At 39.9% G+C, this 72,089-nt stretch overlaps 2 protein-coding genes across 7 annotated transcripts; one reads left to right on the plus strand and one right to left on the minus strand.

Annotated features, from left to right (window-relative positions):
• Nucleotides 1–17,305: 17,305 nt before the first annotated feature.
• Nucleotides 17,306–22,675, plus strand: ccnh (cyclin H). 5 transcript variants are annotated; one of them, XM_044195895.1, is made up of 10 exons: nucleotides 17,306–17,413; nucleotides 17,662–17,786; nucleotides 17,879–18,001; nucleotides 18,098–18,171; nucleotides 18,742–18,955; nucleotides 19,095–19,258; nucleotides 19,712–19,782; nucleotides 19,913–20,018; nucleotides 22,270–22,333; nucleotides 22,435–22,675. In XM_044195895.1, exons 2-10 carry the CDS (start codon nucleotides 17,670–17,672, stop codon nucleotides 22,459–22,461), a joined length of 960 nt encoding a protein of 319 aa, XP_044051830.1. In that variant the 5' UTR covers nucleotides 17,306–17,413; nucleotides 17,662–17,669; the 3' UTR covers nucleotides 22,462–22,675. The 5 variants fall into 5 exon arrangements, with proteins under 5 accessions (XP_044051830.1, XP_044051827.1, XP_044051828.1 ...); XM_044195892.1 differs by having other exon boundaries at nucleotides 17,338–17,529; XM_044195893.1 differs by having other exon boundaries at nucleotides 17,338–17,512.
• LOC122876046 (ras GTPase-activating protein 1-like) lies at nucleotides 20,309–52,310 on the minus strand. Of its 2 annotated transcripts, XM_044195890.1 has the most exons (27): nucleotides 51,033–52,310; nucleotides 35,285–35,437; nucleotides 33,221–33,356; nucleotides 32,156–32,226; nucleotides 31,285–31,402; nucleotides 30,911–30,942; nucleotides 30,102–30,154; nucleotides 29,768–29,918; nucleotides 29,515–29,593; nucleotides 28,992–29,115; nucleotides 28,682–28,838; nucleotides 28,418–28,505; nucleotides 27,959–28,039; nucleotides 27,172–27,329; nucleotides 26,936–27,012; nucleotides 26,622–26,794; nucleotides 26,355–26,514; nucleotides 25,928–26,070; nucleotides 25,232–25,347; nucleotides 25,001–25,087; nucleotides 24,763–24,830; nucleotides 24,586–24,674; nucleotides 24,344–24,421; nucleotides 24,095–24,229; nucleotides 23,919–23,998; nucleotides 22,768–22,861; nucleotides 20,309–21,831 (listed from the first exon to the last, which is right to left on the minus strand). In XM_044195890.1, exons 1-27 carry the CDS (start codon nucleotides 51,575–51,577, stop codon nucleotides 21,529–21,531), a joined length of 3,549 nt encoding a protein of 1,182 aa, XP_044051825.1. In that variant the 5' UTR covers nucleotides 51,578–52,310; the 3' UTR covers nucleotides 20,309–21,528. The 2 variants fall into 2 exon arrangements, with proteins under 2 accessions (XP_044051825.1, XP_044051826.1); XM_044195891.1 differs by lacking the exon at nucleotides 22,768–22,861 and having other exon boundaries at nucleotides 21,638–21,831; nucleotides 51,033–52,308.
• Between the last annotated feature and the right edge of the window lie 19,779 nt (nucleotides 52,311–72,089).

Raw genomic sequence — 72,089 nt, forward strand, 5'->3', positions numbered from 1 at the left:
TTAACGAGGGAATGATTGGCACTAAGCAACACTCGACTTAGACTCCTTGGCTATGACTCATTTTTTGCTGGGATTAATGTGATTGGTGAGAGTCGTGTTTTGGTTCGTTTTGCAGAGCTCACACTATTTTAGCACTTTTTGAGGAGCTATTTTTGTTTGCTTTGTGTAAAATATTACATACTGAATTAAACCGTGGGATACTAGAATTTAAATTTATATTTGGCCTATAGAAATGGTAAAATATTACATTTATGCTCTCCTGCATTTTTATAGCAGGGTGTTATGTAAACAATTTGTTAAAAAAAAGATTCACATAAAAGTTACCAAGTGATTCCTTTAAATGACTTGGACAACCACTTGAGCTCCCAATAAACTGGGCCTTGTGTCAGTTTTCTTCTTCACGGGTCACATAATTATAGTGATGGGCAGTGAAGCAGCTGGTCATCCTATTTACAAACAATGGGTCTAATCTGTTTGCTCAAGGCCCTTGACAAGATCCCATTGATGACCTCATTGGTACAAGAGCACATGTGTGGGTCAGACCACTGTGTTCACTAGAGGTCAGAGTTTGCGAAATAAACACCACGACCTCACTCCCAGAAGACACTTGCTGATGGACTCCTGTGCTAGTTAGTGGACATCATTAAAGACTTAGGCTGGACAAGTGAAGGATTAAGGACCCTTGACATGATGAGCTGCTAACCTTGCAGTCAGAGTTGTGACCAAAAAGCAAAAAACTTGGCAAACAAGCAATAATGATCAGGAGGTTGTAGCCACAAATGCATGGCACTTGTATGCGTTAAAGCGTCACACCAGTTGCACATTGTCCATTGTCAATGTCAACAGGAACTACCACTGACCTTGTTTTAATTTTTTGAGGTCAGAATAAGACCACATTGTAGTCATTGAATTCCCTGTCAAACACCTGCCTAGATAAAACACCATGATAGAAAGCATTTTAGTTAGAAAAGGGGACAAAAATATGCACATAAAGTCATTAACAATGCAGAACTGGGAGTGGGAAACAATAATTAACTCTAGATGGGGTCTTTAGAGGGACAGTCTTTGAGGATTGCATTTTCCAGCGTTGATCTCAAGGTTAACTATTCTGAATGGAAATAAGGGGCCAGAGGTGCAGCATTTCCTGACCATGAGCTACATCCAGAATTAGCATGTTAATATGTGTTTTGTATCCATGTCAGCATTTTCATGGTGGTTTTCATATAAATTAGCACTCAGTTGGGTTCTAGTCTCAGTCTAAAAGCATCATAACAACTTCTTGCGTAACAGCTTACTCATTGCCCTTCTCCAACTTATCCCACCCTCCTCATATTTCTCCATCTCCTCCTCATCACCACCATCATCACCACCCCCATGACCGCTTACAAACCCCAAACTTACATGACTGTGCTATTTATATGAGTATAGATGAGATGCTGCAATGTCCCACATCTCCTTGTAAGCCCCATGATCATAAATCTGCCTGCATGGCCTGTGATCGTTTATGAGCACTTTACATGAAGATCACTCTCACAAACAACGCCCTTCAGCCAATAATGAAAGCCAAGCGTCAAAGTTGAAGATCGATGTCAGGTTACGAGATTCGTGACAGGGCCTGCTTGTATGTATATGACCCCATATGTAAAGAGGATCTCCAAGGGATGTGGATCAAGAACAATGTGAGATACGGTGCGATCCATTATGATGGGTGAGGTTTTGCTCTATATGACACTCAAATAATGGTACATGAGCACCTTTTTTAACTGAAATTTGGGCCTTTAGACTAATCTCTCCATCAAACAGCCATTAAAAAAAAAACAGCGATATCGTTGAAATTCATTCTTGACCTTGGAAACATGTTTTACATAAATAGTATTAAGTCAAGGTCTTAATTCAAGGTCATCTTCACCTTCAAATAAGGTTATTTCATCAAGCATAGCGATAGCCACAGCTACTGTAGAAAACTATATTTGTTTTGAAATATATGCTCTGAATTGCCACAAGTACATGTGAGGCAATTCTACATTTTTCATATATGAAACAAATAAAACATCTACTGTTTTTCATCCAGATAATTATATTATGATTTGCACTAGATGCCATTGCAAGCTTCAAAATCTACTAGTAAAATGTGTGTCCAGAAATTGATACAGATTCATCTTTTTGAAGCCACAGGCCAACTGAAATAAACTGAATCCCCAGGTTAGGACATGCTTTCAGCCAGTAGCTGAGGTCAAGGGTTAAATGACATGAGGTCAGAGTCTTGAACCTCTGTCTAGGGACCTCTCAGATCAATAAAAGGGTGTTGAACATGTGTACTCATTATAGGGGATTGATTAGAGGAAGGACATGTGTCAGAGGGGGTTGATTGGTCTCTGGTCAGTGTTACTGAGAGTAATTCTGCTATCCTTTCTTTTTACAAAAAGACAACAAAAATGTGTAAATAAAGAAGTATGTAATATTATAAAAGCATATAAACTGGATATTTTGGTTCTGAATACTAAAAGCCATGTTCACATAAAAGGTAAATGAGAAGTCAAAGTACACTCCTGAAAAACCAACAAGTCTGACGCTACTATCAGCAGGACGACATCATTTGTCTGTGTCTTCCAAAACTGTGTTGTTGTTAGGTTTAGTCATAAAAATGACTTGGTTAGGTTTACGGAAAAATCATGGATTGGGTTCAAATAAGTTCTTAGGTGAATTAGTGAAACATCGTGGTTTGGGATAAAATTACTACTTTATAGTGGTTAGGGGACCTTTGTTGTCATGGTAACAACAACAACCACTTGGTTAAGGTTAGGGAACGATTGTGGTCATGGTCTAAAAAAGACAACGTTTACCCATCCATCCACCCTGACCTCCTCCCTATGTGGCCGTTGTCGCTCTATAATAATGTCACCTGACTTCATTCTATGTTCCTGTCATAATTACTACAGCTGCTAGAAGACTTCATCACTTGAATGTAAACAAACGTTTTAAGGCACTTGCTGAAACGACTGATTCTGTCATTTTTCTTGGAAGGACAGGCTGAAAAAAACACTACAGAAAAAAGAACTAACTTAACATGTATTACAGCGACACTTGTTCCACTTTTTCTGCCTCCTTCAAACCTTGACTGCCTGGTGTTGATTTGATGCTGTGACCAGACTCAGCCCTAGCTGTGCCCAGGCAGGTACCAGCTCAGATCAGCACCCCACTCTCTGGCCTGGGCCACAGATAAAAACACTTCTTCCTTTTGCCCACTTTCATCTACAGCCAACTGTCCAGCCAAGCATACTCTGTGCCTCCTCACCCCTGCCTCCTCTTATCCTCTTCCTCCTCCTGCCTCTGCTTTCTCTCTCATGCAGGGGAGAGTGGCATGCAGGGACAAACCTGAGACCCTAAAAAAAGAAGAAGAAAACAGGAGGGGAAGGACATTGAAGGGTGGGGATGGTGAGGAAGAAAGGAGGCGAGGAGAAAAAGAAAAACGCACATTGTACTTTTCAAATGGATGGGAAATGATTCGCTGGGATTTGCTGACAATTATACGGTGGGGTTTAATCAATTCGGACCATTCACAGCGTGGAGAGGGCTGATCCCCCAGTACAAAGGAACAGACCGTGGGAGGGCGGTACCTGAGAAAGCGCCGGCCTGGTGTAAGTAACATGAGGCAACACTCCCCTCCCCACACATTGCACCGCAGCATATGGCCCCTCTCTGAACTTATTAGCTGGAGGATTAAGGCCAAACGCAGAGACCCAATGGCCTGTGGCTGCCTCCGTCGCACCCTCCCTCCCCCCCTTCACCCCCAGGAATGAGGCTGACTGACAAGGGGCATTGTGTTTGGCACCTAGATCGCCACACCCCTCACTTACCCTGTCATGCAGAGCAGTTTGATGAGGTTATTTGGTAGAGAGAACAGGATCTGACCATTAACCTTACAGACACAGAACACACTGTACATACACTTAGAAATTACTGCCTCATGTCATATCAGAACAGCTCCCTTCAAATATGGCTACATCATAATAACTTATAAGATAATTTTACCCTTTTCCCTTGACCACTATGGTAATACCACCTGCAAATTAGCAAGCTGCTCGGGTATGGAGTGGATTAAAAGCACCTGAATGTGAACACACAGATTAGCCCTGTAGATATAAAGTCTAATTAGCATCTCATTGCAACTCGACATGCAAGCTCAACATGAGGGCAGACACGCTGAGAGAAAAGGCTCCATTGGCCAAGGGTTGATTATAGGTCCATTATGCACACAGTACTTAGTGATGGGCTGAGAGTAGGAATTAAGAGCTTGATGGCTACTGCGAGGGGACCTGGGCTGAAGTACAGGGGTGTTAGCAGTCAACAGGGTCTCAGGTCTACAGGAGGCCAAGACTGGGGGAGGCTATACAGTAGTGTCTGGCCTTCCTGAGTATTCATGGAGAGAGATTTAACAAGAGAGGAGCCCCCTATTTAAGCCCTCATTTGATCTGGCAAGCGGCAGGTGATCCTCTGCCTCTTTTTGTGTCAGACCACAGGGGTTTGTCGACCCCTCGTGACCTGTCTTACCTGGCACCTGTCAGGACACCTCATTTAAAGAGGAAGAGAGAAGCTAATTCAGTCCTGGATATCCACCCATCATGGAGCTCCACCTGGCCACAGGGCTGCAGGATCAGCTCCACACTGAGACAGCGGGGGTGCTCGAGGCCTGCTTTGCTAATCCCCTCATATACTGGGAGGTGTTGGAGGACCCAAAGGCCAGAGAAGGAGCAGAGAAGCCATCTTCCTGGTTCTTTTAGACAGGATTAGAGGCCCAACAGGGGGTGGTCATCAGGAGCGAGGCCTCACGCTTGGAGATCATGAAGGTATTTCTGAGAAAAGTAGAAAGAGCCCAGCTTTGGTCCGCTTCCCTCCTGAGACCACCTGTGACCTACGAACTCACAGAGATAGCACCCATCCACAACTTATGCGGACAAGTGCGACGCCGGTGAGTTTATTGGAGGTACAGAGTTGACAATATGCAATATTGTCTATTGTGGAAAGCCTCTCCTCCGTTTTATGGTTCCCTCCAAGTGAGTGCTTGTTTGTTTGTTTGCTTTCAAGAAGGAGTTCTTGTTAGGCGAGAGCCGAGCAGTTGATCTTTAATGAGAGGGGAAATCCTCTCCCCCTTCTCTCTGCAGGATGGTTCGCTGTACCTTATCTTGAACCCCCCCGCTAGCTTTCATGTGTGTCTCGTCATTCTGGGGTGAGTGACTTTGAGAACCGATGATTAATGCTCTTTGAGGATGGGGGGGTGCACCTCAGCTTTTTTTACATACAAAGCAAAAGACCCTGCTTTTTCCTACACAAACAGTGATGCCACAGAGAAAGTTGAAACACACAGGCTGCTAGTACTTCATAGACATAGATATAAATTGGCATCCTAATAGTCTTTTTCTCCCAGATCTCCAGATTCACACACCTCTCCCCAATCAACGCTTCTGCACTTTGTATCTCACCATTTCTGACACTCTCTCACCTCTGAAAACGCCCCAGAAGCCCGGCCTCTCTCATCAAAAGCTTTTCTCACAACAAAATTAGCCACAGTATGGGCGAGAAAAACTATTTTAAGTGAATATATCCAGTGTTAAACAAATATGGCAATAGAGATGAACATAGATGTTCAGTGTGACCACAATTACACAGAAAACACTTACACATAATTGCATTTGGATTACATTTGGTTTCTTTCCTTTACTGAATGTCAATTTAAAAAAAAATCTGAGAGCTTATCAATGATCCCCACACTAAATACTTGTAATGCTCAAGAGCATTTAGCAGAGGCTATTAGATAACCATAGTGAGAAAACCTAGAATAGCATCAATGCAAGGGCAACTGTTAACATTTCAGATTAACTCCATGCTGAACCTCGGGGTTCATTTGCCTGCATTTGCTTCCATTATCGACTGAATAAGCAGATCCAGCTGGCAGAGATCCATTTCTCTCTACACACTGTAGCACTCTATCTCTGTCTGAGCCCACTCAAATCACGTTAGCCAGTCAAATCAGGTTAGCTCCTCTTAAGCGTCAAACGTACTTTTAATTCAAAGCATCACTTCATCGACACCAGACTTGTTGGCATGCCAGAGCCTGAGTTGTCAGTGCATCTGCACTGATCCACATCCACTGGGGTCAGACAGGATATTGAGCCAGTCTGTGTGATTGTGAGTGTGTGTGTGTGTGTGTGTGTGTGTGTGTGTGTGTGTGTGTGTGTGTGTGTGTGTGTGTGTGAGGGGGAGTGTTGGACTATGAGATATTTTAGTGTTGGATGAGAAGAGTTACTGACAATCTGGCAGTCCTTCACACTGACATGTGTGTTTGATGGTACACACAGCCCGTCGTCAGCCTCCGTGACCCAGTGCTGACACAGAGGGTCGAGTGTGTGACAACGTGCTGCAGAGGACCACGGTTTGTTGAGGGTGGGTTGGTGGGGGCAAGGAGGACGGTGGGGTTGGCACTAAGGACAGGGGTTGTGTCGTGACTGCCAGTCTTTGTGGTTATTGTATAGGGCATGGAAATACACATGGAAATAAGTGTTTTGCCAAAAGCTTGATTCCACATTGATTTTCAGATTTATCCCAGAAAACACATAAATCAGAACAATGTAATGATTTCTCCATATTTTCAAATAAACACACTTGTGAAACAACAGATTTCACTTTTATCAAAAAGTAGTTTGTGGAAGATTATTCCAGAGGGTTGGGGTTAAAACAGCAAAGGTGCGATCACCTTTTGTTTTGAGATTGGAGCGAGGGATGGATAAAAGGCCAAGATTTGAGGATCTGCGTGGTCGAGAAGTGGAATGAGGAGATCAGATCAGAAATGTAACCGGGGGCAAGGTCATGCAGAGCCTTATATGTAATCAACAGGATCTTGTAGTTTATTCTGAATTTTACAGGAAGCCAATGGAGGGATAGACGGCTAGTTCTAGTTAGTAGCCTGGCAGCTGTGTTTTGAACCAACTGTAAATGATTTAGAGCAGCTTGACTGAGGCACATGTAGAGGGAATTACAATAATCTATACGGGAGAAAATGAAAGTGTGAATTAATAGTTCCAGATACGTAGAAGACAGGATACATCATTTTAGCTATATCTCGCTCGAGCTTGGTAACATGATGGTCAAAAGTCATATACTGGTCAAAGATGATTCCAAGATTCTTAGCTGTAGATCTGATATTAGAGTGAAATGGTCTAATAAACTGATCAACTGCAGTGGCAAAGTTATCAGGTCCAGAGACCTTCTGTTTTGTCAGGGTTAAGGTGGAGGAAATTTAAAAAGGTAAAAGAGATACCAAATCTAGAAATAGAGACCTTCTTCTTGGACAATACAGATGAGTTTGATCAAAATTGTTATCCATATATCACTCAACATGTGCTTTTTATGATTCTTATGGTCATTAATTTCTGGCCCACTACAAATTCCTGTGAAAAGCAGATTTGTAGACACAGAGTAACACTGTGTCCTATCTATAATAAATCAGCAGGGTGAATGCAGAGCAGCAGCCATACACAGAAACAGGATTTCAGAGATTTTCACTCACTATGAACCAAGCTGGACTTATCAACAAGCCCCTGCTCTTATCCCACTCGCTGCCTGACAGGTACAGTTAATGTCCATTTCTATAAGCAAAAAGGTTTCAAAGAGCAAAGAGATGTACAAGGTGCAAATTAAAGAGAGATAGACTCTCTGTCAAAAGTTGAATTTTCTCTTTTCATGCACCTGAGGCCATAGTTGCACTTTAGTAAGACTAAATAAGACTCCTTGACCATACATGAAATGAAAAATCACGGGGCTAAGGCTGAGTTGCAAAGGCTTTAAGTTGCAAGAATAAAAGCAAAACTCCTAAAACTGCATTCACAAACATTTTCACTGTGTGCTTTTTCACCATATTGGAGATATTTGTTATTGCATCCAAATAACCTCTATTGATTTCGCTGTCTTAGACATTTCACTAATATCTTACTAATATCTTTCTACTGCACCATTTCTTTGATTTTGCAGTGGCAATTTGATGCACGCCATACACATGGAACAATTATGCTCTTGAAAATAACTGAGACTGCAGGTCGTTCTGACTCATATACATGCCACGAGGTGGAGTCAGGATTGTCTGAGGCTAATAACAGTAGAGTGGGAGGAAGAGGTGCACAGAGGAGAAGTTAAAAAGGCTGTAAGGCTTACAGTCGGTGTAGGCGGATGTCTAAACGTGTGTGTGTCTGCATGAGGGCACAGTGTAAGTGTAGGCACAGTGTGGTACACTAACCCTATTCTAATAAATGTGTGGGATGTGAGGATTGTTGTAGAGCCCCAGAGCCAATCTGCCCAAGACCCTCACTGTAGCCTGAGGGCCTCCTCAGTGCCTTCCTCTACCTGTCTGTCTCTATTTTTCACTCTCCTGCTATTCAAACACTCCAGGACTAACTGAATAAAAAGTATTTTCTTGCTTCAAGTGTGTGAATTTGTCCTTTTTTTTGTAGGAAATTCCACAGCTTAAATTTGCCATGACTTGAAATATGACTCAATAAATAAAGGTTTGTGATTCGATATTATGTTGCTCCTATTTGACTTGATTAACTACAGGCAAAAAAAAATACAGTTCTCCAAAACAAATTCATACCACACCGACTATTCTTGAAAAGGTAAACCCAATCAACAATTAGCCAAAAATTATTTTTAAGAAGACTTTTCCAAGCCATTATTACCATTGTTCTGCTGACAAGTCCACAATTAAGAGCAGCCAACATTAAGCCAAATGCACAATGCCCTCCTCTGTTCAAACTGTGAATTAGCTGTTTCGTTATAGAACAGAGAAAAGCCTCACTCTGCAGCAACACTGTAATAACTGTGCTGTGCATCAACAAATAGACATCACAAAATGTGTGAAATATAGATGACACAAACACTTTGTAAATGTAATTTTTGCATTTGAACTGATGAGTGGTGCAATACACAGAGCTGGAATCAAATAAAGATTGTACGAGGGGAAGAAGAGAGTGATGCAGAATCAGTGCGTGTGATGGAGCTGAGCAGTAGACAGAATAAGGTGGTTTTGATCAGGAGTTTCTCTGGGATAATTGTCAGGATCTGCTGTTTGGGAGATGACTGACAAAAGGAAAAATATGACAGTGGAATTTGTTGAGGAAACATAAAAATGTGTCACACATCCGTCAAACAAAGAAATGCAATATTTATGGATTCTTGAACAACCTCTCTCCCTCACTCTCTCCAGACACACACACACATATGCATATTGTTAAAGTCTTCTCAGCGTCTTGTCTACAAATCATTTCCCATGTCGTCATGCGTCCCCCTAACGTTCTCTCATAAAAGGATTAACATGCAAAAAAGGCTGTTTACATAACAATGACAAGACTGTTTAAAACTCCACACTTCAAAACATGATTATGATAAGCATGTGAAGGTTTTAACAGACCTCAAGCATACGTGGGAGACGATTTTTATTCTTTCACTACCCGAAAAAGTTATCGATGATTAACGGACTACATGTATAGCACAACACATTGACCTCTTCAGATAATGTGTATTTTACGAACGTACATGTCAATTTTTCCTTACTCCATTTGTTTCTTCTTTTTTTCCCCTGATTTTTTTCTTTATTATTATCAGAGTATATACAAATCCTGGTGTGTCGGGAGGAAAACTAGGAAAATAAATTAAATTTGACCAGTAATATGATTTAACAAATGATTTAATATAGGCTATACATTTTAGGTATTAACTCATGTTCGTATTTATAAAATTTTAGGCCGTGGTACAGTAATCAAGCTATTGACAAATAAACACAAATGCACAATGTCATTGCTAATTGAAATCGAAGAAAGAAAGAAAGAAAGAAAGTCTTTTGTTTTTGTTCTTCTTCAGAGAGTTTGTTGATTAATTAGAGCTATCTGTCTGAAGACCTCCTGGTATGGTTAGACAACCTCTCCTCCCTCACTTCTCTCTCTTTCTCTAACACATACACACATTCACTCACAAACACACACCTACTAAGAAAACAAAACCCCACTAATCATTTGAAGCCCGTGCTTTGTAGGTGGGGCCCAGTCATTATCAGGCCTCAGCAGTGTGTGTTTTTGTTGGTTTTAGCTCTGTATCCTCAATCAATAATCTAACAGGAAGAACTTTAATCAGGGTTCTAATGCAGCTGTACAAGAGGTGGGCCGGCCCATTGTCTGGGTCTGAAAAGGCTGATCGGAGGGGAGTCCTCTCGCGTTTCTTTACATTCACCTGCTGGGCCCTATTGGGTCTCTTTCTGAAAGAAAAGGACAAGGGGGATGAATAAAGAACACAGTGTGTCCGCTCAACCAGCCTATGGGTTAATCAAGGAGCTACTTGTCATCTCCACAGAGCCTCACAGTTCTTGCAGTTAAGCTCTCCCCTTCTCTTTCCCATGCCAATTCTGACACACTGAGGAGCAACAGCAGGCCATAACACAACCATGAGCTAATGATATGCTACTCTGAAATGAATGTATGGGGGGGGAGAAGGGGAGAAGGACAGAGGAAAAACTTTACTAATCACAGAGAAAGGCAATTTTGAGTCAGAATATATGGGGGAAAGAATGCAATTAAATCTAAAATAGATTCAGAAACTTTGTACTGTGGGGGAAAAAAATCTGAGTTATTTTGTTTAATACAAACACTAGTTACATACAAACACCCACAGTCGGCCTGTTCAAACCGCATAGAGGCTCCACATAGAGCTTACAAATACACTCATTTATAATTTAATACTAAAATTCAAACACCTCCTTTGGAGACCTCACTAAGACCCAGGCTTTCTAGAAAATCTAAAAAGAATTAAAGTGCAGTTTTATCAAGAAATTGTAATTTGCAAAGGTGCAGTGGGGCAACATTTGCTTAGTTTCAGAGCCTTTTAAATTATGCTCTTACCCCATCTAGTGAAAAGAAAGAGTAATTCCCATCATCCACGTGTGTGTGTGTGTGTGTGTGTGTGTGTTTGGGGTTTCTCTTGAATGAACTTCTCAATACTCTCAAGAAACAGTATTAAAAGAAGAAATGAATGTGTTAACATAATTCTAAATGTGATGTTAAGTATAGGATTATATTTGGAGATCAAGTAAAAGGAAATAACACATAAAAATGCATTTGTACTGTTATCATTATATTAATTATGTATTTGCTTCCGCTTAATATTCCTCACACAAAGACCACAAGAGGGCATTATTTAATCAGGGCATTGTAGCAAAATCTATTATAGATTACACTGAAGTTGAAAAAATATATACAGCTTTAACCTATTCAGATAAAGACTAAAAGAGACAGAAAGTGGGAGTGTTTGACTGGAAAATAATTTGCTCCACTATTATTATTATAATTATTATTATCATGTTTCAAGCAACATAAAAATTTTTAACACATTTCAGAATAAATATAAAGCTATTTCATAGCACAAAAAATGGGGTGAATATGAATTTAGAATTACAATTACAAAAATCTCCTTTGGAAAAAAAATATTTAAAGAAATAAATTACCAAGTCATACCAGTACCATAAGATAATAATACTAATCATTGTTGACAGTTAAGTTTACTTGTTTCGATAGTTTCTATTGCCATACATTTGATGAAATGAGATTTAGCTGAGCAAAGGTTCAAATCAACATTTTGTATCAACCAGCATATGACATTTCCAGGATAAAATGCATGCAATTTGTGGAGCACAGAGGGTGCTTTGGAAGTATGCATGTACTTTAAACGCCAGATTTGTCAGAGACAATGTAGACTGGTGACTAATGGCTGATCCACCTGACAGGGCTTTTTGTTGAAGTCCACAGGAAGTCCACAGGAAGCCTTCAGTGCTCTCCAGCAGGGACTGATGCACTTATAAGAATGCTCTCTAACAAAAGGAATGGCAGCAATTAGGAAAACAAAAGAGAGGAGGGTGCCAGTGATTATTAGCAGGAGCACTTCAACAGCCAACATCCAGCTTTCACACTGTCAATGAGAGAAGCAACGAAGAGCGTCAGAAAATATATCTTCTAGTGCTTAATATTTGTGAAATATGTTTTTATAAAAGCTCTGTGATTATAGTTCGAAAAAATATGGATAGAAACATTATTCATTTAAAATATGTATTTGTGTATGATTATTGTATTGTAAGAAACATTGGACAGACATATTTGGGCATTTTTTTCCTTTGTCTGTTATTATATCTGTCAGTAATTATATTTGGTCTTATTTCCTGGAGTAAATGAGGCATGCAAACTGTGAACCTGTCTGAGTAGAAAATTGAAAATGAACATGGTGTTTAATTCATAATGACTGCGTTTAGACTCACTTGAGCTTGCTCAATTAACAAGATTCAAAATGAGAAAAATACACTGTGTGCACATGCCAGTTTAATTTTATTCACTTCAGTTTTCAACAGCTATATGTAAAAGCTTAGTTTGGCTGATTTGCAGTGTTTGAGTGTTGATTTTGACAGGCACTCACTGCAGAAGGTCAGCAATTCACCTGTATGTCGAGAAATTACTCTGCCTAATTTTTGCTGTCCTTCAGGTGCAGCCTGACAGACTCCTTTGCATTTTAATGCAGACAACCTGATTATTAAATTTTTTTGTCTGAAATAAATGGCTTGGGTTGCTGGGCAACCTGACTTGATCAAACACGGTTCCCCTCCCCCATTTCAAGCTCATAATTCTTCGTCTATATTCAGGCATCCAGTTCTTAATTAGATTAAGATGCAAAACCCCCCACTGTGAGCAAATTCACACTGATGTACAAATCTCTCTCTCTCTCTCTCTCACACACACACACACACACACACACACACGATATATAGTTTTGCTTTAGTGATTATGCACACGCCCATTTAAAAATGTAGCTATCAGGGCAAAAGTGGTCCATTTTTGTGGGGGTGGGGGGTAATCTAATTTCTAATGTAATTGATAAATATTTGTAAAGAAGACTGCATCTACATATTTTAAATGTAACAATTAAACCAAAATGTTTAATTCATTGTGACATTGGGATGACTTTCAATTGCAAACAGAACTTTTACCCTTGCAAATCGGATATAAATTATATAAATATGATAGAAATAAATTATATATAATTATACATATATAAATAATTTTTAAAAAGAAAAAAATCTGCCACACAATCAAACAACACAATATACAGCCCAAATAGTAGGAAATGTTCATGCTCAAATACACAAACACACTCCAGCTCTTTGGTAAGAAAACAAGAACAGTGCCAACAGCCAGGCTACACATTACTCTACCAGCACACTATACATGCACCCATTTCACCCAAATGGCCTGGCTATTTGGAAAAGTGAGGACACTGCACGTTGATATAAAGGGTCATTTGGAGGACTTGTTGGGGCTTCATACTGTGAAGGATTGGATTTTCACCAGAATGGCTGCAGTTTAACATCTCCATCTGTCCTCTACATTTCATTCAAAACTAAGGTGCTCAGAATGATGGAGCACAATGTGTGTTTTTCACTCCCCGGTGATTTAAATCCTGGCAACCATTTACAAATGAGCATGAGTTACTTTGTTTTCTAAATAAAACATTTCACTGAGGGAACAAAAAAATCTGAAACATTTGTTTGCATTTGTCTTCAAGGTAAAGTTAAATGGGTCATTAAATTTCACTCAATTCTCACTGGTCTTACTGTGGAGGAAGAAGTTGTATGCATATTGCAAACCAAGGACAGTTTGGATTTGCCATAAAGAGCATGCCATTTTTGCTCTCCCTAGAGCTATGGCTTTGATTGAATCCTGAAATGAGTTGAAATGTCACAACTCCCTACCAATATGCTAGAAATGAAAATCAGCCTTGGGGATTTAAGGTTCCCATTAAGGGTGTGCTTAACACATTCTGTAAAGTGTGGCTGGAGTGCATCAAAAATACAACATAATCACATGTCTCTGCGCGCTCAAGCAAAATGTCCCTAAAATTCCTCAATGCTGAGCAAGTCTCTCTGGTGAAGTAAGCTCAGGATCAGGCCTCCGCAGGACTGAAGCAAGAGAAAAGCCAGGGGGCAGCTGGGTCCAAATTAAACCTATATTTAAGCAAATATTTGAGCAAAACGGGGGCAATTATCATGTCAGTCTGGTACCAAGAAAGCTGGGCAAATCCTATATTTTCCTGCAGTATTTTTGTGATATGAACTGAAAGCAGAATTGTACTAACGTGCATGAAAAACTGGATTTCATCACCAACTTCCTTTATATTTCACAGCATATCTGGCTACATTTATGTCAAATTATAGTGTATGATACCTTCTGAAATGTCTTGTTTTATTAAAAATAATAAACTCTGCCTCTACATCAGCATCTCCTTTCAGACTGGTAATGCCTGTTTTGCTCTGCATGCACTGATTTGATACAACCATCCTCCTTCCTCTCGACCCCTCATCTCTCAGGTAGCTTTATTTTCAGGAAACAGGAAAATGCCTCTCCTCGCTGCTTAGTATTCACATCACGTAAAGTGGGTCTGTGTTCCTCATTTAGTTCTGTACTGTACAGCTGGGGAGCTGTCCGGCGCGCGGCGGCAGTATGCAAATGACTATGGATTTGAATGGAGATGGAAGTAGACACAAAGCTCAATTAGAGACAGAGTGAGAGAGATGGTGGGGGAGCGTTGAGTGTCTGGAGGGGAGGGGGAGGGGAAATAAGAAAAAAAAAAACCTTGGCTGCTTAATGCCAACCTGAGGAAACCAATGTATGGACACATTCAAACACAAAGGCACACACAGATGTGAATGCACTTAAATAGCCAGGCAGATTTCTAAATTCTTCAGACAGGCAGCTGATCTCTGAGGGGCTCAGACAGCTCAGCTCTGTGATGCGCTTCGGTCTCACCAATCACACTGAGAATATCCCACATCATCCATATCACACATATCATCAACAAAAAGGTATCAGGCAAGCACAGGTGCACTTCCTCTTTTGTTTAAAAGCTCAAAGAGAGACTCTCCCATGCGGCAAAAAGTACGAGGCAGGCGGCGGCCATTTTGTTCTTGGGTGTTAGTCGATGCCCAGCAGCAGTACATATCACCTGACCCAGCGCCTGCATAAGTGTCCTTGGAGGACTCTCTGACATCAGCATTGCCACCCCTGGTTGCCAGGGCAACCGCAGCGCAATTGGGGGAGGGGGGCGTATGTGCTGGATGGAGGACAGAATAATTAATATGCACATATAGGGAGTTTGAGGATTTAATTGTATTTGTTGGTGTGTGAAGCTGAAATGGATTGAACGCTACAGCAAAAATGAGGAATATCAGAGAAGGGGAAAAAGAGATTTAGCGAGCTCATTGGTCAGAGAAATCATTTGCATCGTTGTCAAGGTTATTTCGAAATGATTTCCTTTCATACTACAAAGTAACTTCATAGTTATAGTGGGGAGATGGGCCACAGGGTGGGGATTATCCTCCTCCTCCTCCTCTAGATTCTTCCTCTCCTCCTCGTCCTCCTCCTCCACAACATTATCATCATCATGAATAGTTTACAAAGCTGTGTACAGCCATGGTGATGCTTCACACAGCATCAGTCTGACGGTCAACAGCTGACTTTGTGTCCATGAAGTGCAATAATTTCACCGTGCCTGGAAAGGTTTTCATATATGCAGCTGAAATATAACAGACAGGAGTGCAGACTTGACTCTGGGTGGATGAGACTAACTTGATCAGGGAGGCTCAAAGATCATTCAGCTGATCTGGTGATGCCACAAAATCACCCAAGTCTGATTTCCCATAAAACACTGCCTGTCATATTATATAAGAACAACCTTTAATCACAGAGACACACAAGCCTGACCTAACAATTTGTCTCTCTCTTCCGAACCACCTCTCACAGACACTCACACAGTTTTACTTGCTGCCTTGGTGTCAATAGCATCCATACATTTATTCTGTAAATAAAGAGACTGAAGGCTACATTACTGACAGAAATATAGGCTAAATAGAAAATTCAACACCAATGTAAAAAAACAACAACATATGTTTTAAGATATTCTAACACAAGATAAAAAGACAGCAATAAGTAATCTACACCACACTGTGGAATTATGCGAAATAGCAGAAGGAAAGGTGTTTGGTTAGATTGACAACACAGACGTACATGCACACAGTCACTCACGCACGCACGCAAGCATTATACGCCCTATCAGTGCGCGCACACATGGGCGCACATACAGTAAACGTTGCAATGGTCTCATCAATAATGCATCGGCACTTCATGTTTATGCAATTTACAGGGCAAGACCGAGCGATGGATACTGTAGATGCAAGCCTGGCGCGCATTGAAAGTATAGCGTTTTACAAGCCTATCACACAGACAGAGCACAGACATAAAAGTTCAAATCTCCTGTAGAGAAAGAGATTATATAAGATATAAGATATTAAAACGGTCCTCGGCACATACCTGTTAAAGCACTGTTTCTTTGATTCTGGTTTATGCAGGCTTGAAGGGCTTCATGATAACACCGCACTAAGGAAGTAAAACTGTAGCTGTGGTGATATGCAAATTAACGGCTCCCGCTGAATGCAAGGGCATTTATTATTCATAAATTACTCATGTTTATGCAAATTACCGTATACGGAAACACTGGTGGGGGTTGAGTGGCTCCGTCTAAATATACTGTGTGATTCAATTTCTGTTATGCTTTTCCATATAAAATGATCCAAATCGAGGCATTTGACTAACATGGACATGAACCAGCTCAGTTATTCTGAAGTTTCGTCCAGGTAGTCAGTGAGCTGAGGGTGGGAAATCAAAGAAAGTGGAGGGAAATCAAATATGGGGGAAATCCTGAAAACTATGGACAGCTAGTGTAACACGCTACGCAATATCTATATATATAATTTTGTGGATAAACCTCATTTATATAGGCTAGGCTATCTATTGTATTTTATTTTGGCTCAACCTGTGGGATCCCCTATGCATACGTGGTGCATTTTGTTAAAAGGTAATACATTTAGTATTAAATATGCCTATATATTACTTAAATGTGTTTCAGAACTACAATAATTTCTACAGGCTATAATAGTGTTGGCGCCAGAAACCTTTTTTAATCCTCTGTCATTACATTGGTTTGACAATTAGATATCTCACGTAAATGCAACCGGCCACCCACCGCTGTAAACTCACAGGTAAATGTTGATTTAATGAGATACCTCTTTAAACCTAAAGAAAAGAAAAGAAAACATGACTCTTTCATTTTCTGTCTGTGTGTGAGAGAGAAGGGGGAAGAGAGAGAAGCCTACTGATAAGTACTTTTGCGCACTGTATCCTAAATTACGGTAGTGGCGCGTCATCAAAAGGGGACAACGCCAACGCAAAAGAGTGGCGACACGCATCAGTTTTATTACTGCTGGTGTTTGTATTTTTAGATAGTGAGTTTCAAGAGGAACCTGTTTTTTTTTTAATCAGCTGCCTACTGCCTCACTACATCATTGTCGTCGTCAGTGTTATCCGGTTTTGAATGGACTAGCGTAGGCTATATGTTAAAGTAACGTTAAGTTAATTGATGCTAGCGCAAACTTGTCACACTGAGCAGCAGGCTAACTCTTACAGTATTTTCTGTCACCGTTCTTGGTTTTTCGCCATTTATTGAACTGTTTTGCCCCCACTTTTCTTGCAGAAGCAGTTATGTTCCACAACAGTTCACAGAGAAAATACTGGATTTTTAGAAGGGAAGACGAACTTGAGCAAATGAGACTCAAGGCGAATCAGAAATTCCGTAACAAGATACTAGAAAGTGGGAAGGTAAGTATGCTAGTACATAAAGATAATACCAGATAAGGACAATAGGCCACTGTGTGACCGTTTACCTCCTCCCGTCTCTCTGTGTGGATCAGCCTGGGGTGAGTGAGTCCATGTTCTTGGAGCGTCATGAGGAAGACGTTTTATTCAGACACTATGAGAAGAGGATGCTGGACTTCTGCAATGCTTTCAAGCCTGCAATGCCCAAGTCTGTTGTGGTATGTATGAGCTTTCTTTTTGTCTGTGTCAGAACAATATGACCTTACTGCCTGTATACTGTATATATCTGACCCGTGTGTGTCTCACCTGTGCAGGGGACAGCCATCATGTACTTCAGAAGATTCTACCTGAACAACTCCATTATGGAGTACCACCCTAGGATTATCATGTGAGTAACGCAGGTCATGGTAAGAAAGGAGCACTGATGGACCTTATTTAGGTAGATCCAATTATTCAGTTAACATCAGCAGATACATCATGTTACCAACCCATTATCAGTGCTTTAAGTTTTTATCAGTAGTTTAAAATGCATGTGACATGCCAGTTCCCAATATTTTATCAGATCCTCCCAGCTTTAGCCTGGTTCCAGACCAATAAATCTCTGCCCACATCTGCACATTTGGGAGAAAAAATCTTTACTGTAGATATAAGTAGAGTGATGTTAGATGGATAAATAGTCAGTTTAACACTTGATGTTGACTCAACATGACGCTATTTTGTTCAGTTCATACTTACCCATCAATCCAGGATCAACTCAGTGTTTAATAAAGTATTAACAATGTCACTTTTTTTAGATAAAAGAAAATGACTCTTAGGAATTGTTAAAGGAACAGTGGTGTTTGCCTTATATCCTTAGCAATCCAACTATTGCATAAGGTATGCATACATCACCAAAATTGCTGAAAAAATATATTGTTCAGTCTAGCCAACCTATTTCAAACTGACCTTCCTGTTTCAGGCTGACGTGCGCATACCTGTCCTGTAAAGTGGATGAGTTCAACGTGTCCAGCACCCAGTTTGTGGGCAACCTTGTGCAGGAGACCCCGGCCGGGCAGGAAAGGGCTCTGGAGCAGATCCTGGAGTATGAACTGCTGTTGATCCGACAACTCAACTTTCACCTGGTGGTCCACAACCCCTACAGACCCATGGAGGGCCTGCTCATTGACCTCAAGGTAGGTGGACTCCTGGGGAGCTTAAATTGTTACTCCTGTACTCATAAACTTGTCACAGTGCTAATTAGCTCATTTAGTAGTTCAAATTATTTGTCCTGTCGCAGTGAATTATTTCTTTTTCATACATTTCATCCCTCAGACAAGATACCCTATGCTGGAGAATCCAGAGTCACTGAGGAAGAGTGCTGATGACTTTCTGACACAGGCAACCATGACAGACGCAGGACTGCTGTTTCCCCCCTCTCAGATCGCTCTAACAGCTATTCTGAACAGCGCCTCAAGAGCTGGTCTCAACATGGAGAGGTGGGTCATTAGGCGTGCTCACGTTAAAACAAGGAACATTGCCAAGTTGGAATTTTAAAAAGTAGATTTTGAAGTAATTTAGTAGTAATAAATAGTATTAGATTTCCTTAAATAATCGGATGAGAATTTGTAGCTTTCGTCACTTTCGTGAAACATGTTTGGTAGATATGGCATATAATATATTTGGTGTAGTTCCCTAGATTTGTCCTGGGAAATACACCACACCAAAGTGCCCAAGGTTTTATGTGTTATAAACAGAATATGAGAAGTGACTGGTTGACCACCATTTATCCATTTGTTTGTATAGCAATTAAAGGGAAATGTTCTACCAGAATAAAAACAAAAACCTTGAACTGAAATGTAACTGAAGAAAAATTGCAGATTTTTCTATTGTTTTCTCTTAATGTGTTAATGGAAAACTGTCCCTTTTTGTTTATTGTTTCAAATGCCTAGCTACCTGACTGAATGTTTGGGACTGAAAGGGGATAAAGAGACTCTCTCAAAGATGTATGACTCAATGAGACGTGAGTAAACTGCACCTACAATTTGGCACCACAAGATGGTGCTATTGAGCTGTTTTGAGCTTAACTGTAGTGTGGCACACAGAACAAGCCTTATCTGAGATTTAAGAAAATGTCTTCTCTGTTTGTCCAGGGATGAAAACCCTCCTAAAGAAGTATGAACTTCCCAAACCGGACGAGGTGAATGTTTCCAAACAGAAGTTGGAAAGGATTCATGCTGAATTTGCCAGTTCAAGCAAGTAAGGAGATGAAGTGACCTGCTTGTTTACGGGATACTTTCCAATACTCACAATATATTTTCACACTATACACTGTCATATTAAAAGTCACAATATGTGACTTTATTGTGGAGTTGAGAAGCCAAATTAATTTCTCTTATATTAAGGCAGAACTAGTGTAGTGTGATTTTGGGCACATTTTTAGTTTCAACTTTTTAGTTTCAACATTTAATAATGTTAAAATACTAAATTTACTGTAGTGTAGTACATTGGTCATTTCTCTCCCCCAAACCCAAGTAAGCAACTCAAGCTTTCTGTTGTCATATAGTAATAGTTTTATTTTAGCCAGGTTGTCGTATCTAAGATGCAAAAGGTTCAAGGTTCAGTATCAGGTAGAAAAATAAAAAGGAACAAATCATCAGCTGTATGAAATACAGAAAGGAAGTACAACAGCACACCACATTCCTACCTACATCATCCATACCTTGTAGCGCAGCTGATATTGGTATTGCTGATGAGGAGGCTTTTAGGCTCATTCGTATTCATTTCTCTGTCGCTAGTTGTCTGTTAACACTTGGTGAGGTCGGTGAGGTCCGTGGTATCTTAAGTGCAACTACAGTAAACAGTTTGGTAAACTCATGAGCTATGACAGGCACAGATTCAGGCTTTGCGGCTGCTTGAATCATCAGGAGGCACACGAGGCCAACCCTCATGACTTTGAAGTTGATAAATCTGTGCATGGCATGACTTCTCAAGATGAATCTATATGAAAACAGTCGGTGCAGAGGTGTACTGAAACACCATTTGTGATGGCGGGAGAGCAAGAGAGACTGCAAATGCATGAAAGCTTTCGTTCACATCCCAAGGCTGAGAGGGAGTTCAGGGGATGTTTGTTAGAGCAGCATATATGTAGGCCCACACACTATAGCAGGATCCATTCAAGGTTAAGACATGCACAGGACAGTGTAAAGATATCTCCTACAAACTCTTAGACTTAGATCTTTCTGCTGTGTTCAGCTATGTCATACACAAACACCTTTTACTTCTATACAAGCCTAAGTATATCATATCAACAAACAAAGCAGCATATAAAAATGTAACAAGTGGTTCCAGTGCTGCGTGGTAGTTCTTACACAAAGACGGTGGAAGTTGTTAATGGTTTGGAGGAAGAGCTCGTCATAAAATCAGGTGATGTGGGCGAGCGGATGGTGTGTAGAAAGGGAGTTAAGGCTTGTGTCATCTTGAAGAGAGGTGCTATGTTTAAATTCCCTGATGACGGCAGAAAACGCTACTTCAATGCTGTGGAGTGCCTCCCCTGTAATCCTCGAAAGTTTTGTCCATGGAAAGGAGTGGCTGATCGGGATGTCGGTTCCATGTCGATCACCAACCATACCCAGTCAAACTTCTGCGGGAGTGGCAGGCATACCAGGATAAAAGAAGACACTTGTGCAGTTAACTGTATCTCAGGTCCATCTTCATAGAAATCCTCTCTTCAGGGTCTTACTTGACAAGGATTCTTATCAAATTTTATTCAGTTCAACACACTCAGTGTCTGAAGCATTTTGGGAAGGGCTTTGGAAGGACAGTTTTCAGATATGCAGCAAATGGTTTCCCATGGAGAACAGCCATATTGTGTTTGAACTGCCAGGAATCTAGGCCACATGCTTATAAATACAAACTGTCTTCGGTCATGCACCTCGTGGGGTGAGGCCTCCCTTTGGCTGGCTGGCTGTGTGGTGAGGTCTGGCTGCCACACTTTGATTCTCAGGTGGAAATCTGTAAAACTCACATTACCTGGATGGCAGCAGCCAGTGACATGATGGTGCACTCTGTCCTGTAAGATAAAGTGGACATGTTTGTGAAAGGCACATGCTTGGAGAATAACTTAATTTTGGTGTGTATTAAAATGCTTCTGGCAGCAGGGCTATCAGTCTATTTATATATTCACACATGGTGTGAACTAGTCTAAATGAAGTTACATGTTATAACAATTGAAAATGAAGAGGCATGGGGAAACTACAACTACTAATGTTGATCATGAAGGTGGAAACTAGATGCCACATTCTTTACCTAAATGAGTGTTGAAAATGGACTTGAAGGAAGGGGTTCACAATGTATGTATTGAATGTAAGGAACAGAGTTCGCCAACAATTGCTGCTTGCAAAGATAAGTTTTTATCCAATTATGAAATATTCACAAAGGCAATTCTGCACTTGCTGTTCTGCTACGTGTTGACTTAACTGCCCCTAGTAAAATTATTTTTGTATTGCAGCAAACGAAAGAGGGGATACGAAGAAGATGGTCATGTAGCAAAAGAACCACGTTTGACAGAAGAGGTGGGACAATATTTTGCATGACAGGCTGCCACTCAGTTAAACGTAGTTAAGCTACATATTTCTTGTAAAATCCTTCTGAAAGTAACTTTTTTTCATTGCAGGAATGGACTGATGAAGACCTGATATGAGCATTAACCCAAAATGGGTTTGGATTCAAACAGTTTTAAGTTATTATACTACTTAATTTCAGTTAAACTGTCGTCAAGGTTAGATGACCAAGCCTTTATAGAAAACACGATTGAGTATCACACAGTTTGCTTAAGTGTACATGTTATATTTACTTTTCTACAACACAAGGGGTTTAACTTTGTTCTGCAGTAAGAATAAAGATATTTTTCTACATTTTGTGTCTTAATGTTTCTGTTTGATTAAAAACAATATGGTGCGCCCCGTTAGCTCACGTGTAATAATGTGTACCATTATTAAGGCCTTACCACAGCGGCCCAGGTTTGAATCTGCCTGGGCCCTTTGCTGCATGTCATCCCCTCTCTCTCTCTCCCCTGCCTTTCCTGTCTCTCTCCACTGTGACTATCCAATAAAGCAGAAATGCAGAGAAAAAAAAAATCTTTACACGTAACCAATACACATGATACTGTGTGCATACGTTTCTCTACCTTTGTCAGGGGACAATGAATGACTCCATAATCTACTTTATAAAAACTGTTTAATAAGTGCATGCATGTCTGATACAGTCTGTACTATTCAAAACATTTACTGCTGTAAACACTTTCATTTTACTTGGTTTCTTTGATTATGTGTCTTGTCTGGCATTGAGAAGTTTCAAAAAAAAGACTTTACCAAATAATCATAATAGCTGATACAATCAGAGGGAGAAAAAAAATTCAGCTCATCTCACTTGTATACTCATGATTCCAGCAAGAGAATTTATTCTTAATATAAAATAACCATACTTTTCTGAAAGACTTTGTTCCAATCTAGAAAACAAAGAAAGAAAAAAGAACAAATAGACAGAAATGCTAGTTTCAGCACTTTGCGGATATTGTCACAACCTTAAAATGAAGTCAGTCAATTACAGTATAAAAAGCATTATCGCTCATAATCCAGTTACAAGGGGGACTGAGAACTAGCTTCTTCATGTCAGTTTCCTCATATTGAGCAGGAAGTGGGGGGAATTCACTTTGGCAACCTTTGCTATCAAAACACATAGTGGGTACAAAGAAACCTCGGTTGAAATCTTAATATTTGGCCCTCATGATGAAGGGAATGAAATGTACCCAAGTCAGACTCGTGAACACAGTTTATGAGGGGAAAATATGTTTCCGGTGCATACAGCTGTCAGTCACTGGTGAAAGTTTTTTTTAAATTTGTGTTTTTAAGTACTGCGTCGGTCGTTGTACTCTGCTGCTGCTGTTGTTGCATAGCTCTCTTGTGGTAAACAGGACAAGATGGCAGGTGGGTGGAGATGGGCGGGACTATTGGAGGAGGACATGATGGAGGGTGGTGGTAGTGGGGTTGCCATGGTGATGAGGGTAGAGCATGCTAGGTCTCCTCTGTGCTGCACTCCGGTGGAGGAGACTTGGCGGATGGATGGGAAGATGTGAGGAGAGGAGGAGTGCAGTACTACCTGTTGCTGTTGGACATGGCATACTGAGCCTGCTTCTGCTGGAGGAGCTCTGTGATGGCCAGTAGCTTTTTCAACACATGCTGCAGAGAGGAAACAGGAATTAGATAAATCTTCTGAAACAGGCAGGACGGCATACATCGTCCTGTGTGTGCACAGCTGTGATATCAGTCTCTGACCTGCTGTGCTCCCCTCTCGTTGCTCAGCGTCCGGAGCTCATCTGAGTGTGTGGCACAGACCTCATGCAGCGCAGCCAGGTCCCGGGACAGGTCCGTCCTAAAGTGCTCTGTGGCTTCAGGAAGGTCAGGGACATTCTACAAACACAGTGGACAAGTTTCTAAGCTTGTGAAGTAAAGTCAGCAGTCAGGGTCCACCAAGAAAAATAAGACTTCTGATAATTTGATCAAAAGGCAAAGAATATTAGTCACCCCCAACTCATCCAGAAACATGATCATCCTATGTTTGTTGTTTTTGATGAAAGGGTTCACACCCTCCATATAGGGTTCCTGTTTGAAAATAGAAAAAAACATTTGTAGAATCAGTACTGTCATAATCAATCATCATAACTTACAATGGACATAATACCAATGCAAATTACTCCACTGATTTATAGCCACTGTCAAAATAATATTTCTACTGCATGCTATTGTTTCAAGTATATAACCCCTACCTTAGCACCAAATTCAACCAGGTTGGCCAGGTTCTGGACAGACTTAGCCACTAGTGTGAGGGTCCTGCTTGCTGCTGAAGATGGAGCATCTGTGAGAAGAGATGGTAGTGCAAAACACACATTGTAACATGTCACATGGCAAACAGGGATTTTGTGTGCTTTTCAACCAATGCTCACCAGCAATGATGTTGAACATTCTGGGATTTAGGATGGCAGGGCAGATCAGTCTGAGAAAGACAAAGCCACTGGAAGAAGAATGGATGATGTAAGTTGGACTGAATAAGAACAAACACTAAATAACATGCTAAACTTAAAGTTGTAATACGAATGGACAGGAAACAGACAAAGGATATGTTGACAACTTTTTAAGTCTCAAAAGAAGTGTGTCCAACCTTGATTACTTGTGTTTGTTTACCTTACAACTCTTGTCCGCATGGTGGTGTTGATGGGCCATTTCTGCTGCACAGACTTTTGCAGACAGCCATAGATGAACCTTAATGTCCTGGTGGGTCATCACATAGAGACAATGATTATTTGAGTTTATTAAACCTTTTGGCTTTGTATTTCTGTTTGAACTGCCAGTTTAAGTGATCTACCCACAAAACAGGACAATACCGAGTGTTAGTATGTGTGTGTTTGTTCTTACGGTGGTAGGATCTCAGCAGCCATGAAGATCTTTTCCACCAGCTCAGACAGGATGTTGAGGAGATGAGCCAGGTTCAGGTTTACATCCTCATTCTTTTCCAGTTTGGAAGGGTTGAGCTTAGAGACAGAGACAGGGGGAAAACAGAAAAAACAACTGAAATAAAATGAATGAATTCAAATTCACAATGAATGAATGTGAACAATGAGATAAGAAGCATTTAATCGTATTCTACAACAGCAGCAACATGCATCACATGTTGCATGTAATGTTGATACAGTTCATGTGTTGGCTAGATATGGATCAGCCACTGGTAAATGCATTTGTGATATTTCTTATCTTCAACTTCGAGCTGCACAAGTTAAGAACACAATAGCTTAAACACTGACTAGACATTAATCTCAATGGGGGTATGAGGGTATATATATATATATATATATATATATATATATATATATATATATATATATATATAGTGTTACATTCATTACAACTAAAGCCCACACAGACATCAGCCATGCTGTTGCTGTCTTACTCCTTTGTTTTTCTTTGCATCTACATGGCAGGCTTGCAGTCTGAGCGACTCCACTGATATGACATAAATGTCACGTATTAACCTTGTACCACAGTGCAGGGGGAAATAGCTTAGATACTTGTATTGCTGTGTGTAAGAGAGAAAAACCCTTTATAGGTCTTTACCTCGCAGGACTGTTTGCTCTCCATGATCTTGAGGATGGTGTCTTTGAGAGCGTGGTGAACAAAGGGTGTGGCTGTGGCCTTCATGTACTGCTCCATCAGTGTGCTGGCCAGTGTGGTCGCCCTGAACAATGTTGTGGCCTCATCTGTTAATTGTGCACAAGCGGAGAAGGTTATGCCAGTGTATGGGCACATGGTTGTACATTTTTCTGAGCTGAAGCAACTCAGAGAACAAACCAAAACAATAAGCTGAACCCTGTAAACCACTGCAAACTGAGGTGTTGCTACACAGAAGGACTGAAGGTTTTAGCACCCATTCATATTACAAGGAATCAACATTAATATATTGTTGATTCTTAAGGTAAAAGGTATGCCGATCCATTAATTCAGCAATGCTTTCCGTTTGGTTTATTATTGCTTGCTTCCTTACCCTCCATGTTAATCTCTCTGTCATTGAGTGTCCTGAGTAGAGGGGCTTCAGCCTTCTCGTGTCTGAAGATCCGCAGAAGGAGGCTTGCCAATAAGGTGCGGTCCTGACCACACACATGGGCCAGAGCATAGATGACATGGAACTCTTTCTGCAAGATCATCTGCAGAGGACACACAACAAATTATATCAATGTCTCTCTCAATGAATTACTGAGCAGCAGACATTTAATGGACATTACAATCAAAACCACTTTTCAGTGGAACAGACCTCTTTGAACTCACTGTACTCCTCTTCGGGCATGATCTTCTCCATGGAGTAGCGGGCTCGTACACGTAAGGAGCCCGGCTCGATGCCCTTCAGAGGCACGTGGGAGCTGAGAGGGAACCACTCATCAATCATCTGGCCCTTCTGCAGACGGTTCAACTGACAACGCATGAACACTGAGAGGGAGGCGTGAGATGTGGATGAAGACAGAAAGAAAAGGTGGGAGAGATGTGAGTTGTGAAATTAAACAAAAATAGATAAGGTCTATGCGGAGACTTACGGGTTAAAGTTGTTTAAAAATGTACAGATGTACTTACAAATGTCACTTTCTTTGCTTTTTTTTGTTTTGTTGCTCAGGCTGATTTCAAATCTGTTGATTTCACTTGACAAGTCACTGAAACAACAGATAATACATTTTGTAATTCTGTAAAGTAGAGAAAATGTTATTAATTCTAAGCAGGATGGGTTGTTGGGAACGTGAGGAGGATAAAACAAAGAGGGAGGAAAAAAACAGGAGAATCCAAGGGAGGATTCAGATATGTGACAGACTCACTCAAAGATGAACTCCTCAGTGAAGACGGGGTTCTGTCCCTCCCTAGGGTGCGTCTTAGCCACCTGGACGCTGTTCAGGTAGATGTTACAGTAGGGGTTGGTGAAATACTTCACCGGCAGCTTGTGGGCCTCCTCCACATACAGCACCAGGCTGCTCACCTAAGAGAAAAAAAAAATAATTAAAGGATTTAGCACACAAATGCATATGCATATATTTACCTAAGAAATGCTAATCGTTACTCATTTGTTTAATAAGCCACATATAGACCACATAAACTATCATAGGCCTTATTAATTGCCTTTAATAGTAAAACAATCCCTCACTCCAAACTCAAAAAAAAAAAAGGTGATTGCGACTTTGTAACTGTGTTTTAAAAAGTGCTACACAAATAAAGCTTTAATTACTTACAAAACTTATTTAAGGGATTGCCAGGCATGAAGCCTTCAAAACAAAAAATTGAGTCAAGCTAAGTGTGGGAATGGTGTAATTATGTCAACAAGATTGACTTGTCTTATAGTGGAAGTGCAATGAACTTGCTCAATGTGTGTCAAGTCAGCCAGGATAAAAGGTAAATTAAGTCTTTTGTGTGTGTGTGTATTTTTAATACATGCACTTAGCTGTTTCAGATATTGAACATGGGACCTCTCAAACTACCAAAAGTTGCAATTAGTCATTGCTGGTCGTCTTACACCTGAGTGATAAATACCTTTTTACCGGCTTGTTGGATTTGATCACCTACTGCTTTACTTTGCCTACATGAACACACGCTGGCTGATTGTATATGTACCTGTCTAAGCCTCTTGTTGGAGGTTGGCTGAGTGGTTTTCCTTAAGTTACTGCAGAAAGTTTGAAGGCATTTCATCCAATCCTGAAAAAACAGAACATCGTCAGAACATTTGTAAAACACAGTTGTTATGGGCTCTGTCTGTAAGAACTCGCAACACTGTAAACTGTCCACACTTTTTGTACTTTGCTTCATGAAAAATAAAACAACTGGCTCTTCGTCACATACAGAGGTCCTGATTACCTCTGTTCCTAACTATCCAGCGATCCTCTGTATCTGATGAAGAACCAGTTTGGGCTGGAAACATATTTTCTTTTTATAAATAACAGGAGAAGTTCACAGCGGTGCGAGTCATTTTCAAGACAGAGCACACAGTTATAGCATTTTGGACTCAGCATCTGGAAAATAGATGTGCATGTGTGATGAGACATTTATTAGTGACGGTGATAGCCCTCTTATTACCTGTGCATGCTCTGGAGCCTCCCCCGCAAAGTAGAATATGTATTGTTCCTCACTAAAGTGCTGGACAACAATCTGGAAACAGTTTGGCCTGAAAAAGTTAAATAGAAAAGACGATTTTAAATCACGTTTTACTATATGCTACATAATTTAAAAGAAATTTCTTTCATGAGGTGTCTGGGCAACTGATCATTCAGAGCTGAGTGACAGCACTTCCTACCAACTTTACTAAATAAGACCACGAAGAATAATACTTTCACATCTCACCTGCCAAACAGACTGTCATGCACACCATACACGGAGCACACACTTAGGTCGATCAGGCCTTTGGGTTTGGTGGCTCTCTTCTCACTCTCAAAGTAGATGAGCTGGGCATCGTTACCCTCCAGGATGAAGTAAAGGTTCTTCCATCGTTTGCCTTTGCCTGAAGGTGAGAGGAACCAAAGTAAAGTTTATTAGAATGGTAGATCCTGACTGACCTGACCACAAGAAAAGACTGAGATAATATTCACGATATTACAAGGGGCTACTGAAAATCTTTATTAAAAATGCTATACAAGACAGATGTTATATATACCTTTGTTGAACAGGAGGTAGCCTTTCTTGACAATGTTTTTGTAGAAAGCGTCTTTTGTTTTTCGTCTGATAGTGTTATAAATTTCTCTCCCATCCACAGTATCAGGTAGAACTTGTTCCTGGTGCTACAGTAAATACAAAAACAAATCAAACCATCACACAACCACAAAGGCAAAATCACTTCCCTTAAATGGACCAGCTTACAATACAATAAATTAAGTGCTATATCCGTTGCCCCAGAGAAATGTTGCAGATTTTGAAGAAAACAAACATGAAAATGTCTGATACAATAGTAAATTTACAGTTCAGTGAAACTGGCACTCAGCATTTGCTCCAGTTTTTCCTCTTTGTCCAAACTGCTAAATGCTGACATCAATATGTGGATACTTTGCATGGCAGTAAGGGTATGAGCAATGTGAGCATTTAAGTCTTTTCAAACCCCTTAAATTGTCAAATGGCATCCAATTAAGTAAAAACTATGATCTCAAACAGGCTCAATAATGCTAGTATACAGCTGTACCTACCTGTACTGAAACAGGCTCTTTCAGGTTGTAGCCCTCGACAATCTGCTCTTTCTTATAATGGTCAATAATGTCATCAACACTGCCAGTGAGAGAGAGAGAGCAAACAAGATGCAGCACATCAGTAACTGCAAGTCAAAACACACAATACAGGCTAGCTACAACTTCAAAAATGCTACAATTAGCATATCATTAGCATTTCTTTTTATTATTCTGATGTAACGACCGCTGAAGGTTGGTGCATTGCCAGACATACCTGTTGTAGTACCTCCCCCCCATCATGAACTGATTGTTGGGGGTGGGGGAGATCTTAAACCTTTGGATGCTTTCATTGGTACGAAAAAAGAGGGAGTAGTCCCCAGGTGTGTTGTCTGATGGTCGGACTAGAAAACTGCACACCTGGCCAACTATGAAATGAGAAGGAACAAATTAATCTAAGCGAGGGAGAAAAAGAAAGGTTTTAGTGCATGCTCAGCAGCATATGTTAATAAATGGACTTTGATGTTCACAACTTATTTCTACAAAAAGAATGTATGATAATGTCACAAGTGATTAATAATTGCCTAATGAAAGGCAAACAGGAATGGCACCTGTCATTAGCAGGTTGTAGGCCTCTTGCTTAGTGATCTTTCCGTGATACCAGCTGTTCAGGAGATCGAACATGAGCAACAGAAGAAAGAGGTGCAGACAATAAAATCAGCTCGATCAACAAAATGCAGACATTCAGTAGAATCTACTACAGCAACATCATCACTCAACACAGACTTACATTACTGCCACCGCTGTTGGGCTAATTCATTTGAGTAAATCTGATGTTCCCAAAATTAATTACCAGTGTCTACAAACATATCAAACATGCCCTTTATATTCTATGTATTCTACAAAGGCACTAAAAGAAAGAAACGCTTAAATATCATCATTTAATTTATAACTTCTATCCTCTCACAGGGGCCCATGGGCAATTGGCATGCTCAAGTTGTTTTTTTCAGGTAGTCACTAACTCAGTCAAACTTAAAAGACTTGTCAAAGTTGAAGAACATGATAGGTGAGGAGATAATAATGTCTCATACTGTATACAATGTGCTCTCATGCTATTCTGTTTGTTAAAGAAAATATAAAAACATAACTCATATCCTAAAGGACAAAGCAAACTAGGTTGAGTGAATGGAGGCAAACAATGAGGCTGAACAGGGTGATATTATCCTGTAATATGTTGTCTGAAAGTATAAAGGAAACCGGCACTTTCACAAGAAAAAGTTGAGTATTAACTCACTGCATCATAGAGAATCGTAACTAATGAGAAAAGTATGCATGTGAACTTTTACATCCTGCTTTGAAATGTTCCCAGTGATCTGATATTGGACACTAAAAAAAGTGAGTTCAGTGCAATACAACTTACGCTTTTCCCTCATGTGGATCCTCTTCCCGCCCCTGAAAAATATCAGAAACAGAAATCTGTCAAGACACCAACTCGGATGGGTCAATGACTGCAGTCTTTGTGATGTCTATTTTTAACGTCTGTTATGTTGTATATTCATATATTACATCCCAACCCTGGCTGCTATGCTGACGCCACTTTGGTATGATATATTGTAGTCACCACACATTGGTTTATTTTGATCCACACTACACTGAGTTTGTGCAGATGCCACTATTAATTTAGTCTTTATTCCATATAATTTTCTTTTTGATGTTGATGTCTTGATGTTTTGATACACATCTTCTAAAAAAAAAAAAAATGTATATAGCCGTTTAATCTTGTGCTGTACTTACCACCTCCGCCACCAGATCCTCCACAATGAGGCCCTGCTCCTCTGTGCGAAGATTGGTCACCCACATCCAGCCATCATCCAGTTCATTGTGAACAATAAACATGTCCCCTTTCAGGAAGCTGAAGATGCAGTGAGTTAAAATGGACATTAAGAGAAAGGGATAACATTAACACATTGAGCAAATTGTATGAAAAAGACAAAAATAGACTATGCATAGGTAGTTATAATATCACACCATCTCTCTCTGTCACACTGTTGCTCCGTCGGGGCATTCTCATCTTGATGATGTAAAGGACATTTGCGAACAGCAGATCTATAACTTGAATACTCCTGCTGAAGAATCTGTTAAGTGTCCGTCTATTTATTTAGTGTTGATTATAATACCAAAGCATTACCAGCAGGTGTCTCCTCTGACTCATAACATTTGATGTGAATATTGCATGTCTATCTACTCAGTTAAGCCTGTGGCTCGCTGGCAGACTCAGGGTTAACTTCAGACAGATGTTTATCAGATTTAGGAAATCAGGAATAGCTGGGATCATCAGTAAGTGTGCCTACTGCAGCTTAATGACAGGGACAAGACTGTTTTTCATTAACAAGTCAGATGATGTGCTTTCCAGGCTGCTGTGAGGGGAAGAGCAGGCCTGTGACATGCCAAAAATATCAAAAGGGAAACTAGGCTGCTCTTTGGGAGCAGTACAGTCAAATACTATATTTTTAAGTCGGGGAAATAATCAGTGCTTGTCTGTGTCTCAAAGATTGTGGATCATACTTATGTAAGTACTTTTAACAAATTGACTGGTTGGATATGAAAATGTTATATTACAAGTCTAAGACAAGACAAGTCTCTTTTGTACAGATATAAAACTTACCTGATCTCATCAGTATCTGGCACTTTGGTGTATGGAAGTATGGCCCTGACTCTCCTCCTGTCTTCTACGGGCTGTGGAAACATGCACACAATAAAAACTCTTACACATCTTAAACATTCTTAGCCTTGACCTTCCAAACCCACATCCATGTTAAATCCCCTAATTATTCCACAATATCAAGTATTCCACTACAACTCCCTCTGGGAGATATCACACTCAGCTGAAAAGGGTAATTAGCATTAGCTTGAGCTTTGCCTTAAACAGTTCTGAATACTGCCTGAAGGCAAAAGAACAAGGGGAAAAGTAAGATGTAAAAAATACTCCCTTGTACATTGAGCAAGTGGCTGAATTAAGGAATCATGGTTGACTTCAAGTTAACTCAAAAAGGTACATTTGTTCCACTCATTTCACAACATTTATTTTTACTGGACAACATTTCAGGATATGCGGTTTGATTTTGCATACCTTACTGTTGATTGTCACAGTTTGTGCATGCATTTGAAATATTTAAAAAGGTTTTAATTCAGTTTTGCTAGATTTCTGGGCAGATTTCTTTCCTATTCCACTCCAAAACAACATAAGAGACAACTAATTCACTAAGTCAGGGTTATCTATTACTGAAAACAAGAAGCTGCCAAATCAATCAAATTTTGATTTCTATTTTCAAAGAAGCAAACCACATTAATGACATGTCATCTGTCAGTCCCAACCCAGTCAAGCCAACAGAAAAACCAACAAGATGCTTACATTATGTATAGTCTTTAAAGTGAAACAGAAAGAGAAAATGTAATATTACACAATTTCAGCTGAAATCAGACACCCTTAACCTACTGGGAGTGCCTCATAATTTTTAGACAAGGTGTATTTCAATATTTATTTTGAAAAACAAGTGACAGGGGAGAAAAGCAAATATCAAGTAATGTCATGTCATACAAGCAATGGAAAGAGATTAGAATAATGTAAAATTGTAGGGGAATGCTGCAAAATTTTAAATATACTGGAATTGACCTAAAACGTAGTATTTTGGAATCTACTATATACTCCCAGCCATGGAGTCAGTCTCACCTCTGGGGGCGCCACTGGCGATAGCAGTTTCTCTCCTTTTAGCAAGCAAGACACATAGCTGTAGTAACCAATCAGGTCTGATAGAGAAGAGAACCGCCGCCCACCAATGTAATAGTCCCCACACATGGCGATTATCCTGTCGAGAGAAACACAACATTGATAAAGACAGCACAGTTCCTTTTAAATACAGACTAATCGCTGTGCAGTGAAGGCAATAGAAAATGTTCAACTTTTATTCATTTGACAGTAAAATTATTTATCTGGACTGCATCAACATTGTTTTTCACCAGTGCTCCTACACTGCAGATGAAACATAGCTTATATTGACTATGACTTAACAGCTGTACCAATTCTAAACACCAGAAAAGAGTAAATATCTATCTAGAGAAGATTTCAGACAGTGAGAGAAAGAGAGAGATAGAGGCTGCCCTGTTGAATCCACCAATCAAGACCATGATATTCATAATTTGTGAGTCAGATTAAAAACCTGAAAATCAATGGTGTGATAAAAGTACTGCTCTGAACCATATCCCATTGCAGAGTCACTAATCCTAATTCTCTGCTCATCAGTTGAGTGGATCTCTGTTTGCGGGTTTATAATAAGCGCACTTGTGCTATTACTCATTTGCTGCATGCACAATCTAAGGACATCGACCTTTTGATGCATAGGTGTCATGCAATTAACCTTATGTTCATAATTCCCTTACAGAAGGGCTCCTTCCTTCCGGCATCAATGACATCATGGGTCCACATTAAATCAATGTGAGTGAAGGAGATGATGTCATTGTTACTTAATTAGAAAAGTGCATTTTCTGGAGAAACAAGAGCAGTAGAGTAGTTACAGGAAATACTAGAAAATGCACAGATTCTATTTTACTTACAGGTTTACTTACAGGTGCATCAAAAAGAAAACAAACTTAAGTAAGAGAAAAACCTAAATTGCTTGAGCAATGAGGGTGCAGTGTGCTTGAGAAAAGAGGTGGAAGAGTGCTACCAAAATCAGCACAATGGCCTTTATGTGTGAACTGCTGGGTTAATATATCCTCATACTGAATATAACATATCCACTGAGGGGGAGGACATACTGTAATGCCTAATCTGTCTTGTTTTATTGACTGTAAGGTTGTAAAATACCCCCAAAGTATTGCTGCTAGACATTCGTGCTGTCTTCTTTTTTTACCCACACACACTGCATGAAAGAAAAGTGTTCTGCATTACACACAGAGTCATGGGTTTCAGCAGACATCTAAGCATGCATGTTGATATGCATTATAAAAAAAACATTTTTCTCAAACTTCTGTCTCTTTAAATGACTTTGACACAAATAGGCTGAAGTAATGCAATGGCATGATGACAAGTCACCAGAAACCACTTTTCAAACCTAAACATTCTCACTTCAGTATCGACTCATCTATGCGGTTGATCTTTCACTGCAGTGTCTCTGGCTTTCTGCCCTTTTGGTTAGCAGGTAATGAATAACTTCTGTAGTTCCCCTATCCTTATATTCTACTTGCATGCTGCCTGTTTATTGTGGGATGCCACATTATGTTCTATTTCACCTACTAACAGGACTCTATAGACAGAGGTGCAAGATTTCATGTTGCACCAAACTATTCTAACTATTCCAGCCACAAAGCTGTTTCACTTGTAGGGTTTTAGCAATACTATGCTAGACAGGTTAGCGAAGTCTATCTAGCTTCTATAATTGGTATGGTAAACACAAAGACCTCGAGGACCCTCCTATTTCATGTAAATCCCCTGTTTGGGACCATTTTGGTTTGCCAGTAAATTATTGCAGCAATGGATAAAAAATAGTTCATTGTACAAAGATTTTGTCAGCACTGTGTAGGCCAAGTCAGGTCAGGTATATATGATACATCTCTGAAAGTAGCTACTTCAAAATAACTACTATAACTACTAATAACTACTACTACTACTTCACCTAAATTTGTCAATGCAAAAATCCCAATGCAAAGGCATTTAAGTGGGCTCTTGCTGCAGATTCAGACTGGGCCTATCACTGAGATTAAGTTATTTCTGCTTGTTGCATGTTCTGTGTCATACCTGAAATGGTTGACCACGTTGGTCATACTGAGAAAAGACAGGACAAAGGAACCGGGCCGGCGGTCACTCTCCCTGATGAGGTAGCTGCCAGGGGTCCGGGCCTGGCGCAGCCGCTCCTCAGCAATGGTTCGGTCTAGCTTGCCATGGTACCACCTGAGAAAGACAGACAAGGAGGAAATAATTAGAAGGGTAGACAGTTATACAGCTATATATGTAAGCCTACACAAATGGCATCTTAATGTATAGCCATGAAATGTTTTTGTGACAAGTCATAAATTCAACTGCTTGATTGATTTAATGTATGTGCACAATGGCTGAAAATGTTAACACGTTAAAAAATATTCCATACATCATGCTATAACAATATTTATTACAATACACAATATGAAAATAAAAATAAAAGAGACCACTTACAACTAATACAAGAATTGTGGCAAAACAACCAACAATGAGGTAAACATAATGGGAGAAGGATGTGATTTATTGTTTTCAGAGGCCAACAGACTCCAGAAACAAGCAAGTAAGATATGTTAATTAATCAGAAATATTGGGCCTACCACATAACACTTTGAACACTTTGAAGACACAGTGCCTCTGTTATCAAACATCTTTCTAATAATATAGAACAACACTGAATTCTTTTGAGTTTTTCACAATCAAGTTTTAGAAAATAACCAGAAATAAAAATTGTACAGGGCTGCAATCACAAATCATATTTGTGAAATGCAAAACTTGAATCATAATAGTGACTTCAACACATCAAACAATCACCTTCATCAGGTTACCCGATGTCATGTGTTCTACTTAATACATTTCCACCTTAACCTTGAGAGCATAGAGCTTCTTCAGTTCTGGAAATGCGTGTCAAAAAATGACTGATAGACTAATTAATAATGAAATCAATATTAGATATGAAGCTTTAATACATTTTGCTACCTACTTTCATGAGTACAACCAAGACAGAATGAGCAGGTCATGTATTCTAAAACAAATGGAAAGGGGACGGCACGCAAAAGCTTAAATCCAAAAGCTCTTTTTTTTCTAGTTTCCAGCTTACCATTAGTCTCGCTGCTTTCTGAATTAAACAGAAGCCTTAAGAACAACACTGGTTAAAATTTCAGCAGGTGAGGCTGAACTTGACAGGTCCATGCCAGCTGGGGTAAAAAATTAACATGCGTTTCCAAATTTAGGCCACTGGTGCCTCTCAGAATGGAGGGCAGTGACTGGAAAAACATCCAGCGGTGAGAAGACGAATGAGGTGCTGCAGTAGCTCTTTTCACAGGAGACCTAAAGGCTCCCATCTGGTTTAGGCAAGTAGAGGTCTCTACGTGTATAGAAAACACGACAACGTCTGCTATCATGGAGTAAGCTGGAGAAGGCTTTCTGAAGAAGAGAGGGAGAGTTAAGTGTCCATGAGGGGGCTTTGGGGAAATTTGGGTGATAAGAGAATTGAAGAGGGCGATTGAGAGCAGTTGATGAATAGGTCCAAGCCCTTGAGGGGCTGGGAAAGCTGGGGGAAATAACACTGAAGGGAAATAGAACAGTGAAGAGGGAAAGATAGATCACTGTGAAAGAAGGCAGAAACAGAGCTGGGCACACCATCCTACAAGCCAATCTAGCTAGGTTCCAATTATTACAGCACAATATGATTTAAGTAGTTTATGCCCCCACTAACACATACACACACCACTCAAGACCCTGGGTCTCAGAAACAAATTACCCGAACCACAACGTCTACAAAAACATTCTAGTCAAAACTAGACACAATAAGATACAAAAAACAATGTGAGGGCCAGTTACTGTTTTCATTGCTTTAAGCCATTCTAAACAACTAGTTAACAAGTAGTTATCCATACACACCTGAACACATAGGGCCCTATTTTCGTGGTGGTGCAATGGCCAGCGCAAGCAGCTCCCAGACAGTTTGGTATTTTCCACAAACAGGTGGGAGGATCATTCAAATGAGGCAGCAAAAAGCAAGTTGTTGGCATTTTGGTAGAAAATAGACATTTCAGAACCACATCTGTTTCTGTTGCGTCACTCAGCTGCCACTTCAATGATTTTGTCAACAACCGCAAGCTAAATACTTGGGAGCATATGTGCAGAAATAAGGCAATAATGATTAAAATGTAAAAACTATTTTAATAAAACACTGTCCAGCCAGTAAATGGGTTTAAATCATGATTCAAAAATAACTTTTGATGTGGTTAAAGCAGAAACCGGTAAAGCAGTTTGCATTGATCGAATTGATTGAAATTAAAATAGGTGATTCTTTCAGTATCTGTTAGCCACAGCTGCTTGTATGAAAAGTAAATCCTTCAGATAATTAAATCCCTGCGGCTGTCTGGAGGCAGCAGAGCACACATGTTGATAAATCTGCAGCCTCCGATTGGAGATATGCAGCACCGGAGCGCAGTGCCATGACGCGCTGGACGGCTGTGTGTAATGGTGTGTTTACATTGATTAAATTACATGCGAAGGACACCTGGCTGCTACACAATAACCCCACACACCTCTACACACATCAGACAGGTCCGTTATAACTCGGTATTCTGCCCTAGACGTCGGATTCCGGCGCTCATTAATCCTGTGTCACAGCCTCTTTTCCCTTTTTTTTTTTTTTTTTTTTTTACAAAAAATTCAGCGTTTTATTCTTGAAAAGCATTACGAAGTAAACACTACCGTATCACATTTTAAGATATGACGTAACCATTTACAACGTGAAATACAGTAGAATTATGATGCAATCATATAAACTGTTTCACCAAACTGTTTTTCTATTATTTGTTTCATCATTGTACTAACTGTTAACCCAATTAAACTGTCACGAATGGTGGTTCCTAGCCTTACTCCAGGAAGATTGTGGCTCAGTCTACTGTTTTGACAATAATATATTAGAAACTTATTTGGCTTAAGTCATGCAAGTTTATAGAGGGAGGCTATACTAATGTAGCAAAATGTTGAATCAAACTGATAAACTTGCATCGTCGTGCTGCCAGACAGCCTGCTGCTGTGGGTTAGACTGTGGTACAAATTTCCAAGAACTGCATCAGCTAACCCAGTGTTTTTTAACCACTGTGCTGCGCGGTACACTAGTGTGCCGTGAGAGATCGTCAGGTGTGCCGTGGAAAATTACTGTATATTGTTAATTTAACTTTTTATTTGAAAGAAGAAATATGAAAGATCATAAAAGACTTTTTTCTTTGTGTTTATTTGATTCCTATTCAAGGCACTGATAAGAATGACTGTATATTGTTAATATAGGCTACAGAGTTTAATTTTTTTAACATTTTCGGTTGGAGGTGTGCCTTGTGATTTTTTTCAATTAAAAAAATGTACCTTGGCTCAAAAAAGGTTGAAAAACACTGAGCTAACCAATTCTGTTCAGAGTTGCAGGCGAAAGTATAAAAATAGTAACATATGCCGTTTACTATAAAACAGAAAGCGCTATCCACCACACATGGTCCAACCAAGTCACACCAAGTCTAACATTTGCGTGTTAACTTTAGTACATTTATTAAGGTTTTGAAGTGCAAGACTGGTGGGAACTTTAGATTAGAAGGCAGAGGTCTAAAATATCTTTGACCATTGTTTTTGCAACAACCCTGTCACTTTAGTACTTCTGCATTTTCATTTTTGGATTCTGACTCTGAAAACTTTTTACTTGTCTTCCCAGCCATCTAACCCAGATGTCTAAAAAATAACTAAATGTTAAATCATAAAGATGTATAAAAATAGTAAAAAAAAAAATTAAAAAAAAGAGAAATCAGAAACTGACTGGTAACCAGTCTCAAGTTATTTAGCAAGCCTAAACCCACGGGTCACTACCAAAAGATGATGTTTTCTCTACCAAGAAATAGGTTCTTGCTTTAAACAAGAACTAGGCCTAATCAAACTAGGATCGAACGTGGTGGTGACATTAACAAAAATGATTCATAATCTTGTACCCTAGATTAGAAAACAGGAACAAGTAAACTAGAATGTCATTACAATTAGGCTGAATGTGTAAAAGGTTTCTAACAGAAAGTCATTAAATAGACCTGATTACCACCCCACAATTATACCACTGACTTAATGTTGAAGGTAGGGGAAACTCCAAATTGAGAATATCTAATTAATGATACTGGTGGCCTTACAATCAACTCCTAGAAATGTCATCATAACTGTTTTGCTCACCTGCTGCTTCTCTAGTTTAGCTTTCTCAACTTTAAAATGCTTGGTTCATAAATGTTTCAACACAGACCTGAAGTTTTCAAATATGGAATACTGTTCTTCTCTGAATTTTGCCTTTTACATATGACTGACTAACTAACTAGGTACAGTTGATAGAATGGGGACTTGTTGACCTCTGTACATTGTGAACAAGCAACTTATTCCAAGTGTGGATGAAAAACAATATTGGTTTGCATTATGTATTTAACCCAACTACAAAACACTGCTTTGTTTTAGTGCAGGATGCAGAGGAGCTTTACTGTTGGTGTTTTGTGGAGCTCAGCAACAGGTGAATTATCAAATTAACTGTTAAACGGCAGAGATAATATATCGGTTCATCACCTACCATGTTTGGCTTTGGAAAGACATGTAACAATAAACAGCATGTTGGCATTGCTTAATTACTGAAATACTCAAATACACAAAGAGTGAAATACAGACCTTGTTATGCTATTAATTGGATTGTTAAATCAAGCAGGTGCATAAAGTGCATAAACCAGTCTTGTTTCTCAGGTGTATTTTAATCCAGTAATAATCAACATTCAGCACAAAAACTTTTCACTGAGTTACATGTTGGGAGAGGTTGCTTTGATGCATTTTGAGTTTGAGCTGCTGTTCATCGCACAAAAACAAACATTTTATAGCTGTTGTATTCCTCTGTTACTTCACTGCTGTACTAAATGTTTTCTTTGTTGCCGTAGCAACCACAGCCATGTGGACTTATACAGTGCCTTGAGGTCATCTGCACCATTATGTAGCCTGCTGATTTAGTTTTCTGCACATCTAACACAGACACCCCTAACATCATGGTGTCTGCACCTTAAGGAAAGGGTCAGAATAAAATGTGGTGTTTTAACAAGTATTTTATATTGTGTGCACTGTACATCGCACCAATCTATAGATTTGGAAAAGGGCATTTCGTTTCTTGTAGCTTCATGTATATGAGCTATAATGTTCAATTCTTAAATTACACTGTCCATAATGACATGGGATGTGAGTGGGTAAACCAGGCAGGAAGGGTGTTATGATAAACAGACTATGAGCATAAGCCATGACAGCAGTGATAGGATACAGTGCTACTATCAGCTTAAGCTGTCATGTCAGTACATGAACAGCAAGCAGCACAGTGACGTCCTGGTTCTCTCCTTTACCGAAGCTCAACTCAGGATAAGGCATTTATGTCTCTGCATACAGTTCTCCCACGGTAAACTAAAACAGGCTTAACTAATGCAAACTGATAGATATTGAGTGTGCACAGATCTTAATGCATGGTATTGTGTCAACTCACAAGCATGGCAAATGACAGTGCTTTCTACACTAGTACACCAAGTCACAACTACAATAACTGTTAATGATCCTGAACCTTACTTTCACACAGGACACCAATTTAGTCACGTCATAATGGGACAAGTGACAATCCTTTCAGCTGTTCCTGTGAGCATACGAGTTACTAGGTTAAGCTATATGCATAGTTCAGCTAATTGTGTCATGCTGTCAAGAACAATATTTCTGCGCACTGCTGAAATCGAACATGCCCAAGCCTAGTAAGCTTGGGCATGAGGCCAAAATATAGGGCTTAGGCTCCAGCAAGCATAGCAGCATGATTTATTGTGTACACAATCCTTCTGGCTATATTTTAAGGCTGAATGCCTTAAAATATTCCATTACAAGAGCTCTGACAGGACAGGAATGACATTCTGTTTGTAGATTATGCATGTAGTGTTGAGCCAAATAAACCCTCACTGTGGTTCTCTCACAGTTTATAGCTTTTGATTTGGAAAGAACAACCTGTGGCACCATGAAGCCACAGGAAGCACACAGTGGGAACACAATAGTTTTCTGCTTCCAACTGTTCTGAGAGATACTTAAGTTACAAAATCAATCTACAATTGTCCAAAAGAAACTGCACAAAGATGACCAAATTTGTTAAAGTTAATATTTTGCAGAATACAATATGATAAGACTTTTCCTGAGAAAGAGAGAAGCACAAATTAATGTTAAATACTTTACTTGGATGAATATATCTATTTAATTCTACAATTCTTTAATGAAGTTGTTTTATTTTGGAAGTCAAATGGAACACAACTGTTTTGTGCTGTAGCTGCAGTGACTGCAGAAAAGAAAATATGTGAGTGCATATCATGCATGTATGTAATTGATCATTTTAATTAAGTGGGCAAGGGCTGTTGCATACAGACATTTTTATACAGCAATATAAATGTGGCAAATAAACTCTAACCTAAACAGCATATGCTGCTCGCATTGTTTGGGTCATTAATGTGCACTCAACTCATGATTAGGGTATTTTAGACAGCAGTATCAGCATAAGCATGTTGTATACTCCCCATAGGATGAATTAGGCAATGACTTATAAATGGGTTAAGAAAATGACAACATCGATCTGAGTAAAAAAAACCTCAGTCTATATGCTATGGGAAAATATATTATATATATGATATTTAAATTCTCTGGGGCATAGTGTGTCATCCCAAGGTGGAATTATTGCTAAAATAGTACAGAAGTTGAAGCAATGACAAGCTACGGTTGTGCTCAAAATGAGGACACTGCATACTGACCAAAATCATTCAAGCGTAACTATTTTTAAAAAGTAATGATACCCAGAGTATGTTGGGTAGGACCATTAAATAAGCCTCACTTAATGGATTGCTGAAGCACTTACAAGTACATTATCCATTCTTTAAGACGATGTAGTCCCTCATTCATCCAGGAGTGTTCTATTGTAGAAAGGGTTTCAGTCGTAGTCATCTGGACACTTTTCAGAATCAAGACGTTTCGGCTCCCATCGGGAAGTCATTCTCAATTGTGAAGAAATGGGACGGGAACTAGAAATTTAAGATACTCTGTGTTACATAAGCCCTGCCCTCAGGAAGGAATATACCTGAGTATATGTTGATAGCTAGTTCCACCTGAAACTGACCTAATTGTTTCATGATGGCCCAGTAATCAGTAAACCACACATTTGAAGACAGCAAGGTGAAGATTCTAAGTAGAGAGAAGAGTTGGTTTGAACAGGGCGTCAAGGAAGCCATTTTTGTGAAAAAAGAGAACCCCTCTTTGAACAGAAATGGTGGTCTGAGATTCAATCTGTCCAAAGTCTATCACAGTGTATTAGCACCTTGGTCACGCCAATCATATGCTAATCAGGTACTTAACAGTGATGAGGTAGGTGCAGCCAGAAAACAATAGGCCTGATTACTGATTACTGGGCCATCATGAAACAATTAGGTCAGTTTCAGGTGAAACTAGCTATCAACAGATACTCAGGTATATTCCTTCCTGAGGGCAGGGCTTAGGAGTAGATTAAATTTCTAGTTCCCGTCCCATTTCTTCACAATTGAGAATGACTTCCGGATGGGAGCCGAAACGTCTTGATTCTGAAAACAGTGTCCAGATGACTACGACTGAAACCCTTTCTACGATATCCATTCTTTAAAATACTATAATATGCTGATATTTAAATTTTGAAGTTTTATGGGGATTTTTTTTTTTTTTTAGGGATTTTCAGGTAAGTAAAGATTCTACTATTTGTGCCCATCCACTTTATGTACAGCTTTATTGTTACCACATGCTAGAAAAATCTGACTTTTTTTTTTTTGTCTTTTCTCTGTTTGCTAAGGGCAATAAGACTAAAAGGACAGACACAGGTTACTGTGACTTGAGTGAGTTGGACCTTGTCTCTCTGTCAGTCTGTCTATCTCTCATTGAGTTCTTTCTCTCCAGCTACTGTCTCTCTTCTTCATCTTCTTCTGTCTTGATGGATGCAGCTGTACTCAAACATCTCCACAGACATACTGTCAGCACTCATCGGTATCAAAAAGAAATGAACCATTGAATCACTATACATTAGCAATGCACCTCATGGGAGCTGCTTACTTTCTATGGGGGGGGGGTACCGAGTACAACATGTTTTCTAAACACAAATGTAATGCCCAGTAAACACCCCACTAACATTCTTAAATAGAGCCACTATACTCCATTAGGTTGTCTGGACATCACATATTACTATTTTAGTAAAACATGTAATATGACCTTTCCTGACTTCCATGTGTCAGGTCACTGAATTATGTGATTAGACAAAAGTACACAAAGGACAAGGACACAAAAAGATCTGAAGTAGATTTCCTGTTTTAGTCGAAGTGAAAAGTCAGATGAGCACAGTTAGCTGAAAGATTTCACATAGATGAAAGTCCCCTGGATAATATTAAATGAATGAACTACACACATGATTTTACTTTTTAACAAACAATATTTAACTATTATAAAATTGGAATCCTAAAATAAAAAAATGTTGATAAGCAGGAGTTGTCAGCTCTTTCTACCAGCCCATTGTTAAGGAGGCAAGGTTAGAGTTGCAGAGTGATTTGATGCCCCACTTACGCCAAGTTTACCCTCTGCTGCATCTCCCTCATGTGTCCCGTGGTCTCACAAGGTGCACCCACTTCTCTGATACTGTTGCTGGCCAGGCAAAAGCTGTGAGCTCCAACGTGGAAAGCAGAGCAAAGGCAGCTCTAAATCCGTACAAGGCATGATGATGTGACCCTGCTGCCGCCCTGATACAGTCATCTCCCGTCGCTAGGGTCAATGAGCAACATCCATGGAAGTAAGATGAACAGGAGAAAACAGAGATGCAGACTGACACCCCACATGCATTTAGTTGTGCTAACTAATTTAAGGAAAATTGGAGGATCATATCTGGTTCCATTATCCTTTAGACACTGTTTTGAAGAAGTTGATCTTTCAGAGACTGAGGCACACTGAAGCCCTGTAGTCTTTGCTCCCACTTCTTCCTGCTCTGACTTTCTCTTACCCTTCCCTCTTTCTCTCTCATAAAGCCATGCATCATGAGCACGCTGCCTATTGGTTTTTGAAGCAGTGGGACAGCAAGGGTAGGGAGTGGCATCTCTGCACACACATGGACGACTGTATGAATACATATTTATGTGATGCCTCTGAACACTCGAATACACAGACATGCATTAGTGGAAACAAACCACACAACCTTGTGACCTCTACTGGCCTTATAGAGAACTTTATATACATCTGGCTTCAACCATGATTAAAGATTAAAACACATGATGACGTGAACCTTGCTCACCCTCAAAATTTCAGACTGGTTTCAACCCCACACCAAGCATTCTTTTAGTAAATGAACAAACGGCAGAGCTTTTAATGTAAAACCTGTATGGGTTTATGCACTAACCAACCAGCCAAACAACTATGTAAATTGTGATCCCATAACCATTTACTTATATTTGTTGGCTCAAGTTTCCACAATGAAAAGATAAAAGGTGGAGAGCTGTGAAGGCCTGACAACAGCTGTGAGTTAGTTTTGTTTTCCTTTGCACATGATGGATTGCCACAGCTTGTGTACCTCAGTCAGGGCAGGAAAGGAGGGTGACAGCACACAGGGGCGGTCTGTACAGATGGAGACATGGGAAAGGGCTATCCACACATCTTTAGCCTTGCTCAGTCTGAATGCTAAACAACCATCATCATTTTAATGCCCAGCAAGACATCTCAGCTTTCCTGCTGTGAATTAGCCTCTCTGAAATAACATCATTACATCAGTGATGATATAGTTCACTGTCATCTACCCATAGAATATTCCTTCTGTCCTTTTGATTTCTACAAGCAGGGGCATCCAGTTAAGAATATTCTCTTCCTGCTAAATTTAAACCAGAATTTCTTGTCCAACTGAATGTGGAGTAACTTTTACAAACATCCACAAGACAGACAAATGGAAATGTGTAACACTAGCTTTCAGTTATGTGGCTGCTCTTTTGTACAAGTAACAATGCAATGACAACACTTAAAACAAACACCTTTATTATACTTGTTGTGTAAGTCATGCCTGTACCTAACCTGACACTGTAACACTGTCTATCCAAAGTACCCAACTTATTATTCAGCACACCTAACTAATGTGAAAAGTCATTCAAATCAAAAGTCCTGGGTATTGTCAAACACAATTGAAAAGCTTCTGAGGATAGTGTTAAGGCCACAATGAGCGGCTCAGAAGTCTTGAAAACAGGATGCAGGAGAGAAAAGGCAGGGCAGTGTGGGTATTGGAAGGGCATGACAGGACATTGTGTAACACATTGAAAATGCGTGGAAACCATAGGCCTTGCCTTATCAATGCACAGCACAGAGCCTACACTAATAAAAGTGGGACTGGTATTTCAATCAATGGGTCTAGTAAACCAACCGTACGCATGTGCATCCTTCCCTGTAATGGTTGGGAGACTGAGCGGACAGTTGTGCAAAAAGGTGCAAACACAGTTTCATATACGCTGCAACAGTCTATATAACTTTCCAGCTAGGAGTACTACAGTAATTTCAAAAATGTACGACAGGAAATTACAGGCTTAATGCTAATTGCTGGGCTCACCAGTCATCAAAACTGTGTAATGGTCTAATCCCATTAATAAGACCCTGCTTTGTTATAAAAGTGCTGTAACATTTTGGCTAGTGGGAACAATCTCCATCAGGGAATAACCTAGTTAAGTTATGTGACATGATCCATGTGCTATTTTAGAATCCCATTGTCTCTGCCACCCTACACAAAGGGCAATTAGGTAGTATGGGTACTCAATTAACACTGCAGTTACAGAGATGTTTCCACAGCCAAATGCTAAATCGGGTAAACTCATTCACACAGCCACTGATCTTCAAATCCAACTTTTCTTTCCCCCTTTTCTCCTTCCTCCTACCACCACCTCGCCAGGGAAACCCTTTATGTCCTAAAATCCTCACTAATCTTCGTGGAAACTCAAAATCAACGACTTGTTTCCCAACATGCTGTTTGTTTAAGCTCAGGCACTGGGCTGGAGAGTTTCTAGTGGCAGCAGAAACACGCACTGTTAGCGCCACCTGACATCTTCACTCTTGCCTCTTCGTTAAGCTATCATCAGTGTGAAATTCTTATTGCAGTACTGCAGTCATTGTTTATGAAAGACACATTGTTATACAGCGGTGTGAATGAATGTGACTGCTGTTTCCCTCTCTCTCTCTCTCTCTCTCTCTCTCTCTCTCTCACATTTTCACTCTGCCGTGCTCTGCAAATGTGCCAAGTTTAGCTTTCACAGTCACTGTGCAACACACAGTGGGACCACTTCCAACAGTGTGGAAGTTTTCCACCATCACTCTTCCAACATGCACTTCGCAGGTCGCTAACATAACTCAAAAGGAATACAAGATCAGTCTAGGAGCCCGATTATAGAAGGTATACACAGCTAGCTACACAGCTGATGGGACAGGGTGAGATTCAGAATCATTCAGGGAAGTCAGGGTAGTCAGCTGTGAATGTAACACCCATTGCTGCCAATGGTAGATTTTCCTCTGCCCTATGCTATTATAGGCACAGTAGGGGAAAAAGTCCTTGACGAAAAAATTTATGCATGTCTTGTATTACACATAGATTGGATGTTCACATACATAATGTGACACAAGATAAGTTGATTTTCTGCCATAAAATGTGGCCATATCAGTTTATTGCCTCCAGGCCAGAACTTGAGCTATGTCCATGATTGTGATGCATTTTGCCCGAATCCTTGTATATTAAGTTAGGCATCATCTATAGGACAGCACCACTAGATGAGCCAGTAACCTCACAGAGGGTCCACATATCAGCCCTGTCTATCACAGTGGATCAGTAGCACATTCTTAAGGAGGGACAGACCATCGCCTTAACTGGGTATTAATTTCAAGGCAAAGGCATCACCTTATGACTTCCACCCTATAGCATCCACTGCCAGACAAGAAGGTGAATGAAGGCTGTGTGCCTAGCTTTTAGGAGAGCCTGTGTCTAGCCTTGCTTATATTGCCAATGGTAGGTGTTCTCATGAGCAGCAGTGATGTTGCTAGGTACACGTCCTGTGTCTCAGACGCATTACAATCTGTAAGGACGCAATAAACTCACTATCGACACGTCCAGGAGACAATGCAACACTACGTGTTGAAATCATATAAATAAACTAAAGAAACCTTGCTGTCAAAAAACTTGGTGTAATTTATTATCAGGCTGCAGCCTCATTGCGCATTTTCATTTAATCTGCTCTGTCGGCAGTCTGATCCACCGGCGCTATGTTTACACAAGCACAGCGCGCTAGCTCGGCTAATAGCAAATTGCTACAAACAAGCTAAAACAAAAGCTGTCTGTATGTAGACTCAGCTGCTGGCTGAGACAAACCTGCCCCTCCTCCCTCTATCAGGTAACTTACCTGCAGGCAGTGAATCACATCAGCAGCAGAGGAAGGACTGATACTGACTGATGTCTATGTTCTTCATTCTTTCTAAACTTTTTGTCAGGAATATGATTTATTTTATTTACATTTTAGATTTGTTTACAGTGAAATATTGAGTTTATTGTTGTAAACATTACTATCTAGAAACAACCTTTAGTTATATTTAAAATATTAAATTCTAATCCTTTTCTGAATGTATTCTTTTTTAATATTTTTTAAAAAGCAATTTAGTAATGAAAAAGAACCGATAAGAGAGATAACTGTAATGATACCCATTCCTAAACACAAGTTTAACATTACAATTTGTCAAAAAACACAAATTTTATTGGGGACCCATTACATTTTCGTGGGGCCCACTCAAATGACCACCTGTGGGTCCCAAGGACTCACTACATTGAAAACCTATCAACATCACTGGAGCAACACACAAATATGTACTTTCAGCATTTGACCTCAATGTTTTAAACCACATGTTTGCTGGGTACAATTATCTGATCATAGCAAACTATTTAATTTAAAAAATGTAAGCATTGAAAGAAAAAATACAGTATATCATAGGAGCAGAATTTCACTATTGTCACTATCCTTCTACAGAGCTAGCCTACATCCTTCAGTTTGATGCAGACAAAGTTCAATGTCCATAAAGGCCATAAGGATAGGCCTCATTTTGATAAATACTGTCAAATGCAACATGTATTGGGAACTTGTGGACTAATAATAACCAGAAACTTTAAAGAAATGCGGTCCAGCTTTCCTGTGCATTCATCACCACTACAAGCAATTCACCAAAACCACAAACCAAAAATAGAGGAAAGGCTTGTGTTGTGTATGTTGCCTTGCACAACTCGGTTGAGTAAAGCATCTCAGAGTTGGCTAGAGTGAGAGAGTGAGTTGATTCATTTTGACTCTAACCAGCGTGTAAAGTTATGTGTTAGTGAATGTGGCAGAGAAACATTTGACTACAAGTCTCTCATTGTGAAACAAGCAAGACCAAAGAAAATCAATGCCATTCATGCACAAGTGACAACTGTTCCACTACCTCACTGGCAACCCTGCAAGTTGATAAACTGGAATCCAAGTGCAAACCCATGAAGAAGTCTGTATTCCCTTGGCAAAACTACTACTTTCACAGTAGTACTATATGTAAGAACTTGGATTCAAATGCAGTTAATTCCATTTAGGGCTGTTCATTACCAGTACAGGCAAGACTGGTGAAATGCTGGCCTTCCCCTTCCTCTGTAATCTGACAGGGAGATATAGAGTGGCTCCTAAAATAAGAGCTGAATCCACACTCCAGGCCCAGTCACTTCCATATCTTACAGTATGAGGGCCAGAAATGACAAAGCTCAGCAGTTCTCTAATGAGACTGTAACAAATGGGAGGGCCGTATTTAGGTTATTACAACACCAGCACACACACGGGTTTGGACATGTGCTTGTGTGCATGCCTGATAAATTCATAAAATGCCTATAATTAGAGATTCTAAAATACAACGCTTAGGGCACATTTTCAATGCTGCAATCAAATAAGGTTTACAAATACCCTGTTTTACACTTGTTTCACTTTAATCACAAACAAAATATTATATTTCTAACACATAATGTCCATTAAGTCAGAGGACTGTAAATTGGCCATTAGTAGACAAATGTGCAGCAAAGCAGAAACATTCGATTTTTCTTCTAACTCATTTCTATTTCCCATGTAGCTATAAGAGCACATTACTTCACTTTAAATATTTAGGTTACTATTGCAGTGACAAGTTTTATGGGGCTGCAGTGTGACACTGTACCAATCACAAGTCAGTCAAAACAAATTGAATAGTATTGCAGTATTTAAGCATCCCCTGATATCAGGTCTATGCAGGTGTTTCCAGCACCCTGACTCAAGCTGAACTCCATACAGTTGTGAGCAAATGTGATCAGAGGCCATGACGCAGGCATGACACAACTGGTCTTTGATACAACAGGAAACGCACAGATAAAGATGTTGCTTACCTAGATAACATGCACTGACCTCACCCAGAGTGAAGTATAAGCGCTTGTCACCTGCAACTCCAGTTAAACCAGTTCACTTCAGCTGCTTCCTATGACCATTCCTTCATGGCAAAACTGATCTGCCAATTGTTTTCCCTTATGAAACTGATCAGCCAATTTCTTTATAGTGAAAAGACTGCACAATTAACCCCCTACTAGGTGGACATGCTCATATTCTTGAACAAAAACCAGTAAGACTTATGGAGAACGCAACAGCAACGCAACATTTTTCTACCTGATAGGCATTTTTACAGCTTTTTATTGATACAAGACTGAGTTAGGCTTTGTTTTAAGTGTCTTGTATCTTTAGTCTCCACTAATCTATGTAATCCAAATAATGTGTAAATTACACACATTTACTGTGTTGAATTATTTTTATTTTATTTATTTATTTATTGAATAAGACAGGATAAGGAGCAGGAGAAGCAATTTTGTTTGATGGCATTATTTTACTTTATTCATTGTTGATTCATTGTTGATTCAGTGTTTGTGTTTATTATTTATATACTTACTAATCACTTTGGTTGTGCTGTAAAAATAGCTGGTCTATTATATAAATACAGCTACTAGTAGATAAACAAGATGCACTTCAGTGCACCCAATAGACTTTCTATATTTGATCAATTATTGATAAATAATAAATAAAATCAACAATAAGATAGTCAATAAAGAAAAATGCTTAAAATTGGCACATTTACTCTAAATGTATCACTTCTCATTGTAAGGTTCATGTTGTTGATTGTAAAAATATGAAATGCACACATTACTGTACTGTTAGCTTCATTTTTAATAGGGGTGTAAGAATTTGATCTAACAACAATTTGACTTTGCCTGTTAAAACAAAGACTCAAAGTATCAACAAATTGCATATTCTGCTACTAATTCAACTCCATCTGACTAATTTTGATTCTTCCAAAAAGTATAACATGTTGTAAATGTAAAAAATATACACAATAGGTTACAGGTTATTAAATTGAGATTATTTCATGACCGTAACGATTTGGTTATCGATTATACAAATCCACAGTACATGGAGTAATGATTGTGGGCTGTAAATGTATATCATAACTGATAGTTGTGAGTGACACCAGTCACAATTGAACCTGCAGGAGACTATGAATTCAGACCTCAAGGGCATGACAGCAGAAAGGAAGTGAACTCAAGAAAAATACAGGATGCTTGAAATTGCTTTCTAGGTGTCAATGAACAACATCTGATGTTTACTGGTAGTATACTTACTGGTTCGTGGGAGGTGCAGAGAGGGGGAACACCACCTCTTCTTCTTCGTATTCCGGTCCATCCTGCATGTCGTTTTCATCCACAGTGCCGCCGAGCCCCCCGCAGCCTGGAGGGGGAGGAGGAGGTGGTGGCAGTGGGGGGAAGACACTGGGCCCATCCGGGCCTGTTGATGTGGGTGAAATCCGACTAGCTGGACCCTCCGAGGTGGGAGAGCAGCAAATGCCGCCCACGGTCCCTGAGCTTGTTCCTTGGAAAATTGAATGTCCACCTCCTGCTCCGCCACTCCCTGTCGCGGACAGCACTGGTCCGGTCATATCCCCACCAGACATGGGATATATCACACTGATGTCAGGAAGTGAGTCCGGAGAGATGTTTAAATGTTGGTGAAGGGTTGGTGCTGGTCCTTGTCCCAAATCAGTGACACGCACTCCTCTCGACTTGGGATAGTAAGGGAAAGGGGCCGTCTCCGGGCCTCCTCCGCCTGCCACCCCTGTCCCTGTCGTGACCGAGCCCGTATCCTCACTGCTGACCTCCGCAGCCATCATATTTAGGAAAATATGTAGAGGGGGAAAGTCCAGAAGGGAACCTGCCCTTCCCCTCTGCTCTTACAAAATTCCTTCAGTGTTTGGGCTCCGGGGAAACAACACCAAAAGTTTCTCAAAAACGCGTTTAGCTAGCAAGCTAACGTTAGCCGACGAGCTAACTTAGCTTACTTGGCTGCACTAGCGGGCGTTAGCTTTCGCATTCGCTCGCTGCAAGATAGCCAAGCTAACGCTAGCGGGATGGCTAGCAGCTTCGAGACACTTGATGAGTTCTTGCTCGCTATGTCTTCATTGTTTCCTGAGTATAAAGTTCACACAGAAACACTATCTGAAAACTGTCATTTAAAATGTCTCAAATAGAATATCAATTCACCAATGTTTCCAGTTTTTTCTGTTCGGACTTCACCTTCGACACCAGGCTGGCCACTTGTCGGGGAGTGTTGTTTTATTGTCACTGTTATGTGTAACCCCCGTCTTTTTTCCAGTGTTGTTGTTGTTTTTTTTCGTTCTGAGTTTCCAGCCGTCTCGAGTAGAGTCCACAAACGACCCAGCCCTATCGCCTAAATCCCCGGAACGGTATGTTGTTCTATGCGAACTACCATGTCGTAAACCAAAGTAAATTATTCTTGCGTATACAAGCTAAGTTCGCCTTTATTTCAGGATTTCAGGGCTTGTGGCGTGCTCGCTGCTGCGCTGCTCTTTCTCCCCTCCCTCTTCCACTCCTCTCCAGTCACCGAGCACGCAGACACAGCCAAGTGAACACAGAGCTGCACCGGTTCAATCCATGACATCTTCGATCAGTACTCTAAGAAACGGGACTTGTATCCTAATTGATATTAAACTAGATGCATTGCTTAAGCTTCTTATTGATTTTTTTCAGACATTTTTGTTCACAACTGCAGAAAACAGACCTGGAGGTAATCAGACAAGCAGCACAGATGTTTGTCAAAACCAGGCTTCTAGATACTTGGACTGCTTGCATATATTCCATGTGTCTATTTTATCTTATGTTGCACTAGGCTACCCTATACTCACAGTAAATCTGACACCTTTGATCAGTTGCTTTGAAGCAATCAACTATACTGAACAAATCACTCTCTTTGGTTGTCTGATAAGTAATGGGGTACACCAGGTAATGGAAATAGGAACTGGAAAAATTATTAGGCTACATTGACATCAGGATTAATTTGCAATCTTTTTTTTAATCAACTAGTGCTGTAATTCATAATATTGTTGATTTTGCCCCTTATTCTTCATCAATCCAAGAATTCCTCTAGGCAATGTACATAAAGCTTGTCAGTCTACTGGATTAACATCATTCAGTCTTCCCAGCTTGGCAGTTTACATAATATTCATTCTTTGTTTCTGACTGCTGATGACTACATGAGTCTGGGGTATATTTTGTCTTGAAGAAAAGGGACAGGTTGACACATGCACTGTACTGCACTGAAAAGAGTTAAGTCCACTGAGAATAGCCTGTGTGCATACTAACTTCCACACCAAGTGCTCAAGCTGTAAAGACTGACAATTACACCTTGCGGTGGACGGCCAGTCCACGCTTTTTACTTCAAAAGTTTACGAACTTTTTTTGTAAACAGTGTCACAGCTCTTGTCAATCAGATTTATTTGTCTTTCTAATATCGGTCTATATGTGGTCTTATGGGAGTTTTTAATTATCACTTTGACACACTGCTGAAGACAATATGAATATACTGTAGCTCTGGCTTTGTAACATCTTTGTTAATTTTAGCTAGACTGAGTAATTCATTTTAATTTAACTAATTTCGTCACTGAATTCTGTTAGATAGACTGGCGCAGATACCAATTGACTACTTACAATGCAGTTAGAAAGTATTGGGACAGTGATAGGTTTTCAATTGTTTGGGGTGTTTACCTTCATATTGGGACAACACTGTGGGACTGGTTCTATTTGTAAACATAGTTGTCCAGTTTTAGGGACAGTACAGCAAGACAGGTTTTTTTATATACTCAAATGCTTGACTGGCCAAGTCAGATATATGGCCACAATAAAACTAGACACCAGACTGGAGACAAAATTACCCCCTGAAACAAGCTAAACAAACACGTCTGCTGATGTCTGTGGGTAGTAGACTTGGTTTTAGCAAACACAAAATGAGTGTGAAAAAAACTGTGCTGCAGTCTCATAAAAAGAGGAGAGAAAGTGTGGACACATCATGTGTGATATTTATTCGCTTAAAAGGTGTTCACACTTTCATACTTCTTTTGTTGACATTGCCACACAACAAAGTCTCTTTAGGGCACAGTTAAATAACAGCATCTAAAAGTAACTTAAAATTGCACATCTGCCCTTTTTTTGCCAAATGGCATCTAGATTTAAACATTCAAATGTCCTATGCAGGCTGGGAAGTTGATTAGTAAGCTCCAGTAAATCAGGCTAACCTTGACCTGATAGAGCTTTAGTGTTGAGCAGCTACATCAGTGGGCCACTGTACTCCACCCACAATCTCCAGTCATGCCCTCGCTGCAGCTGCCATTACCATTCCACCTCCACACTGATCAGTCTTAGAGCAACTGGCCCTGTAAAAAAGAATGTCTGGCTGTCCCTTTCACTTTGTCATTGCTCGATAGATAGATGAGGTTTTTAAAGCTGAACTGGATGCTATCTGCTGTCACTCCCCATCACTCCCCAAATCTTTGCTGACTTGCTGTGTTCTCTGATCTAATGTGAGTGACAACCTATCAGTACCCCCTCTTCTCCGTTACTCTTCCTGTTTTCTGAGATGTCCTCTCATGACGAACGGCTCCTGACCTGCGCTACGACAGAGGTGGACGGCCCAGGGTGTGAAAAACTGTGCTGCCACTCAGGAGGAACCACACTGATGCCTCTGTTCTCCACTAAAGCACAGGCTTCCCTTAAGTCCTGTGACACAGAAAGTCAGTAAACTGTGAAATCTAAAGGCTGACATTGACTTGACATATAACCATAAGACCCACTCCACTTGAAACACACAAATAGTCAGTTGTAAACACAAACATGCACCACTTGCCGTAGTCATACACTCAAGCATGCTCATTAAGCACGTAGGGCACTCCAGTTTAAGTGGGCTCTTTAAGTGGAACAACAGCCTGATCTTTTTTTTTCATCAAGTCATCATTGCCCCTGCATTTAAGGCCATGCCTTAGGCTTCATTGTTGCTCGGTCCAGTAGTCCCCAGTCCTCATTTGGCCTTATATGGTGGTGTAATTTGGAGGACTGGGATCATCCTCTCTCTCTGTGTGGCAGTGCGACTGTGTCCTGTGGATCCTCCCAGACTGAGTGTAATGAGATTGCAGACAGGATGTAGCTAATCGCCTTTCCCTGGCAGACAGACGATATGAGAGGGCCAACCTCTATGGAAACAAATTAGGGTCATTAATATTTTTGACCTTGTGAAATGATGTTCACAAATAATTTCACAGCCTGCAGTTGTATATCACCTTTTGTGTGCATGTGAAAAAAATGTGCATGCACATATCTGAATGTGTGACTTTGTAAAAAGGTTTTGCAGCTGTAGAAATATTTTGCGTATGTGTTATTAAAATATGTGCAGGAATATTTTCAACAGTGAGGTTTCAGAGTCTGAAAGACGGACACACAAATGTCCTATCTTTGTATGTGACACTGAAGTTACAAGCTACGAGTTACAAACACAAATTTTGCCCACGTTTTAACGTCTATGCTGACTATCCAATCAGCACGTTTCCCACTTACCATCCAAGTTATATAATTTGCATATCAGCAAATGTCTTAGCTAGCTACAGTCTGTTGGCTAACGTTTGTTGTGCCGTCTGAACAAGTAACGTTAATATTAAGGAAAGTACGGCTATCCTTTAACAGGTGCTTCAAGACATAATGCTGCCGGCATTTAATGTGAGAAGGAAGGTAGTTAGCCAAAAGTCAAGAAGGTTCAGTTTGCAATCCAACTTGTACATGTTCACGTCAGCTGGAAAATAAACCAAATTAACAAGTAACAGTAGTAGGCTAATAATACAATCTTTAAATCTAAAGTGGTTAGTAGTTAACTGTCAATAAGGCAAAATATGCTCAGTCTTATGTTTTTATGATGGGAGAAAATTTGTTTCATCTGTCATACACCTTTTTCATGAGCTCCTAAATTGATTTAATATCAAACACACAGGAGCAGCTGTTTGCAGCTTTGTGGACATCTTGTCAAATGGACAGCCAAAAATTAAAGTTTCAAGTGTCCCACAAGCTCACCAGCAGTCAGCCATAGCAGCAACCTGAGGAGACATGCAAAGGTATGATATGGCATAAGTATGATTATTATAGTATAATAATGTATTTGTTGCTCAATCTAACTTTGAACTGGTACAAGGCAGGAACACACACCAAGATTAGTGAGGTGCTGACTCCAGAGGATCGTGTACAAACAAATGACAGAATGGCGCTCTGATTCAAAGTCATCATGCCGAAAGGAGCGCGAGTGTGTGACCTATTATGTCATTTGTTTGTACACAATATGCCTGTGAAGATATAGATATCTAGGGTGAAACAAGTTTAAGGTACACCAGAAAGGATGAACATGATCTATGTTTAGACTATTTCAATGCTACTATTACTTACATATTTAAATGCACAAGAGTCAACAACTAACGCTTATCTATTTGCTGAAAATATTGAAATAAAGTCCAATCTCAGAGATGGGACGGACAGGATGCTCAAATGTTGTACTGACAATAACTGAACACTATGGTATTTGTATATTTTAGTGTTTGTAATACAAATGACTTTAATGTCAGTGACAATAACCTGAATTCAATTTCTTAAACCATCTTAATCTATTTGGGTTTATATATAAAAATCAGAATCAAAGAATAGTTTCTCCTTACAGCTAATGGTTGATTTATTACCATATATAAAAGGTTTAAACAACAAAAGCACTTATATACACTTATTGATTCAAACAATGTGAATGCTTATAGATTAGATATAATTATATGTGAATCAGGGAGAATTAATTCAATGTGTGCACTTTGACAGAGGAGAGTAGATGGACAGGAGGACACCTGTAAGACAAAATGGAAACAAACATTAGACTAGTCTTTCAATATAAGAAATCCAATTAAGCAACTTCTACCCAAAGCTAAAATGGCATTAAAAGGTGTCTGCTTTTAATGTATTCACATGAACAGAGTGTAAAATCATAATCACCACCAAATACCCCTATCAATACTGTATGTTAGTGTATTATATTCTGATTTGCTTAAAACTTCTATTCCTGTGTGCACTGACGGGATGAGCAGCTGTCACAAAAGAGTTTCCCCTCGGGGATCAATAAAGTATTTCTGATTCTGATTTCCAGTTGTTGCTAGATTTATGTGAAACACACTGGAGTCATGAAATGTATCTACTCAGTGGGGCTGTTTTAGAAGTCTCTGTGTTTCACTACCACTTTATTAACTATAAGAAATCTTCATGGCACACTGGTAATTCAGCCTAACGTTTCATTCATGTGTGTGAACTTACTGCTGGGTCGCCACAGAGTCACCAACAGTGATGTTTTGCAGTTAGAGATAGGAAGGAGGAGGTCGGGAGGAGTGGAAGGAGGGTGAGTGGGGTGAGGAAAAACCAACCTCACAGCTCATTTAAATCCTAAGCCCTTTTCAGGGTGGACAAATCATTTCCTTATTTATTATCAAAATCTCATTCAAGATTCTAAATTTTTCAGGAAGTTAAAATGTTAAAATGGTGTTCTCTTTGTCTAAGAGAGGATCCAATATGTTAGTGTTGTCTGTGTCACTGTGTACAAACTGACAGTGGGTTCAAACCATAGAATGTATAGGTTCAAACTAGCAGGCCTACAAACTATGCAGTAAATGGCAAAATTCTGCTCTGACTGGTCGTCTAGCTGTGAGTTGCAGCCGGAAATGTCAAAGAATAAATATAAAATAAATATATACGAATACCTATGACAAGGCAACTATACTATAGGGCCTGCATTACACAAGTGGATCACTACTGTTATTACTATTAGCAGCATCATATACTCAAAGGTAATGTGTAAATCAAGGTTTAATTCAAGCTCTCTCATAAATAAAGATTGTCTGATAAAGTTTGTTTAGTGTGTGTAACCTTTGGTTTATAACTTCCAGGTAGCCTACATACACATTCAACAACAAACTAGCCAGACTGTCAGTTCCAACCTATCCAGTATAAAGATTAAAGCTAGCCAAAGATTGGTTAACTAGTGGTTCTTTTGTCAGTCAACTTGGCTAAAGTTAGCGTTAGTGGCTATACTAGCGATAGCATCGTGGCTAATATTTGCTACCCAACAATAAGGGCTGCACAAATATTTGGCCCTTCCTTCATGTTTAAATTCTGTATGAATTAGAAACCACGTTTACTGTAATTTTAAAACACCACACCTATATTTCTACCGTTCAAAACGTTAAAAGTTAAGGGAGGCTCACTGTTACTTACCAGAAAAGACTTGAAAACAAACTGGACCCGATTCCCTCAGCCTCCTCCATACTGACTCCAGCATAATACAGATGGACGAAGTTACCAGAACTCGCTAGAACCTTTTGCCCCCGATTGGACACTTTGACTTCCTCTGATTGGATGGTCGAAAATTGAAAAAAATAAAATTGAAATTCGCACTTGTAACTCGTAGCTTGTAGCTTGTAACTTCAGTGTCACATACAAAGATAAGACATTTGTGTTTCCGTCTCTCAGACTGTGTTGAAAATATTCCTGCGCATATTTTAATTACACACATAAAATATTTCTACAGCTGCAACACTTTTTTTACACATGTGCAAATTATATCTGTGTGCACAAAACTTTTTCACACATGCACACAAAAGGTGATATACAACTGCAGGCTGTGAAATGATGTGTGAACATCATTATACAAAATAATGATTACCCTAATTTGCTTCCATAAGCTTCATACCTGCTGAGAAGTGGAGTAACCATTCTCTACCATGTTTGACTTCAACCACCTCTGTAAGTGTGTGACAAAGGAGATTTCATACCTGTAGAGGTTAAATAATTGAGTCCAAAATCTAGCCTCAAGAGTTCAACCCAGGTGTGCATGTGTATTCTGCGATTTTGTCTGTATCTGTGTACACCTTCATGTCTTTGCTTTCATCTCTGTATCTCTGCATGTGTGTCATGGGAGCGGGGCTGGCGCTGACAGTCTGCCAAGGGGAGAAAGAGTGTGTGAAGGAAAACAGCAGGGCAGCTTGGCTGTTCTGCTCTGTTTCACCATAACTGCATTGTCAGATTTGAGGATGGGCTCTGATTTGAGTACCATGGGAGCCTGACTGGGTGATGACTGAGGGCTCTCATCCATATTAATTGTCATATTATCATCATAACACTTCATCACCCTGAAAGACAGCACATGGAAAGATCTCTTCCCTCCTACGTCTTTGAAAACAATGGCATTTATTTATTTATTTATTTTTTGCATTTACTGACATGTTGCTTGTGAGGCATGTGAGGCAGTAGCATCATGTCTTTTAATGTAATTTATAAAATAAGATAACCCACTGTTAAAAATGTGAGGGTAACTACCCTGCATTGGTAAATGTGAATGAATGGTCTATTGCAAGTGGTCATTGTTTCTTTATTGTGTTAGTTTGAGTAACAAGATATTTTTTTTCTGTCCTTGTTGCCGTTTATGACAAAGTGAAATGAGTAGACAGCAACCATGGCTTGAGTGTGTGTCTATTGTCTTTCATCCTGTGTGGGTAGGATACGTATGCTGCAAGTCATATATTAGATATAAACTGTAACACGTTAGTGAGTGTGACAGGCTAAACATGCACGTAGACTTCCTTTCTCAGTCTCTCTTTCTGTCACCTTACTCACACATACAATCATATTTACACTTTCTTTAGCAAAATCTTCATAATATGTGTCAACCGACTAACCCCTCGGTGTCTTATTTAAGTGCTAGTGGTGAGTGTCTGAGCTGAAGCACACACATTAACACACACGTATATTCCAAGTTACTGGATCAGTGCACAGGCCCACTTGCCTTCTCTTCCTCGACTCAATCAGAGGATACTTGTAGACACATCAGGACTTGTGTGAATAATTCAGCGGATTAACATAAAAGTTTTAAAAAAGGAAGTGAGTGACACATGGATGGATAGCATATGCAAAGGTCCTCGGGAGTAGTGGGCTTGGTTTTCCAACATTACTTTCATAGGATTTATGAGACCTTCCCATGCCATGCCCAGTGTCAACCAGATGCTAAAAGTTTAATGTCATATGTGAATTACCAATGTGAATTTCAAGATGTGAAATGAAAATTTCAGTTGTCATCTAAAAAAAGAACTCAAATTAGGACGTTTCTGAGAATATGTCTCAAATCGTGCCAGGATGCTCTTAATATAAATACATTAGCTCACACTGAAATCTGTTTTGTGCATTAAAGCTTGCATGGAATTACTCAGGCAAACCCACACAAGACGCTGTGCTGATTATAAGTTATATGATGATATTTTTTTTCTGTTACATTTCATCTGGTCTGTTTAGTATACTAACAATCCTCGTGACTTCAGTTCCTCCTTCGCACAAGATGGGTATTATGCTGCAGGAGACAGCAGGTCCTTCTGTCGCTGAACAGATCTGGTGTGTGTGCATGTATGAGGTGACATTTCAGTGAGTGTTGTGGTGTATGTAAAACAGAGAGTATGCAAGAGACAGAAGTGTGAGGCCTGCTCCATATTTGTGTTTGTGTGTGCAGCACACTATTGCATTTGTTTTGCTGCCTGCTGACTTGTCTTGTAATATTCTAATTGGTGCTGGATGAGACTTCCGTTGGCGTTGCCTCAATATGCGGAATATGTGCCTGCCTGGCCTCTGTGAGTGAGTGAGTTACTAATGTGTGGAGCAGGCTATTGCAATCTGCTGTTGTACACCTCCTACAGTCCCCAAAGGGAGTTGGAGAAGGCAGATGGAGAGGCCACTGTGGTGCTTTAGTAGTGGATAACTGCAGGTTGTGTGTGTATGTTGTGGTGTATGCACACATGCACGCGATTAATGCATCGACTTAATTACAAAAAAAGAGAGACGTTCCTTCTTGAATACTGCAAACAGGAGTCCTTACAAATTACTGGTTTACAATAGACACCAGAAACCTTTTTTTCTGTCCTTTTCTTCTTTTTGTGTCTTCCTGACACAGTGGAAGCCACAGTCTGACCAGAAGAGCTCTCCTACTTTCGCTGTGGTGTAAGGGGATGTTTTTTACTTTCTTTTTTCAGAGAGCAAGCGGGGGAGTTTGCAGCTGCCACTCGAATGCACATATGGGCAGAGTGGTGGTGTGAAGGGGGTGGGGGGACAGAGAGCACATGGCCCACTCAGTCACGCTTATAGAGAGGGATGGTGGTAGAAAACGGGCAGCTCTCTGCATGCACAACTTTTCACTTCATGATATGAGGACAACTTCGAGAGACTGAGCAAGATGAGAATTTGCAATTTGAAAAACACCACATTTGACTACTTGAATTATGTGAACATGATCTGGACTCTAGGTGCAACATTATTTCTGGAAAATCAACACTGGTGCTATTGCACTATCCTTATTATTTATCTCATATTTACTGACACCTACAGCAGCACCAGCAATGACTTGTAAATGTCATTCTAATAAAGACAACCTAGCACGTCACCAGAGAGCTCTGTTGCTAGGTTTGGTGTTAACTATTGGGTGTGGTCAGTTTTTTTCTTGCTGAAAAAAATGTCAACACTCTCATATACAAAACAAAGCTGCAACAAAGAACTTAATATTGTCAATTTATGTCTCTCTCTTTCACACACAGACACACAGATATTTACAGACATTCAGAAACACCATTTTTCTAGTTATGTGAAAGTTGGATTGCAGAACAATATAATAAAACTTTTCCCCGCTGACACCCTAAAGCACATATATAGTTTCTTGATGTTTGTGAGTTGGAAGAGCTAAAAGGGTTAACTGGGACATTAATTCCTGTTTTGGCAAAGATCACAAGTCCTCTGCCATTCATTTATGTATTTAAACCTGATTCTTTCATTATTGTACATGCTGTATCTGTCACTGTCATTGAAATTGTTTATGTAAATGCATTAGCATGCCACTGCTTTACTAAATAGATGTAGCTGTAAATTCAGGAACAATTGAAATGATTATGTAAATGTCCAACTCCTGTGATGTCTGCATCTAAATTTTGCATGTTTGTCATATTGTTTGTAAAGATGCTCGTCCAGATGGGCTCTGGAGGGAATTAAGAGCACTCAAGCACAAGTAGAATGACAACTGATACTCCACAGACAGAATACTATTACAACTAATGGACTGCATCAATAAGAGAAGCTACATTCAGCTTGAGGTTTAAAAAAAGATTTTACAGATTCAAGTTAATAAGCCTAATTCACTTGGCACCCATTCAGATATATAACGCTCACAACTTCCCATTTTATATGACAAGCCAATTTCACTTGTTCTGCAGGATTAATATTTGCAGATAAAAGGCCCTGAATATAAAAGGGAAAGTGAAGGATGAAGACCTTCCACTATATGAAAATGCACTGTGTGGCTCAGCGCCCATGTTTGAGGTTGATGATCAGATGATATCACCCTGGCACCAATGGTCTGGGCGGTTCCTTTTCCCGTCTGGGGTTGCCATGAGAGATGGACAGCAGCTCCCCAGGGGCCAGTGAAAAGGGTTGTCATTAGAGGCACTTCCTGTAAAAAGTTACTTACAAATATCAGACTCATAAAACACATAAGTGTTTGTGTGTGAGAAAGACTTAACAGCATAGTCTTATCCAACAACTAACCACTGTATTTGAGAGATTACACAGACAAGTTCATACTAATCCACATCATGGGTTAATCCTGGACAAATGGTAGCATTTAGAATGATTATAAACATACAACATGCATAGTACAGTGTAAAAACCCACTGTCGATTGCAGGAAATTCATCAACCATCAACGTTCATCATCCATGTGTGTAACCTCAATGCCCATTAGTCAAATTGTATCACTTCACTAAAACAGGAAGGAGTCTTTTATTGCCCACAGCTACTGTGTATTGGTTTGCTGCATCAGGTGATGAGTCACAGCCTAAATGAGGTTATACCATCCATCCGGACATACAGGCTGACACTAGAAGCTGCTCACTGCCCAGCCTTTTGAGCAACAGCTGAGACATCACACACCCCACTAACTGTCCACTGAATGCATGACATCATCTTCACTCCTGTGTTTTATATGCTTCAGTAAGGGATAGATGTCTCTCTGGCTAAATTAAGACTGCTGTTGTGCTCGTTTAGCTATTTCTCTCCTCTCTGTCTGTCTCATTACAACCTCCTAAGAGAATTTCTGTTATTCCCGTTTGCTGTTTTCTACTCTTGTCTCTATCTCTTTCTCTGTTGCATCTTCTTTCTACTTCTTCTTCAACAAAATCTTTTTCCTCTGCTCTCTCATCTCTCTCTCTCCCTCTGTCCCTGTGTGTCCCTTCCTTCCTGCCTCACCTCCCTCCAGCCCCTCAGGCCACGCCGACATGTGTGTTGCAATCTGCAGCCCCAGTGCTCTGCTGACTCCCCAGGCCTCTCTATCACCCTCTACCCTCCCCCTGTGCTTTTAGGCCCCTCTGTTTAATTCATGAGCTTCCTGTGGCTCCTGTCATGTCTCATCTGGGCCACAGGAAGGCACATTGTAAATAATGGAGCATCCCCAAAGACATGTTCAATGCTGACTGTCACAGCAGCGCACCATGTGCTCCCATGGAAAGGACAGGACAACAGTCGGTGCTTCTGTACCTCTCTAACACATATGCCATGCTCATAACATTATTTTAACACATATGGTGAAGAGAAAGTGTAGTTACAGTAGGGCTACTGGCATGTGTCAGCACATACTGTGTTGATCGTGTGCCATATTTCTCTTCTCAGATATTTTGTACTTTGCAGAATACACATAAATAAATATTCAAACAAATTAATGCATTTGTTTTTGCACTTATGCACAGGTTTCAACATTGCATGATAAAAAAATTTTACTTCTAATTTTGATTAAACATTAACAATTTTGATAACATTTACAAATTACATTTTGTGTATTCACACTACACTTGTTTGATCGCATATACTGCATTCCCCATAAAAACAAACTGAGGCTAATTTTTCTAACAAGCATAACATTCTCCCACTTCTAGAATATTTACCATTGGTCACCTCCAGGCATTATATTGGCATTATTCACAACAGAGGTTTTTTCGAAGCAACATCCCATCAGCGATCTTCTGTGGAATCCTTCCTTAAACCCCTAAACAGGATGCTCCAATCAAAATTGTTGTGAGACAGAATGAGAAATCAGGGCAGAGGTAAGGAGGCAAAACTCTCACTTAATTCTCCAAGTCTTCAGAGGCAAAGTCTTTAAAATGATCAGCTTGTTACGCATTGCTGAGCAATTCCTCAAATGCAAAGATCCCTTTGTTCTACTCAAGTATCTTTACCTTTAGGATATTTGTTCTGCATACATCAATAAAGAATGGATCAGGACAGGGGACTGAGCCTGGATAGGATAGTAAAGCTCCAGGAGCCAAACATGGTGTCTTTGTTATTTGCCTTCTTTTCTTTGCAACATCATCACTCACCCTGCAGAATTTCTCCATTATCAATTTTCAGGGCATCAGGCATGTTTATGACTTACTATAAATCGGGCAAACAAGCCAGTAATGTAAAGGGGGCTCAATGCTGTGATATACTGATAGAAACTGAGTCAGCTGTAGAATAAAAATAAACTGAAACCTTTTACAACCACTTTTCATATCTACAGGGGCTGAATGTTTCATTCATGCAGACCTTGGTATGACACAATCTGGCGTAATAAATGCAATGGCAGCTTCCTTACTGTAATGTCTCTGCACAGAGCTGAAACGAGTACATACCAGAATGAAGTGTCATGTTTGTGTGTGCACATGTGTGTAAATGTGTTTCCATATGTGTCAGGTAGAGAGACAGACAGTAAGGCAGCAATGTAAATGCCATGGCAGTTGATCACACCAACATAGCAACATAGGAAATCTCTAGGGGTTACAACCAAGCACCATGTCCTTATTGATCTGTGCTTTGTTCAGCAAATCCACTGCTTAGGCTGACTTGTGTTTTACAATCACCTTTGTAACCCCCCACTGTTCCACGCTGAGGTGTATGTTGTTTAATTCTGCTTGATCTGGCTCCCTGTGGCTGATGCAGCCCATGTGGTATTTATATAGTGGAATGTGTGTGTAAACATACACTCATTCTTCAGCATAGCAACTATGACATAATGTCCACTCTAGTTATTTTCTTCTCATGTGATACTTATCATGATACACTGTTTCTTCACCAAAAGAAGATCTAGTCTATAATGTAGTACCTCAGAGAACATTATATTGGCTATTTTAACAATATAATCATATTATCATGACATATAGGCTATTACATTTTGTGACTAATATGGATTTTATTGAAAAATTTGAATTGGCAAATCTGGTAACCATGGGCAGTGATAGACTTGGAACCTGTCCAGGGTGTGCCCTGCCTCTCACTCAAAAGTGGGTGTAGATAATTGATGGATAGATGGATGCTAATGGGCAAAAGATACTAAACCACAATCATGAAAGCCTAGTGTTCTGTTTGGGGTCCTGGATACCCCATGCCCTCTTTAATGTAACAGCTCAAACAACATACTTAACATTGTTCTATCACTTTGATACTCCATGACGTTTTGAACTAAACAAACGACAGTAGCTTAAAACATGATTTTGAACTGATGTTATGATTCAGAAGTCTGCTAATGATGCATTACTTCAGTCTGGTGTCTCAGAGACCACTGCTGTAAAACATGGTTTAATACAATTCATTTTCATGTGTTCTATATCTGTGATTGATGTTGACAGTACTTTTTATATAGAACTACCCCTCCTAAATCCCAAATAAGTCTATTTGGATTTCAGTTATTGAATGTTTCTAACAGTTTGTTCGTACAGTATAGAGCTCTAACAGGGAGGTGGATCTCTCTGGGGTCTAACTGACCATAAACATAAGTATGTCACTATGAAAGATAACAAAATGAACATTTCTTTGTCTGTAAATGACTTTTTTGGCAAACAAAAGGAATATATATTTATTTATGCATGGCCCATTAAACATATAAAACATGAAATATTTCTTTATACTGTTTATTCATGTCCATATTTTGTTACCTTCATCAAATGTGCAAGCCCAGTTTGTGGCAATACTTTTCTACATGTTGGGTTTTAATGGGGAGAAAAGAAACATATTGACAGGAAAATAATGTTTGATTATGCAATGTTTATTGTTATTTTTAGAAAAAAACAGTAGTGGAGTCTGTAAGACCCAAAACAAAGAGGAAGTAAAGCCAATTTCAACAAAACACAAGGGTTAAATTATTTGACGCAATAAGTATGGCAACAACTAGTGATTTAGAAGGCAATATATGTAAGTAAAATAAAAGGAAATTTTTCCCCCCTGAAATGTAGCTCAATCCTTTCATTGCTGCCTTATATTTACCAAAGCTGCAGTGGCAGGAAATAGGAGGAGGGCACTATGTGATCAAGAGAGGCTCTGCATGCCAAGAGATGTAGTTTACACAGCTGGTTGTGACATTATGACAGTAGCTGTTAATAAACTCACACACTGACTTTCCAATCTGGTGGCAACATTTTGTTTGATCACTTCAGCTGTGGTGGCCTATATCAAAAACAAAATGGCTATATACTAATCCAGTTTCCTTGTGAAGCTCTTTATCTCATTCAGTGGCTCGATAACAAGCATATTATCCCGCTAAAAAAAGTACATTCAAGCATGAATAATGCAAAACAAATTTAGATTATGGAATAGATTGCATTATAAATCAGCAGAGTGCTTGGAAGCAAGAGGTGAGTGTCTGCTATCTTTTTGGCATAATTCGCTCCCTGGAATGGATGTCATAAAAAGTGTGTTACTTACAATGTGATGAAGTTGGGTCTCAACAGAGCAGCTCCCATGGGCTGCCTAGCATAACACCGTAGGAGGCTTTGTTTTGTGTTAAGTGGAAGAGCGATGGTGGATTAGACACCACAGTGAAAAATAACTGCACTGCAGGTGGGGAAATCTAGCACAAGCCATTAGATGAGGAGGGATATTCATCTTCAGCGCTTAACCCATGCGTTCCAGCAGAAACAGGCTAGAAATGCAATCTTTAACAATTTAATATAAAGCAGCTTCTTCTGCAATTCTGTTCATCTACCCAATTGCCAATATTAGCTTTTCTGACCCAAATAATAGAAAACAACTTTGTTTAATCCAAACCTCTGATCTCTCAGAACACTACATATGAAATAAAAGGTGCTAATAGTTTCAGATGTGAGTGCAAATGTGTTTTCATCAACTGACGCAGACAGCTGAATCTGTAGCCTCTCTGGCACTCAATGTAATGATCCTGATGCTGATGTTTAGACAGATCTCATTTTGACTGGAAAAGGCCTGCAGCAAAGAGCTTGTATTTTCACCAGCGGCAATCTTCTCCGGGTATTTCTAAAACTGGAGCAGGCATAGTTTTCGCTTGAGGGCGAAACTTGCTCTGCAATTAATTAAAGAATACTTTATTCCCTGCTTTTACTAGCTGATGTTCTTACCGTCCCTCGCAAAGACACACACGCACTGTAAACACTCACTCACAGCCTCTGAACTCCAGCTGCAGAGTTGCTGTACCTCCTCAGCAAATTTAATACGAGTATAGAATTTGTACCAGCACCCTTGATTTAAGTATTGCAGTGCTGCATTTTTAATATATTGAAAATATATAAAAAAATAAGGGATTTAGAGATCAAAAATAAGTGTTCAAGACAATGCAAAGAACTGCTCCCTGTAGACTTTTGTAGTGTGTTTTGTACGTGATTGAATAGGCTTGAAGTTCTTCATGTTGTTCTTGGCTTTTTGTCTTCAAAGGGGATGATGGTTAGCTTCCGGATCAGCAGGTAGGGTTTTTTCATTACTGGCTAGACAGGAACTATTTTTATCCTTCCTTTCCTTCACTTCCAAAACACTTAAAAACTTAAAAATGCCCCGAGACACTGACTGCAGCAGTGCAGTGAATGAAGCTGGGTTTTTTTGCTGTTCATCCTCTCTCACTTTCCACGACAATGGCAGCTTATGAATTCATAATCCAAGGCTGTAAATACAGACATACTGTATGTTGCAGTACAGCGTGTACACTGAGGATATACTTTTCTCTCAGACTTGTGCTGCAAATATGGCATCATATAGAAAAATGTGTGTGTCTGTGAGTGTGTGTAAACTGCTAATGAGACTGAATGAAAGTGACAGATGCCCATCTGTGATGAAAGACCACATGGAGGAGCCCTGAGAGGAGACGACTGCTGTGGCCTTCTGCTCTGCACATTAAAAGTGTGTGTAGATAGATAGATAGATAGATAGATAGATAGATAGATAGATAGATAGATAGATAGATAGATAGATAGATAGATAGATAGATAGATAGATAGATAGATAGATAGATAGATAGATAGATAGATAGATAGATTTCTGAATTAATTGTGTGAAAGTCAGTTCTTTATCTTTGTGCTGTGTTTGTCTTGTGACTGGCAAATCCAGACTTGCTAGTCTTGTTCTTTTCTTTCTTCCATCTGCCTCCTCATTTTTCTTTTTTTTTTTTTACTTTCCTCTACGGACCTCCCAAGGCCAGCAACATCCAAAAACCTCTTTATGAGGACCATAATGAGAAGTAAAGCTCTGCATTCAGTCGCAGTGCCTCTGGGGCCTGTTGCATTTCTGAGCTTAGTTTCATGTCCCATCCCAGTCAGAGGGGTTGATGAAAGGGCATGATGCACAAACAAAAAAAGCAAACAGCAGGCTATTCTTAGGAGAACAGGGCATGACCTGATGTGACGAGTGATACTGATTCTGCTGTTCACCAACACTATTAGTTATACGTAGATGTTATATGTTTAAGTAGTATAGTTATAATTAGATACATAACTTTAAACATCTTAAAAAGATGCCTTTACTGGCACAGAAGCAAAAACAGTGCTGCTGATTGAGTTCATTATATGTTTAACATCACTGATTTTAAGTTTATTTGAGGTTTCAATTTCAAGAAAGCTTTCAGATAGGTATTGTGACTTATTGGTCTTTATGCTGTGGCTAACTCCAGTCAGAGAAAAAGTGTGGGTAAAGCCCCCTCTCCTGGTAAGATCTTGCAATCCTGAAACAAGACATGTTTTGTCTGAATAAAACTGAGGGAAAAAAAACTCACAATGTACCATTTATCTGCAAAATCTGACTTAAAATATTCAAAAATTGTAGCTAAAGACAGATGCAAAGCAGTTAAAACCCTGTTTTGTTATATATCTTACATTAGATGTAATGTGATGCATTTTTTAATTGAAATATCCACAGTGATGATGTTGTGTGACTCTTGCTTCACAATGCCCGTGCTGATGAGACTCACGTCCTGTTGGAGAGACAACAATGCAACAGTCACAGTGTGGCTGTGTGAGTCTGCCACATGGCAGAGAGCCAGCACACACAGACACTGCCATGTGTTCTGATGGTTTGACACAGAGATGGGAACAGTTGTCAGAGAGGGCCTCTGTTGTTGTCAAAGCAAACAGGCAACGTACACAGAATCACATGTTTTGATATATTTTCTGTATCAGCAACCAGCCAAACCTGGAACATTTTAGATTGGCCAGTAGATGGCACTGTAACATAAAAACTGAAGCAGGTATCCTTGCATGAAAGAAGCAGGAAAATATATCACCATTATGTGACATGTCAGCCATGCGTTTCCTCTCATATTAGTGAACAGATTGGTGGGAATGAAAGCTGTACATTAACAGAAGAAAATGCAGAATCTCAGGATAAATGTATCCTGAGGAATAAAGATTTTGAGCTTTACATTTAGATGTTTGGCACAAAACAAAAAAACAAAAATATGCATTAAAAAAAAAACTAAAACAAACATATTGGCCATCCATGTCCCAAAACACACCCTATGGGATATCTAGACACTGAATTGTGAATTAAATATAATTACTATTACACAGGAAGAACTGGTTTGCGATAAATGTAAATATGCAGCTCCACCAAGCAAAACATGTAGCCTACATACTCAGGAGTGTTGTTCTCATATCTTGGGAACAATGAGAAGTAAAGGACAGAAATTACGACCTCTCTGTTTGGCTCACACTGCCATGAGTTCCCCATTGCCTGCTTCATGCAGCTGTAAATAAAGGCAATTGTACAAAAGCTTAATTAAATGACATAAATCCTGTTTACGGCGTCTGGGCTTTACTGAGCCACTGTATCGCAGGGGGAAGGAGGGTTGCAATGTGTGTGTGTGTGTGTTTGTGTGTGCAGTTTCTCTCTTTTCCTACCCTCCCTCCCTCACCCCGCTGCCCGCCACCTTCTACGTACTTTCCCTTTTTCAGACACACAAACACACACACTATACTACACACTGTATGCAGAGCACAAAGCATAGCCCTTCCCCTCTCTGTGTGGATATGAGGTACAGCTTTATTGTGGCTCTTGCTAACGTCACTTTCTGTGAAACTCTGGACACTCAGAGCAATAATAAAACTCTTTCATTAGAGCTGAGTGTGTGTGGGGGGGGGGGCACTCTGACTGGCACTCTGGCAGGGCTTCTCTGGTATTCCACACCACAGCCAACTCAGACGGCTCGGCCCAGCGTCCATGACCTGATGAGAAAATATTTAATGAGCAAAGGCAGCGAATGGAGCACACAGACAAGGACATCTCACATTTAAAGAACAAGCAAATATATTTACAGAAGGTCAAATAGAGTTCAAAGCGGTGTGCTCATACTTATAAAAATCATAATGCAAAGGCAGGCTATGGGGCACATTTAGTCAGTACCTCAATCAGTTCACATTTGTCTCAATGCAGAATATATAGTGGTTATGTGTACACCAGCAGCAGAACCTGCCTCCATCTCTCTGTCTCAGCAGTTTCATCCAGCGAGCACAATCTCTCATGATTGATTGATATTAGATTGAACTGGCTGGCTGTTGTTTCGGCACCATTGACTTCAGCAAGAGTTGCAGCCGAAGATTACAACACTGATTGCATTTCAATTTTTAATGGAAAGTGCCAAAAAATCCAAAGTTCTTTCTTGTGAGTTCACGCAGAGTGTTTTGCGCCATTAGCGACCCTCAGAAAGACAAATTGGTTGCATTACCAGCTGCCTAATGTTCATTTATTGTTTGTAATAATAAAGTGGCATGTATTTGTGCTCTCCTGAAATTGATTATGTTGTACAGCACACCGTTCCTGGAGGATGATGCTTTTTTACAACCTCATAAGTCATTTGAGTCTTTGTGGCAGTTATTAATGTTTCTATTTGATGAGGTGCCACTGAATCAACCGGGTCTGCTCCTGTTGGATTCAGTGGAACATGCAGTAAGACATGATCCCACCTGTATGTGCCTTAATGGCACACCACCTCCTGCCCAGTCAACTGTGGACCATTAGACCCAGATTCAGTGATTAACTGATAGGGGCTCCCCACATATTGAATGGGTGTCAGTGGCAGGGATGAAGATTAGAGATGATGCATTAGGAGCAAACGGGTGAGGGGCTGCAGTGTCTGGTAGGAACGGATGAACTCATTCAACCAGACTGCATCCATTCATCAAGCATCTACGAGTTGGAAGGAGAGTGAAAAAAGCACAGATATTACCTGAAAATACTATCGGTTACCAAGGATATTCAGTAATGCAACTATTTTATTTTAATTTTTTGCTCAACCCACAACATAGGAAAAAACTCTGTTACAAGCACACATGGAAGGAATTACAGGTGCAAGTGAATCAAGCAATCCAGAGAAAGATCTAAATCATTTCTACAGTAATGTAACAGATGAATAATTCACTATCAGAAATGGTACTGTTCCCACCAATGCATCTTCAGCTTTCCCTATGGCAGACTATAGTGAAGCAGCCCATAATTGCTCAAGGCATGAAGTCGTACTTAAAGCCCAGAACGATGTAGATCAGAGTGCAGCGCACACTACAGTGACAGGCACCACCAGTAACTAGTCCATCATGCTAACCTCTTTACTGTAGCAGATGAAAAAGTTACGGGCCCATAATGCTGCAACACTGCTTGCACATCACTGCAGGCTATATCCCACATGCGCTGTATGGCAAAAAATGCAGAGAACAGCTTTTGAATCAAAGGGAGGAGAATTATAGCACTAGTTAGACTTTAATGAAGGCACATAAAGTGGAAATCTCAGTGTTCAAGATCTCAGTGAACTGCTAGCTGGGAGGAAGCTGCAGCTAAAAGCACTGGAGGGAAGATTTTGATCCAGCTGGAACAAATCTTTAAACTGATTTGAGCATTCGCAGTGCACTGTGGAATCCTGGTTGGTTTTAAACTGTGAGATAAATGAATTCTCACATAATCACCAGAGCTTGAGAGATCAAACACCGACAAA

Source organism: Siniperca chuatsi, linkage group LG5 (assembly GCF_020085105.1).
Source record: "Siniperca chuatsi isolate FFG_IHB_CAS linkage group LG5, ASM2008510v1, whole genome shotgun sequence".
In the NCBI taxonomy this organism is placed as follows: Eukaryota; Metazoa; Chordata; class Actinopteri; order Centrarchiformes; family Sinipercidae; genus Siniperca; species Siniperca chuatsi.

Bases quoted from the DNA above. Each gene is read 5' to 3' on its own strand.
- ccnh (XM_044195895.1), top strand. From the start codon at position 17,670: ATGTTCCACAACAGTTCACAGAGAAAATACTGGATTTTTAGAAGGGAA. The intron at 18,002-18,097 runs GTATGTATGAGC...TCACCTGTGCAG, and splicing joins CAATGCCCAAGTCTGTTGTG to GGGACAGCCATCATGTACTT. The intron at 18,172-18,741 runs GTGAGTAACGCA...TTCCTGTTTCAG, and splicing joins TACCACCCTAGGATTATCAT to GCTGACGTGCGCATACCTGT.
- LOC122876046 (XM_044195890.1), bottom strand. From the start codon at position 51,577: ATGATGGCTGCGGAGGTCAGCAGTGAGGATACGGGCTCGGTCACGACA. The intron at 26,515-26,621 runs GTCTGTTCCACT...TGTCCTCTGCAG, and splicing joins AGTACAGTGAGTTCAAAGAG to ATGATCTTGCAGAAAGAGTT. The intron at 24,230-24,343 runs GTGACTAATATT...CTGTGTTTGTAG, and splicing joins TGTTTCTGGATGAGTTGGGG to AATGTCCCTGACCTTCCTGA.